Below are 72,089 nucleotides of genomic sequence, written 5' to 3'. Positions count from 1 at the left end.
TAAATCTGGAAATCCAGTGATTGGAGTTTAAAGAAGAGATGTGGTTGGTGGAAAAGTTGTTTGGAAATTAAATAGAAAGCACAAAAGACAAAGAAAATCGTCAGACATCAAGCGGTTGCTATCACGGTCGACCATCCTTCGACAGTGCGTGATCTGCTGTAGAATTTACGGAGTATGTTCCATCATTCCCAACCCATTCCTAAGCAAGTTAAAGGTCTCCCTTTTAAGGGGCTTAGTAAATATGTCACCTATGTTTTCAGCAGATTCTACCTTGTCTATCACAATATTACCATTTTGGACGTGGTCACGAAGGAAGTGGTGCCTAATGTCTATGTGTTTAGTCCTAGAGTGTTGATGTTAAAGCGAAGGGGTATAAAATACTATTAATTTTTACAAGAAAATACTATTAAATACGATATAATTTTACACAAGTGATTTATTTATTTATTTATAGAATGGATGTACCTAAACCTTACTACAACACTTATAGGCAGTGTACCTAATCGTAGAGTAGTGTAGTTTTTAGTAAGTCCGGTTCGTTCCACAGAGAGCTGGTGATTGCATGCAATATTTTTAACAACTATATTTATATAAAATATATATAATTATAAGTAGTAATATTATAAAAGGGGGTTTTTACCATTTAATGACCGGTTTGTCGATTTTATGTTTTAAGCGTAAATATAAATGACAATAATTAAAATGCGATAATTAAAATGATAGTAAATAAAATTGCGAGTAAATGAAAGTACGATGAGAAATACAATAAAACAATTATGCTTATTTAAACTTTCGTTATCATGATGTTTGACGTTTTGATTTTAATTAATTATCTTGGGTTAATTGTCCTTGTCCTGGATTATTTGAAACCTATCTGGTTTTTGCCCATAATAGTCCATCGGTCATAATTATAAAATGCTCGGCAAATTTAACCTTATACCCGAAGTCAAATATTCCAACTAATTAGGGATTCGAATTGTAACAAGGTCTTAATACTTTGTTTAATGAATACACCAGGTTATTGACTGTGTGTAATCCAAGGTTTTAATACTTTGTTAACAATTACACCAATTACCCTTGAATGTAATCCACCCCTGTTTTAATGAGTCCATTGACTATTAATCCATCCCCGTGTCCGGTCAAATGAACAATTATTAATATTTATAAATATCCCGCTCATCGTATCCGATCGAACGTAAGTGGATATTTATAGCTACGTCAAATTGTAAATCTCTATATTAATTTAATGAGGTATCATTTAGTTAATATAAAGCCCATTAATAGCCCATAGTCTAATTTCCACAAGTGTCGGTCTTTTGTCCAAACCCCAATTATGGTACAAAGTTCAATAACCCCGTCTTTAATATTTAGTCTAACATCACGATTACTTCGGCTCAAATAAGCATAATAATAACTTAGTTACGAGACATTAATTTAAAAAGGAGAACATAACTTACATTGAGTATTTATCGCGTAGCTTTATACAGACAGAACTTTGACTTTAAAACCCGTAACATAACCTTTACATAACCCAAACTAACTAATATAAAACTACCCTATACTATATATATATTATATATATATTTATAAATTAAACAGAGGGAGTAATATATATTGTGGTGTAATTATTCTGGCCAAACTCGTTGCTTATTTATAGATGTGGCCAGGATTTTGGCCCCATGCAATCGCATGGATTTTTGCCTTCCAGGCCATGCGATCGCATGGCCAGCTAGATCCAGCCACATTTGATTTGTTTCTTTGCTTGTCGACGTTTTATTTAAATATATATAATATATAAATAATTTATATAATTATTTAAATATTATATTATATTCTTGTGCATAGTTGACTTGTAATTTTTGGTCCGTTGCGTCGGGCGTTGATAGTTGGCTCAGGTCCCGGTTCCGGATTTTCAAACGTCCTTTCGTATAATTTAATATCTTGTACTTTGCATTCCGCAACTTGTACTTTTGTCATTTTTAGATGTTTCTCATCAATAAATTGAACCACTTGGATTGTATCTTGTACATTTGAGCTTTTTGGTCATTTGCGTCTTCAAATCGTCGTTTTCGCCTTTTGTCTTCGCACTTATTTAATATAAACGATTACAACTTAAAATAGGACAATTACAACTAAATAATTTACATATTGGGAGGATATTGCTACTAAATATATGTTCATTTGGAGCACTATCAAATATGCCCACACTTGAACGTTGCTTGTCCTCAAGCAATACATAACTTGAAATAAAATCACACTTCACTCGAATCACTTTTTATTCTCACACTTTATAAATAAGTGATTTTGATACAGTGGTATAAAAATGATAGTAACAATGTGGTTTACAGTCTCACACGACTATGAAAATTTAGATCCTTTAAGGAAATTGGATCTTTATGAAAACATTTGATCTTTTGAAAATTCAATCTAGCTTTTACCCTAGATAAGTTTTCCGGAATAACCCTTCACCGGTGTTGCAAAATGTTTTTGTGGGTTGTTGTGGGTTTCAGATTTGAAAATTTTAGCTCAAAACTTATGGTTTTGTGTCACCCACTTGCCAACCTTGTATTAGGAAAGCACACATCCAGTTTACTTGTCCCGTATATTACCTTTCGGCAAACTACCGCCCGGTTGTAAAGGAAAGCGATGAACAAGAAATTGTTAAGGCAATGTCTAATGACATGCATTTATTCATGGTCTAAAAAATGTGTCGGATGCTATTACTATCCTTTGTAGGAGCAATAGTAAAGATCATCCTATGATTTTTTTGGTCTGGCACAAGGTCCTGTCTTCAACCATGCTATGCAACCACCGTTCTTACGGTTGACACCCGATTTAGTTCAGGTGACCTAATGAATTCCAAATGAATTCTTAGAATTTTACGTTCAATGGTAATGAATGCATTGAAAATGGGTTTTCAGAAAACAAATCAGTTTTAATTTGATCAAAATATTTTCTCGTTCAAGCTCGAGTTTAGATATCATCAAATTCCATGAGTTTGTAATTCTCAACCTTTAAGGTCAATCTCAAGGATTGAGTAATATCAGGCTTAAAGGCTGATTTTTAATCTTTTAAGGAGATTATCCTTTCCGGGGGTCTGATTCATTAGTCTTATCAAGCTAATTTGCACGGCGCCCTCCCCATTTTAAGAGACAGATCCTCTCATGGTTAGGATAAGTCTGACCACTTGGCGACCCTGTTTGATGCTGAGGTCCGTGGATTTCCTGCTGATTTTAGAGATGACTTTTCTAAATTTTTTGTCAACCTACAACTGGTCTGGACGACAACTTCTTGACCTAAATCAAGAAGCGCGTGTCTTTTTCAGAAGACTTTACTTTCTTTTAATGATGGAATTGATTCATCGTGTAGATCCATCTTTCATTACAGTAAATCGGGTAAACCAGTTAATTTAGTCCAAAATAAAAGCACCTGTAATAACTTTATAAAAAACATGTGATATATAGTTTTTAATTGAATAACTTGGTACATTCTCCCCACACTTGGCTTTTTTCATGCGTCTTTTTATATCTTAATAAATAAATTCAAGCGTTTTAGTTGTTTCTCAATTTATGTCCTTTCCGAAGTAACAATAATTTCGGCATTAACACCTAGTTTTATCGTTCATAAATATGTTTAAACATGATTTTGACTTCATTTAGTTGAAATTTTTTAAAATTTTCACAAAATTTAGAAAATAAGCCAAGTATAAACCCGAGAGAATTTATAACCCTTCCCCACACTTGAGATCATGCAATGCCCTCATTTGAATGAAATCAGACTCTAATTATAAATTCATGAGGGTGATTAGTGTAGAAAATGATTAAAAATACACAGTTTGTATTTTCAAAGCTCGTCGAATGATAGATGGTGCACCACATCGTTCATCCCTTCTTGTTTTATCACACATGTTTTTTTTTCTTCAAAAACGGCTGCTTTTCTGAGCTGTTTGTTAATATTTGAAAATGCGTCTTTTACCCTTACTTATTATGCATGTTTATTAACGAGTTATGCACTAACCCGAACCCCTAATTTAACGTTAAGTGTGGTTAGACTTCCCCACACTTAGGTGACGATATGTGAAGTCGGTAGAATAAGTTCCATGAATTAGAATAGTGAGCCAATTATTTACATCTTGGGTGGTGTATAATATATCAATGGGTTTAAAGTTTAGAACCACCCGATCATCACTACTTAATTCTTTTTTAAGTGTAGCTTTTAGTAAATGGATACGTCTCTTTTCTGATTCTTGGTCAAATGGATCGATATACACCAACATACATATTTCTATAGGGTGGACAATTCCTAACATTTCCTTCCGTTTATTCTCGGGATCAAAGTTTTCACCTCTATTACCCAATTGGGTGAAATCTGAGGTGTCATTATCTATTACAGCTCGTAGTTCATCTTCAGTAGAAGACTTGTCTATTGAGAATATTGGGTTAGAAGGTTGTGGAATGGTGAATTTCGGGATCGAAGCAGATACTTTTTCATTAACGGTGCTTATCGGTCCCACCACTTTGGTCTCGAGGGTAAAGTTTTCAATGTTATCGTTTTCCCAAGAGTACCAATTTGTCACCCTTACTTCTTCTTCATCCATTAATGGATCGATGATTTCGTCGGTAGAGGCTAATGTGTCGATATGTTGTGAAATTGGTAAAGCTGAATAAAAAGTATCATCGGGATAGTTGGTGATTTCGGAGCTCTCGAATTCAACAAAATTCGATGATATGAGATTTTCTTGTACATGACTCCTCAGATCAACAGGTGTGTAGTCTGATAGAGTTTCAGCTTGCCTATTTACAAACTCTCTCATTTGTTCATTTTGAGCATCGAGTTCTTCGAGTTTGATTTTCATATTGTCTAAAAGATTTTCAGACACATAATTCTCCTCGTCTTCTGGTTGTTGAGTTTGGATATATTCTTGGGAATAATCCCAATTTGAATTGTATTCTTCATAATCGTTCCATTCAGGTTCCGTGGGTGCGTAATTTTCCATAGGAACGTAATAATAACATTCCCATGTTGAGTGATAATCTCCACAGATTTCACAACCAGTTATTGTTTCGTCATTCGTGATCCAAGATTGACCGAATGAATTGTCATCAACACCTGTTTGAGAGTATTGATGAAATTGATTTCGGATGTCATAAAGAGTTTCCAAGATATTTTCGAGATTTTCCATAATGCGCTTATTACCAAATTTTAGCTACAATGTGGTGGATTTACTAACAAAAAATTATATAAGTTATCAAATTAATAGACTTTTTCTGCTTTTGCCCACGTTTCGAATAGCCAAAAGATGTAGCAGGGAGCCAGAACCCTTTAAATCGGAAGCTCACAACTCAGCCACTAACAAATTCAACTATTACTACGAACCAGAAAATTTGGATGTCTATCAATTTAACCGCTTAAAATAATTTTCCGCTTTTGAAATTTTAGAGAAGAAATAGAAAATTCTATGTCCTAAAAACTAGATCGTCGAGAAATAAGAAAGAAAAAGAAGCGCGTCGAAAAACGTCGAAAAATAAAATTAAGAAAGAAAAACGTCAAAACTTAAAAGTCTAAAAATTATATCTAAAAATTTGCGCCTAAAGGTCTAAAGGTAAATGCAATTTTATTCAGAAAACGGCAATTACTTAAAGGCACTAAAATCTATTTAAAACTAAAGTGAAAAATGGCGTCGCAAAATTCCAAAGCGCCTAAATCTTAATCTAAAGAAAAAGCACTTAAAGGATTTTATGGCAAAGCCTAAGAATCTATAAATATAAAATAACTACGGAAAAACTAATTTTAAAACTAATTGCGAACGAAAAATATACAAATGATTAAAATATACAAATTATAAAAAGAGACAAAAAATGATAAAATTACCTATTTTTATAAAAATATTATTTTTATATAATTATTTATAAAAGTATTAATTTTATATATTAATAAAACTAATTAAAACTTAATATTACTAATTTTAAATAAAACTAAAACTAAATATTAAAATAAATAACCCTAATTAATAATAATAATTATTTATAAACCCTAAACGTATTTAATGCTCGAGTCAGACCTGTCAGGGCAGGCCATGCGATCGCATGGTGTTGAGGCTTCTGGCTCATGCGATCGCACGGGCCTGTAAGTCCAGTTTTTTTTTTAATAACTTTATATTGTTTTTCTAAAAATATATATAAATATATTTATACAAAAATAAATTAAAAATATTGCGTTTCGCCGACTCCCCGGCAGCAGCGCCAAAAACTTGATGTTAAAGCGAAGGGGTATAAAATACTATTAATTTTTACAAGAAAATACTATTAAATACGATACAATTTTACACAAGTGATTTATTTATTTATAGAATTGATATACCTAAACCTTACTACAACACTTATAGGCAGTGTACCTAATCGTAGAGTAGTGTAGTTTTTAGTAAGTCCGGTTCGTTCCACAGAGAGCTGGTGATTGCATGCAATATTTTTAACAACTATATTTATATAAAATATATATAATTATAAGTAGTAATATTATAAAAGGGGGTTTTTACCATTTAATGACCGGTTTGTCGATTTTAAGTTTTAAGCGTAAATATAAATGACAATAATTAAAATGCGATAATTAAAATGACAGTAAATAAAATTGCGAGTAAATGAAAGTACGATGAGAAATACAATAAAACAATTATGCTTATTTAAACTTCTGTAATCATGATGTTTGACATTTTGATTTTAATTAATTATCCTGGGTTAATTGTCCTTTGTCCTGGATTATTTGAAACCTATCTGGTTTTGCCCATAATAGTCCATCGGTCATAATTATAAAATGCTCGGCAAATTTAACCTTATACCCGAAGTCAAATATTCCAACTAATTAGGGATTCGAATTGTAACAAGGTCTTAATACTTTGTTTAATGAATACACCAGGTTATCGACTGTGTGTAATCCAAGGTTTTAATACTTTGTTAACAATTACACCAATTACCCTTAAATGTAATCCACCCCTGTTTTAATGAGTCCATTGACTATTAATCCATCCCCGTGTCCGGTCAAATGAACAATTATTAATATTTATAAATATTTCGCTCATCGTATCCGATCGAACGTAAGTGGATATTTATAGCTACGTCAAATTGTAAATCTCTATATTAATTTAATGAGGTATCATTTAGGTAATATAAAGCCCATTAATAGCCCATAGTCTAATTTCCACAAGTGTCGGTCTTTTGTCCAAACCCCAATTATGGTACAAAGTCCAATAACCCCGTCTTTAATATTTAGTCTAACATCACGATTACTTCGGCTCAAATAAGCATAATAATAACTTAGTTACGAGATATTAATTTAAAAAGGAGAACATAACTTACATTGAGTATTTATCGCGTAGCTTTATACAGACAGAACTTTGACTTTAAAACCCGTAACAAAACCTTTACATAACCCAAACTAACTAATATAAAACTACCCTATACTATATATATATTATATATATATTTATAAATTAAACAGAGGGAGTAATATATATTGTGGTGTAATTATTCTGGCCAAACTCGTTGCTTATTTATAGATGTGGCCAGGATTTTGGCCCCATGCGATCGCATGGATTTTTGCCTTCCAGGCCATGCGCTCGCATGGCCAGCTGGATCCAGCCACATTTGATTTGTTTCCTTGCTTGTCGACGTTTTATTTAAATATATATAATATATAAATAATTTATATAATTATTTAAATATTATATTATATTCTTGTGCATAGTTGACTTGTAATTTTTGGTCCGTTGCGTCGGGCGTCGATAGTTGGCTCAGGTCCCGGTTCCGGATTTTCGAACGTCCTTTCGTATAATTTAATATCTTGTATTTTGCGTTTCGCAACTTGTACTTTGCGTTCCGCAACTTGTACTTTTGTCATTTTTAGATGTTTCTCATCAATAAATTGAACCACTTGGATTGTATCTTGTACATTTGAGCTTTTTGGTCATTTGCGTCTTCAAATCGTCGTTTTCGCCTTTTGTCTTCGCACTTATTTAATATAAACGATTACAACTTAAAATAGGACAATTACAACTAAATAATTTACATATTGGGAGGATATTTCTACTAAATATATGTTCATTTGGAGCACTATCAAGTGTAATATTTGATTTTTAGATAGGTCTATAGCACTTTTGTTATCACAACAAATAGGAATTTCAGATGAGATGATACCGTAATCGAGGAAGGTTTGCTTCATCCATAACACTTGTACGCATGCTCTTCCCATGGCTACATATTCAGCTTCGGTGGTACACAATGCAACGAACGTTTGCTTCTTTGAGAACCATGATGTTAGGCAAAGACCCACGAACGTGCATACTACACTTGTGCTCTTTCTATCAATCATTGATCCTCCATGATTGAAATCCGCAAAGCACATGATATCAACCCCGGTAAATTTTGGATACCATAACTCTAGATGCATCGTCCCCTTTAAGTATCAAAAGATCCTTTTGACGGCCTCTACGTGCGATGTCTTTGGATTCTCTTGAAATCTTGCACATAATCACATACTAAACATGATGTCGGGTCTACTTGCCGTTAAATATATTCTCTTGAAATCGAACGATTCTCCTTCTCCTTCCAAAGTGAGTTTCACATTTGTTGCCATAGGAGTCGTCATTGGTTTCGAGTTCTCTATTCCGAACTTTTTGATCATTTCATGAATGTATTTTTGTTGATTGATAAACATTCCATCTTCTAGTTGCTTAATCTGAAGTTCGAGAAAGAACTTGAGTTCACCCGTCATGCTCATTTCAAAATCATCATGCATTAACTTACAAAACTCATTGCTAAGAGATTCGTTAGTAGATCCAAATACAATATCATCAACATATATTTGAACTATAACTAAATCTTTTTCATGCCTTTTAATAAAGAGTGTATTATCAATTTTTCCCATTTCATAACCATGATTTATTAAGAAGGTTCTAAGTCTTTCATACCATGCTCTAGGAGCTTGTTTAAGTCAATAGAGAGCCTTCTTGAGTTTAAAAACATGATATGGTTTTTTTGAAATCTTCAAACCCCGGAGGTTGTGAAACATATACTTCCTCATTTATGACTCCATTCAAAAAGTCACTTTTGACATCCATTTGATAAAGTTTAAAGTTATTGGCACATGCATATGCAAGAAGTATTCTTATTGACTCTAGCCTAGCGGCGGGAGCAAATGTTTCATCATAATCAATTCCCTCTTGTTGGCTATATCCTTGTGCAACTAGTCTAGCTTTGTTTCTAACTACATTGCCATCTTTGTCTAGTTTGTTTCTATATACCCATTTGGTACCTATAATATTTCTCTCACTAGGTAAAGGAACCAAATCCCATACATCGCTCCTTTGGAAATGATTTAATTTCTCTTGCATTGCTTTCACCCAACTTTCATCTAAAAGGGCTTCCTTAATATTTTTGGGTTCTATTTGGGAGATGAAGGCGTAGTTGGCAATTAGGTTAAATGCTTGTGACCTAGTGGTTATAGTATTGATGTCTCCTATGACTTGATCTATGGGATGATCCTTAACATGTTTAAGATCAATTGAGGATGCTAAGTTATCCTTACTTGGTTTTAAATGAGATCCATCCTCATTTGTGTCATTGGACTCGATTTGAGTTGGCATTATTTCTATAGCATCTTGTTCTATCACATCATCATCCTCTAAAGGTTTAGTCTTAGGAGGTGGAGGAGTTTCATCAAATGTGACATCTAGGGATTCTTCTATGACATTGGTGTATTTGTTTAGAACCCTATATGCCTTACTTTCTAATGAATATCCTAAGAACACTCCTTCGTAAGCTTTAGGTTCAAACTTTGTAAGATATTCCTTTTTGTTTAAGATAAAACATTTACACCCGAATACTCTAAGATGACTTACGGTTGGTTTTTTACCATTTAAGACTTCATAGGGTGTTTTATCCATTGATGGTCTAATTAAGACTCTATTTTAGATGTAAGTGGAGGTGGCAACGGCTTCACTCCAAAACTTTTAAGGTATAGATTGTTCATTTAGCATTGTTCAACTCATTTCTTGAAGAGTTCGGTTTTTCATTTCAACAACCCCATTAGATTGAGGTGTGCGAGGTGCCGAGAAATTATGGGAGATACCATTTAAATCACAAAAGACTCCAAATTGAGCATCATTATCAAATTCTCTACCATGATCCGTTCTTATTGTTACTATAGTACAACCAAGCAAATTTTGTATCTTAGTAGCAAAAATTATAAATCTTTCACACGCTTCATTCTAATGCTTTAGAAATAGTGTCCATGTATATCTTGAGAAATCATCTACTATTACTAAAGTATAAAAATTTTCTCCATAACTTTGAACGGCCGATGGCCCAAATAAATCCATGTGTAAAAGTTCTAGGCATCTTTTAGTAGAGATAAAGTTCTTAGGTTTATGACATGCATGAACTTGTTTTCCTATTTTGCATGCATCACAAAAGTGACTTTCATATTTCAATTTAGGCAAGTCTCTAACTATGTCCTTTGAGGATATGTTTTGAATTAGTTTCATATTAGCATGCCCTAGTCTCCTATGCCACAAGGTAGTAGTATCATGTATAGATGTGAGACAAATATCTACATGTTTGAAATCATCTAATTTGCATGTATAAAGACCTTTCTTTCTAATTTCATTTATGACACTTTTACCATCTTTTATTAAGTGTGAGGAAGTTTTGGTAAATGTCATGTTATATCCTTTATCACATAGTCTTCCTACACTTAGCAAGTTAAAACTTAGATTTTTAATGTGTAACACATTATCAAGTGTAATCTTTTGATTAGTAATGTTACCTTTACCGACAATTTTTCCTTTTACATCGCCACCAAAGATTACATCACCTCCATTGTGCTCCGTATACTTTGTGAAGAACTCTTTGTTGCCCATCATGTGTGTTGTATATCCACTATCAATTATCCATTCTTCACTTTGTACAACACCATTGAGATAAACCTATATTTAATCAATCAATAATTTTGGTACCCAATGTTTGTTGGGTCCGGGATGATTAGCACTAAAGATTCCTACTCTAACCCATCTTTTCACAATATTAACATTGTTGTTCCTTTTAGTTTCGGCCTTTCTTCTTCCAAAGTATTGATTGATTATTCTTCTTGAAGGATTTTTCACAAGTGTCTTAACTTCTTTTCTACTTGTTTTAACTTATTATTTATGGAAGCCTTAGGTTTTGGTATTTCCACTAATTTGGGTTTAACAAACATCATTGGCTTATGTTTGGATGTATTTACCTCAAAAGTATTTTCCTTATAACCTAGCCCTCATTTGTTACTTGTTGGTCTTTGAACACTCAAAATGTTTTCTAACACTTTACTACTTCCATTAAATTTTGAAAACTTAATTTTGTTTTCAAGTAATTTGTTAGTTTTGTTTAAAACAAGATTTTCATGTTTTAAGTCATCACATGTAAGACATTTGAAATGTCCCGTTCATATTGATTATAAACGTTCCATATTAATTGATTTTGTTGTGAGGTTTTGACCTCTATATGAGACGTTTTACAAAGACTACATTCGATTTTAAAACAAACCATAACCTTTAAAATATTACGACGATTATCAAATAATGATAATCTAAAATATAGCATTTTCACACGACTATTACATAATGGTTTACAATAATTTTACACAACAATATATATATCTTCGAATGCAGTTTTTTTTAAACAATATTATACAAGCATGCTGACTCCAACTCTTATCCATAAATTAGCATGCAACAGCGGAAGCTCTTAATAATCACCTGAGAATAAACATGCTTTAAATGTCAACAAAAATGTTGGTGAGTTATAGGTTTAACCTATATATTTATCAAATCGTAATAATAGACCACAAGATTTTTATTTCCTTTTCTCAATAACATGCAATCTGCATAAAAATCATTCATATGATGAACACCTGGTAACCGACCTTAACAGGATGCATATAGAATATCCCCATCATTCCGGGACTCTCATCGGACATGATAAATCGAAGTACTAAAGCATTCGTAACTCGAATGAGGCTTGTTGGGCCCAATAGATCTATCTTTAGGATTCGCGTCAATTGGTGGCAATTATAATAAATACCAATTCTTAGGCTACCAAGCTAAAAAGGGGCATATTCGGTTCGATAATTCAACATAGAATGTAATTTCGATCACATGTGTTTATTTTGTAAAACATTTATAAAACTGCATGTATTCTCATCCCAAAAATAATAGATTTTAAAAGTGGGACTATAACTCACTTTCACAGATTTTTACTTTGCCGGAAATAAGACTTGACCACTGGTTGATTCACGAACCTATATCAAATGTATACATATATATCAAACTATGATCGAAATATATTTACAACATTTTTTATTACGTTTTAACGATTTAAGTTTGTTAAGTTAGCAGTCCAACGTTAGTAATCTACAACTAGTTGTCCACAGTTAGATGTATAGAAATAAATCAATATATATTATCTCAAATCAATCCACGACCCAGTGTATACAAGTCTCAGGCTAGATCACAACTCGAAGTATATATATTATTTTAGAATCAACCTCAACCATGTATAGTTAACTCAAGCATTACTGCATATAGAGTGTATATGGTTGTTCCCAAATAATATATATAGATGGGTGGATATGATATGTCAAAACATTGTATACGTGTCTATGGTATCCCGAGATTACATAGAATACATGTATAATACAATATAAGTTAGTTAAGTTTTGATTTGTATGGATTTGTTAGAAATTTCACGTAGCTACAACAAGCCAAAATTATCCAATCTTGTTTTACCCATAACTTCTTCGTTTTAAATCTGTTTTGAGTGATTCAAGTTGCTATGGTTTCATAATGAACTGAAATTTATGAAACAAAACAGAAAAAGTATAAGTTTATAGTCAGAAATATAGGTTACAAGTCAATATTGTAAGAGGTATTCATTTTAGTTGAAAGAACGACGTCTTGATGACCATTTTGAAAAACATACTTCCACTTTGAGTTTAACCATGATTTTTGGATATATGTGATGACCTGAAGATTTCCGACCAAATTTAAACTTAATTCTTATTTAATTTTGACACGATAAGCAAAATCTGTAAGATTGAGTCTCAAAAATTTTGAATTGTTTCATATATTCAATTGATCTTCGAACATTCCCGACGATTCACGAATAATAAATTGTAAGTAGATATGTGAATATATATATATATATATATATATATATATATATATATATATATATATATATATATATATATATATATATATATATGATATTATAGAATATATTATATAATTATTAGGTATGACATAATTAATAAAATATAATATTAAAATATTAAATTAAGTTACAAGTTTGAATATAATGGCTATATTAATATTATTACGTTCATTATTATTATTAATAACAATATTAGTAACAGTAATATTAAACATATAGATATAAAAAATGATACGCATAATTTTTTATAATATCAGTATTTCTAACAATATTAATATTATTAATATCATTATTATTATTAATGAGATTATTAAAATAAGTATTGTTATTTTTAAATTTATTACAATTATCATTAATGTCATTATGATTATTAATATTAATATTGACATTATTATTAATAAAATCATTATTATTTTTATTTATATTATTATTATTTTTATTAATAATATAAAGTATTATTATTATTAATATATTTATATTTATATTTATAATAATTATATAATCAAAAATGGTACAATGAGATTCCAATTCAGTTTCACATACCCATCCAAACTGTTGTTAATTTTTGTCTATGTCGGAGTTTGTTACCGATCATTGTCAAGCAAAATTCGTTTATATACATATGCAATTGAGAATTAATTAAGACAGAAAACTCAAGAAAAACAAACCGTAACCTCTGTTCTTCATCTTTTTAACCATATTTTGATTTTGAATGAATTTTCAAAATGTAATAATACAATCTTGTTAGGAATCGTCTATCTAAACTATCTGTAAGTTTTCAATCCTCAATTCTTTCTATTAATCTCTAATTTGAGAGTCAAAGTTTTGGGTTTTAAAAGTCAACTAAGTGTTCTTGAATCAAATTCGAGTTTGTTTTGATGTTTCCAGTTAATTTGATGATCCATAAAGATTATTGGAATGATTTGCAACACAATTCATGTTGTAATCATAACCTATAACATTCTTAATCTCAAAAATCAATTTTTGAGTTCATGAGTTCTTGACAGTGATATACACTAACTTGAATTCGAAATAAATTTCAAAAACTAAAAATACAGAGTTGTTAGGAATCATTTACTTAAACTTCATGTAAAATCTCAAGTTCCAATTCTTAATAACGAATTCGAATTTGCGAGTCAAAGTTTCAATTTTAAAAAGTCAACTATTGTTCTACAATTAAATTCGAGTTCTAATTGATGTTTCTGTTGAAATTAATGATTCACAAAGTTTTTAGGAATGATTTGAAACATATTTCATGTTGTAAAGATTGTCCAAAACGAACTCGAAATTGAAAACAATTTTTTTTTTTTAGAGTTACTAGCAAGCAGTAAGTTCTTTTTCAGTTTTTTTTGAATTTTCTTAATTACAAGAACACTTTTATTTTTTTTGTTTCATATTGTTTATAAATCCTAAGTTCAAAACCCTTTTGATTGTTGTTGTTAATTTACCTCCGTTTGATTTTAATTCAAGGATGAAGAAGATGATGAACATGGTTTTAGGAAGTATTAGATAAGTATATATGGGTTGCATAATAAGTAAGAAAGACAAGGCAGAGGGAATGGTTAAGTGTGTTTGCGGGTGAGCGAGAGGTCTCGAGTTCAAATCCGGTTCAGGGCATATTTTTTTTTAGAAAAGCTTTGGAAGGTAGATTTCAATACCAAAATTATTATTATTATTATTATTATTATTATTATTATTATTATTATTATTATTATTATTATTATTATTATTATTATTATTATTATTATTACTATTATTATTATTGTTATTGTTACAAAAATTATAATTTTTATCATTATTATTATTACTAATATATGTATTATTACTATTATTATGATTAGGATAATTATTATTATCAAAATAACACAAACTACTATTATTATTATTATTATTATTATTTTTATTATTATTATTATTATTATTATTATTATTATTATTATTATTAACATTAGTATTAGTATCATTATGTACTTATTAGTATTATTAGAATCATTAGTAACATATGTATTATCATTATTATCATTATCATTTTTACTATTAGTATTATCATTATTATTAAAGTTATTATTAGTAGGACTACTATTAGTAAATCATTAAAATCAAAACTATCATTTTTTTATAAATAAATATTCGGTACATGAAACCTAGTTATTACTATAACTAAATATATATAAGACATATTAACATTTCTTATATAAATACTTACATACAACAAATTAGATATTTTTAATATAATACTAAACATATATATATATATATATATATATATATATATATATATATATATATATATATATATATATATATATATATATATATATATATATATATAATAATATGACTAAATATATAGATGTTAATCATTTTAAATATGTATAAAATGAATACATATAACATATACTTTAAGATATAATATAAGTATATAATTTTTTTTTAAAGGAAATTTAATATAAATTATATAAACTACAAACACATAAATGATACTCCCTCCGTCCCACCACAAGTGTTCACATTTCTATTTTGGGATGTCCCATTACAAGTGTCCACTTGTTATTTCAACCAATGGGAAGAGATTATTATGGAGAGAGAAGATTACTGATTGGTGGAGAATGGAGTTAGTGGGATTTCCTAAAACTGTGTGCAAAAAGTAAGTGGACGCTTGTAATAGGACGGAGGTAGTATATAATAAAGGAAATTATGTAATTTCCATCATATGTTTTAATGGATATACAATTGATATAGGTTCGTGAATCTGAGGCCAACCCTACATTGTTCAGTTCCGTCATATGTATTTTTACTACAAAATACAGTAGAGTGAGTTTCATTTGCTCCCTTTTTAAATGCTTTTGCAATATATATTTTTGGCACTGAGAATACATGCGCTGCTTTTATAAATGTTTTACGAAATAGACACAAGTAATCGAAAGTACATTATATGGTTGAATGATCGAAGCCGAATATGTCCCTTTTTACTTGGTAACCTAAGAATTAGTAAACCAGTCTACTAATTGACGCGAATCCTAAAGATAGATCTATTGGGCCCAACAAACCCCATCCGTTGTAGCGGATGCTTTAGTACTTCGATGTTTGTTTTTATCATGTCCGAAGGATTTCCCAGAATGATAGGGGATATTCTTATATGCATCTTGTTAATGTCGGTTACCAGGTGTTCACCATATGAATGATTATTTTTGTCTCTATGCATGGGACGTATATTATGAGAAATGAAAATGAAAATCTTGTGGTCTATTAAAATTATGAAAATGATCGTTTATGATAAACTAATGAACTCACCAACCTCTTGGTTGACACTTTAAAGCATGTTTATTCTCAGGTATGAAAGAAATCTTCCGCTGTGCATTAGTTCATTTTAAGGATATTACTTGAAGTCATTCATGGCATATTTCGAAAGACGTTGCATTCGAGCCGTTGAGTTCATCAAGATTATTATTAAGTCAATTATAGTTGGATATATTATGAAATGGTATGCATGCCGTCGACATTCGATGTAAATGAAAGGTTATCTTTTAAAAACGAATGCAATGTTTGTAAAATGTATCATATAGAGGTCAAGTACCTCGCGATGTAACCAACTATTGTGAATCGTTTGTAATCGATATGGACTTTGTCCGGATGGATTAGGACGGGTCGCTTTAGTTGGTATCAAAGCGGTGGTCTTAGCGAACCAGGTCTTGCATTAGTGTGTCTAACTGATAGTTGTTTAGATGCATTAGTGAGTCTAGACTTCGACCGTGTCTGAATGTCAAAAGTTTTGCTTATCATTTCGTGTCGAAAATTACCTGCTTATTATTCTTAGGAAATTATTTGTTTATCATCCTTAAAGTCTGGACACATCTTACTGCCTCTATTGCATAGACAGTGTATAGATAAATTCATATCTTAGCGTATCTGTTATTGTTACCTTTGCCTGACAGCTTTCGTAGATACCTTTGTAACTTATAGGATTTTAGTATTATATATGCATATGTAATTTGTGTATTGCAGGGTACTAATCTACATCCTATAATCCATTTCTTATCGAAAATCCTTCATCTGATCGTACGAGATGAATCCCTCAACCAGTTCGAATTCCTCGGATTCCGACAGCTATTTTGATATGGAGTTTCACCTAAGCTCCGAAAGCAGTGTCACCAGAATGAATCAACCAATTCATCTGATGGGTTCGTAGTCTACTTAATCAATGGAGACGCGAAGAAGGCGATCCCTTTCACCAACCGAATTTCCCTCTTGGCGAAGAACCTGAAACACTTACTGGCGAATCTATCTGAAACACCATTTTCAGCCTCATTTCCAGGGTAGCTTGTCACGATTATGTTCTATCTAAAATTCTAAACCTTATTCATCCGCTCGTTCCGACCGACAATCATTACGGAATAATAGAAGAAGTCAACGAACTTCGCGCTCGAGTAATCAATTTGGAGAATATGGTGCAAAAATTACCAGCTTCAGCAACAGCACCGGCAACACCAGTACCATCAACAACAACATCCACAGCACAAGCCTCAACACTACACGTCTCAAACTCACAGTCTGTACCTATAGCATAATCATCATACTACATGATGTCCTACATCGATTATCTTCTTTCTACATGACTTTCTACATCATTTATCTTCGTACGACATGGTGATTATGTAATCTCTAATGTTTTAGAGATTATATATTCTTGTTCTAACGGTAAATCAAATGAGTTTAAAATCATATTAACTCATTAAATCCATGATTACATCTGAATAAAATATATATGTATATATGTTTTCATAAAGATTGTAATTAAAAATTCTTTTGTACAAATTGTTAATGGTGAAAATATTTTAACGGGTAGGTAATACCCGAGGAATATTTAGATTTCACATTAATAAGTTACACTGTACATTCTTTCAAATCTGATTCAACAGTCATTTATTATCCTATTTACAACCACCGATATATGTATCCGTTCACCTCAGAATAACCCTTTTCATTCAACTTCATATTTGAATTTTGATCTATCAGAATTCAACAAGTGGCATAATGAAGAAAACATTGGACAAAATAAAATTTGTTAGAAACAAACAAATTAATTATGAGAAATTTTGTTAAGAATCCACGCTAACTATTCCCAGCTAACTATTCCTAGCTAACTGTTAATTCCGTATTACATTTTATTTATCGCAATTTATTTATCTCAATTTAATTATAGCAATTTATTTAATCGCAATTTAAATTCTCGCAATTTTATTTATGGTCATTTAATTTCTGTTATTTATTTTACGCACTTAAATATCGGGACATGTATACAAGGTTTTGACATATCATATCGACGCATCTATATATATAATTTGGAATAACCATAGACACTCTATATGCTGTAATGATCGAGTTCGCTATACAGGGTTGAGGTTGATTCTACAATAATATATATAATTTGAGTTGTGATCGAGTCTGAGACATGTACACGGGTCACTATACGTATTAATTAATTCGAATATTATAAACTATATATGAATTATTGAGTTAGTGACTGTGGACTGCTAACTATGGACTACCAAGGTTGGATAATTAAAATGAATTAAAATATTAATTATAACATATGAAACTAAACAATTTTTCAAGTTTGCCACTTGATTTCATCTTAATTCTCATTTGTATCTTGATGATTACAATCTGCGTTCAAACCTTTCATGATTCTTGAAAACATCTCAATCGAGATAATGAACCAACCGCACTTCATCTATGGAAGAAAAGAGTGATGCATAAAGTTATGTACCTGAAAACACTCGGAACCTGAGTAAACGATTAACACGTATATGTTCTAGCTCCTTCGGCATTGTTATTACTGAAAATAACATTTCATTTCATTTCCAAATTAGCCAATTTTGTCACAGCTCCAGCAAATCAACTTCAATTTTTCATTCGGATAAGCCTCATCATAACAATTATTCATTCATCATCATTACCAGAGAATCGTTTATGTCTCACTACATTAGCAGTAAACTTACCAACAATTTTGTTGATCCTTAATTTTCCTAAAAATCATTATCTTTATCGAAACCTTATCATATACTCATCCACATCTTGTAACGAGAATTTCCATACTAGTTACTGGGAATCAGCAATCAGTATTTTGAAATCTCGCAGCATGTCTACATCAACAGTTATATCTGTATATATAACCTTTATCTCTTAGAATTATGATCTCCCATTCTAAAATTCTGAAAAGCACTCTAATCTATGAATTAGTTCTTTGAATTTTGAGAAAGCTGATAAAGTAGTGAAAACTGAAGACTGCCTTAACAGTTAAAAGTTTGATGATAAAGAATGGAGTGTTGAAAAAGCTCAAAGATTTTGATACTGAAGAATGAATTGAGCAAATTATGAAAAAGACTCTGAACAAGGACTAAACTTGTACATAAAAGAATCTTGATGATTCTGTTTCTGATAAAATCTTTAGCGAATATCTTACTCCTTAACCGCTCTAAATCATCGTGAATGAATTTCTTCATCACAATTTGGTTCTAACATTCCAAGATATTATCGTATCTTTCATTGCAAATATCCTCAATATTTCTGAAGATATCTTCATAAATATTCTCGTCCGATATTAATTATCTCTCCACGCTATCTGTATTATCTCATAAAAGGAAACTGTTTTAGTTTCTATATTCTATAAATCTTTGAATTTAAATTATGAATGTTTTTGAAGTAGTATTGGGAACTGAAGCATGAGTTTGTATAATATAATGACACTTGATCAACGTGATTATATTACAGTAAGTCATGCTGAGTTTCTAATGAATCATGATGATTCACAGATTATAATGTCATCATGTGCCATATTACACGACTCTTACATTCTACCTAATCTCTAAACAAATCAAAAACTTAATGTTATTAATAGTTCTATATTTTCCAGTAACTTTCAATAATTTGACAAATGTTTTGGAAATATGAATTGAAGTATGAAAGATGAGAGGTGTGGAAATAAGGAAATGAAGAGAATGGATTTATAGTGAAATATCCGACAGAGCAATCGAAACAGATCATTGAGTTTAACCAAGGAGGATTCTAATTTCCTTAAGAACCAAATCTTAATACAAAGATTTTCTCTAAATCCTTTGAATTCCGAAAATCAACCGTGACTACGTCACCGGTTAAGATAAACTCGCATTTACTCATTTCATTCTTTTGTGATAGCTTCACTCGTACTCTTCGAGTAGTTGAATTATCTTATCCATATTACTCAACAGTAATAAAACTCTATTTATCAGCTCATATTCGTCAGGAAAACATTCTTAATGTCCACCATGACGATCCCAACCAAATTTCGGAACGAAATTTCTTTAACGGGTTGGTACTGTGACGACCCGAAGATTTTCGACCAAATTTAAACTTAATTTTTATTTAATTTTGACACGATATGCAAAATCTGTAAGATTAAGTCTCAAATATTTTGAACTGTTTCATATATTCAATTGATCTTCGACCATTCTCGACGATTCACGAACAATTAATTGTAAGTAGATATGTGAATATATATATATATATATATATATATATATGTAGTGACCCGAACTTTTCCATGTTTATATATATATATATATATATATATATTAAATGAAATTGTTATTTACATGATTAAGTGTTTCCAACATGTTAAGCAATCAAACTTGTTAAGACTTGATTAATTGAATTAGGTTTCATATAGACAATTGACCACCCAAGTTGACCGGTGATTCACGAACGTTAAAACTTGTAAAAACTATACGATGACATATATATGGTTATATATATAGTTAACATGATTTTATTATAAGTATGTATCTCATTAGGTATTTTAACAATGAGTTATATACATAAAAATGAGACTATTAATTTAAGAAACTCGAAAATGATATATATATAGTTAACATGATTTTATTATAAGTATGTATCTCATTAGGTATCTTACTAGGTACATATGAATCATATTAAGATATTGATACACTTGGTTAATTATGTTATATGATAAGTAAATATATTATTAAGTGTATTAACAATGAAATACATATGTAAAAATAAGACTACTAACTTAATGATTTCGAAACGAGACATATATGTAACGATTATCGTTGTAACGAAATTTAACTGTATATATATCATACTAAGATATATTATATATCATAATATCATGATAATATAACAATTTAACATCTCATTTGTTATAATAAACAATGGGTTAACAACATTCAACAAGATCGTTAACCTAAAGGTTTCAAAACAACATTTACATGTAACGACTAACGATGACTTAACGACTCAGTTAAAATGTATATACATGTAGTGTTTTAATATGTATTCATACACTTTTTAAAGACTTCAAAACACTTATCAAAATACTTCTACTTAACAAAAATGCTTACAATTACATCCTCGTTCAGTTTCATCAACAATTCTACTCGTATGCACCCGTATTCGTACTCGTACAATACACAGCTTTTAGATGTATGTACTATTGGTATATAAACTCCAATGATCAGCTTTTAGCAGCCCATGTGAGTCACCTAACACATGTGGGAACCATCATTTTGCAACTAGCATGAAATATCTCATAAAATTACAAAAATATGAGTAATCATTCATGACTTATTTACATGAAAACAAAATTACATATCCTTTATATCTAATCCATACACCAACGACCAAAAACACCTACAAACACTTTAATTCTTAAATTTTCTTCATCTAATTGATCTCTCTCAAGTTCTATCTTCAAGTTCTAAGTGTTCTTCATAAATTCCAAAAGTTCTAGTTTCATAAAATCAAGAATACTTCCAAGATTTCAAGTTTACTTCCAAGTTTTCTAAATTCATTCTAAGTAATCATCCAAGATCAAGAAACCTTTGTTGCTTACAGTAGGTTATTTTCTAATACAAGGTAATAATCATATTCAAACTTTAATTCAATTTCTATAACTATAACAATCTTATTTCGAGTGAAAATCTTACTTGAAATTGTTTTCGTGTCATGATTCTGCTTCAAGAACTTTCAAGCCATCCAAGGATCCTTTGAAGCTAGATCTATTTTTCTCATTTCCAGTAGGTTTATCCAAGGAACTTGAGCTAGTAATGATGTTCATAACATCATTCGATTCATACATATAAAGCTATCTTATTCGAAGGTTTAAACTTGTAATCACTAGAACATAGTTTAGTTAATTCTAAACTTGTTCGCAAATAAAAGTTAATCCTTCTAACTTGACTTTTAAAATCAACTAAACACATGTTCTATATCTATATGATATGCTAACTTAATGATTTAAAACCTGGAAACACGAAAAACACCGTAAAACCGGATTTACGCCGTCGTAGTAACACCGCGGGCTGTTTTGGGTTAGTTAATTAAAAACTTTGATAAACTTTGATTCAAAAGTTGTTATTCTGGAAAAATGATTTTTATTATGAACATGAAACTATATCCAAAAATTATGGTTAAACTCAAAGTGGAAGTATGTTTTCTAAAATGGTCATCTAGACGTCGTTCTTTCGACTGAAATGACTACCTTTAAAAAAACGACTTGTAACTTATTTTTCTGACTATAAACCTATACTTTTTCTGTTTAGATTCATAAAATAGAGTTCAATATGAAACCATAGCAATTTGATTCACTCAAAACGGATTTAAAATGAAGAAGTTATGGGTAAAAACAAGATTGGATAATTTTTCTCATTTTAGCTACGTGAAAATTGGTAACAAATCTATTCCAACCATAACTTAATCAACTTGTATTGTATATTATGTAATCTTGAGATACCATAGACACGTATACAATGTTTCGACCTATCATGTCGACACATCTATATATATTTCGGAACAATCATAGACACTCTATATGTGAATGTTGGAGTTAGCTATACAGGGTTGAGGTTGATTCCAAAATATATATAGTTTGAGTTGTGATCAATACTGAGATACGTATACACTGGGTCATGGATTGATTCAAGATAATATTTATCGATTTATTTATGTACATCTAACTGTGGACAACTAGTTGTAGGTTACTAACGAGGACATCTGACTTAATAAACTTAAAACATCAAAATATATTAAAAGTGTTGTAAATATATTTTGAACATACTTTGATATATATGTATATATTGTTATAGGTTCGTGAATCAACCAGTAGCCAAGTCTTACTTCCCGACGAAGTAAAAATCTGTGAAAGTGAGTTATAGTCCCACTTTTAAAATCTAATATTTTTGGGATGAGAATACATGCAGGTTTTATAAATGATTTACAAAATAGACACAAGTACGTGAAACTACATTCTATGGTTGAATTATCGAACTCGAATATGCCCCTTTTTATTAAGTCTGGTAATCTAAGAATTAGGGAACAGACACCCTAATTGACGCGAATCCTAAAGATAGATCTATTGGGCCTAACAAACCCCATCCAAAGTACCGGATGCTTTAGTACTTCGAAATTTATATCATATACGAAGGGTGTCCCGGAATGATGGGGATATTCTTATATATGCATCTTGTTAATGTCGGTTACCAGGTGTTCACCATATGAATGATTTTTATCTCTATGTATGGGATGTGTATTGAAATATGAAATCTTGTGGTCTATTGTTACGATTTGATATATATAGGTTAAACCTATAACTCACCAACATTTTTGTTGACGTTTAAAGCATGTTTATTCTCAGGTGAATACTAAGAGCTTCCGCTGTTGCATACTAAAATAAGGACAAGATTTGGAGTCCATGTTTGTATGATATTGTGTAAAAACTGCATTCAAGAAACTGATTTCGATGTAACATATTTGTATTGTAAACCATTATGTAATGGTCGTGTGTAAACAGGATATTTTAGATTATCATTATTTGATAATCTACGTAAAGCTTCTTAAACCTTTATATATGAAATAAAGGTTATGGTTTGTTTTAAAAATGAATGCAGTCTTTGAAAAACGCCTCATATAGAGGGCAAAACCTCGCAACAAAATCAATTAATATGGAACGTTTTTAATCAATAAGAACGAGACATTTCAATATATATATATATATATATATATATATATATATATATATATATATATATATATATATATATATATATGATATTATAGAATATATTATATAATTATTAGGTATGACATAATTAATAAAATATAATATTAAAATATTGAATTAAGTTACAAGTTTGAATATAATGGCTATATTAAACAGTAATATTAAACATATAGATATAAAATATAATACGCATAATTTTTTATAATATCAGTATTTCTAACAATATTAATATTATTAATATCATTATTATTATTACTGAGATTATTAAAATAAGTATTGTTATTTTTAAATTTATTACAATTATCATTAATGTCATTATGATTATTAATATTAATATTGACATTATTATTAATAAAAATCATTATTTTTGTTATTTATATTATTTTTATTTTTATTAATAATATAAAGTATTATTATTATTAATATATTTATATTTATATTTATAATAATTATATAATCAAAAATGGTACAATGAGATTCCAATTCAGTTTCACATACCCATCCAAACTGTTGTTAATTTTTGTCTATGTCGGAGTTTGTTACAGATCATTGTCAAGCAAAATTCGTTTATATACATATGCAATTGAGAATCAATTAAGACAAAAAAACTCAAGAAAAACAAACCGTAACCTCTGTTCTTCATCTTTTTAACCATATTTTGATTTTGAATGAATTTTCAAAATATAATAATACAGTCTTGTTAGGAATCGTCTATCTAAACTATCTGTAAGTTTTCAATCCTCAATTATTTCTATTAATCTCTAATTTGGGAGTCAAAGTTTTGGGTTTTAAAAGTCAACTAAGTGTTCTTGAATCAAATTCGAGTTTGTTTTGATGTTTCCAGTTAATTTGATGATCCATAAAGATTATAGGAATGATTTGCAACACAATTCATGTTGTAATCATAACCTATAACATTCTTAATCTCAAAAATCAATTTTTGATTTCATGAGTTCTTGACAGTGATATACACTAACTTGAATTCGAAACAAATTTCAAAAACTAAAAATGCAGAGTTGTTAGGAATCATTTACTTAAACTTCATGTAAAATCTCAAGTTCCAATTCTTAATAAAGAATTCGAATTTGCGAGTCAAAGTTTCAATTTTAAAAAGTCAACTATTGTTCTACAATCAAATTCGAGTTCTAATTGATGTTTCTGTTGAAATTAATGATTCACAAAGTTTTTAGAAATGATTTGAAACATATTTCATGTTGTAAAGATTGTCCAAAATGAACTCCAAATTGAAAACAATTTTTTTTTAGAGTTACTAGCAAGCAGTAAGTTTTTTTTCAGTTTTTTTTTTTGAATTTTCTTAATTACAAGAACACTTTTATTTTTTTTGTTTCATATTGTTTATAAATCCTAAGTTCAAAACCCTTTTGATTGTTATTGTTAATTTGCCTCCGTTTGATTTTAATTCAAGGATGAAGAAGATGATGAACATGGTTTTAGGAAGTATTAGATAAGTATATATGGGTTGCATAATAAGTAAGAAAGACAAGGCAGAGGGAATGGTTAAGTGTGTTTGCGGGTGAGCGAGAGGTCTCGAGTTCAAATCCGGTTCAGGGCATATTTTTTTTAGAAAAGCTTTGGAAGGTAGATTTCATTACCACAATTATTATTATTATTATTATTTTTATTATTGTTATTGTTAAAAAAATTATAATTTTTATCATTATTATTATTACTAATATATGTATTATTACTATTATTATGATTAGGATTATTATTATTATCAAAATACCACAAACGATTAGTATTATTATCAAATTATTATTATTATTATTATTATTATTATTATTATTATTATTATTATTATTATTATTATTATTATTATTATTATTATTATTATTATTATTATTATTATTATTATTATTATTATTAGTATCATTATGTACTTATTAGTATTATTAGAATCATTAGTAACATATGTATTATCATTATCATTTTTATTATTAGTATTATCGTTATTATTAAAGTTATTATTAGTAGGACTACTATTAGTAAATCTGTAACAACCCAACCCGTTAACCAACCAATAACGGGAAATAATTTTTTTTTGCTGGAACAACATATGGCGCGGCGCGCCAAACTGGCCTGTCCAAAAAGTAATGAAATGCGAAAATGTTTGACCACTTCCCGACATATTTAGACAAAACGCTTTTCACAACCTATTCATATATGAAAAACTAACACGTTCCATTCATAAAATAAGTTTTACGAGGCCGGGCCCACATCGGCCGTTTTACGACTTTCATACGAAAATACAAGTTTTCAATCACATGATTTGTAATACAAAATAAAGACCGAGCATGGCGATTGGGGATACGCTACCCAATCCTAATCAATCCAAAAGCAAGCCTTCTAAAGCAACTACGCGAGTCACTAGTTCCCACGCTTACCCGAGCCACCTCATCCAAGCAAATCTATAAAAAAAGTAAACAACGAGAGGGTAAGCTAACGCTTAGTGAGTGAGAATATACTACATACATATATATGCATAAAATGGACACGCCACACAAAACCAAATACCGCATACCGGAGCATCCAAGCATAAAGGCAAGCTAGTCCAAGCATACCGTAAGATCACTAAGCAACGAGCTAAAGATACATCAACAAAATATAAGTTCACCAACAACGATGTGAACAATGCCAATAAGCTACACCCGGAGGGTTAGCTACATCACGACAATACAACATTATATGTATACAATATATATATATATATATATATATATATATATATATATATATATATATATATATATATATATATATATATATATATATATATATATATATATATATATATATATATATCTCGAATAACATAATTTGCTTACGCTTACAACACAATAACCATGGTTAACCAATCGTACAAGGGAATGGCGCTCGCGAAAACGCCATCGGTGTTCATAACATCCGTTAGGGTACTTAACACCTCGTATCACTAACCCCTAGGGTGGCACCTTAACACCTCGGCACTTCACCCCGAGTGGCATCTTAACACCTCGATGCTTCACTCATTATTTTATGGAGTGGTGTCTTAACACCTCGACACTACACCCCTAGGTGGCATCTTAACACCTCGATGCTTCACCCCGAGTGGCATCTTAACACCTCGATGCTTCACTCATCACGTGAAACGTGGTGTCTTAGTACCTCGACACTACACATTTCACGCCACAACAAATAGATACATTATATACCTACACATATAATTATTCCACTCACTATATTAACCCTTTGTCATTGGGGTTATATAATTCCACATCACTCGCCCATGTGATAACGTACACACAAAGTGTGCACCTCGCCAAAGTGGTCAACCAAAATGCACAACCGTGCCAATTGGACCTATACACAAGTCCAACAATTCCACCTATACGAGAAGCGAGCTTTATAAGCGAGAACCCCTTCACCCGACCCGCACCCATCCTACACATACATATGCATATAGGATATTAACACTCACCTTGTCGCCTTGATGAACGCTTCCGAAATAATCCGCAACTCGCCGAAGGAATGTACCTATTCCATTATCATAAATACCACAACACAATTAGGATGGATTTACAAACCAACCCAATTCGACACTTAGTGCAATTTCGACCCAATTGCACTTCCAAGCAAAACCGTGCCCTAACTAACCAATAATCACTAACACAAGTGATAATGGTCCTAATATGTCAATTAAACCCGAACACAAGTGTTAAACACTTATCGTTCTCAAAATCGCCCATAAACCATAATTTTGACCCATAAAGTCAAAATCTCACCAATTACAAGTTTTGACACCAAAACATATTTAACTCGGTTTTATACTTCAACTTAATCCATTTTAAGTTTATAAACCTCATCGAATCGACATTCGGGTCATAATCATCAACAAACCCTAACTTTGACTCTAGTTAAAATTAGTCAACCACAAGAACCCTAAAGGTCTCCAATACATCAATAATCACTAATACTAGTGATTATACACCATTCTCAAGTCTTAAACATGGTTAAATCATTAACTAACCCAAAACCCGCCTTTAACACTTATAAACCCGAACCTTGGTGTTAATCTTCAATTAACAACTAAATGGGTTCCCTCTATGAATCATACAATCAAAAGCCCCAAATTTGAATGATGAACACAAAACGAAATTCGGAGTTAGAGCTTACCACTAGTATCACCTTGAAGCTAAGAACGAGGGGAACAAACTTGTCAACTACGCCAAAGATCAAAACCCGCTTCTTCCTTTCCAAAAATCCCTTAGAATCAAATGGGGTGTTTGAGTTTTAGAGAGAAAATGAAAAGAAAAGGAAAAAGAAATAAGGAAATGAAATGGGTGGATGAGGTTAAGTCCTCAAATATGGCTCAAACGCGAAAAGACCAAAATGCCCTTTTAAAACTCTTAAAATAACAAGGGAGTCTGCCAGCGACATATGGTGCGGCGCGCGACCAGGTGGCGCGGCGCGCGGCTTGCCAGAATCAGGATCCAGGTCTTACAACTCTCCCCCACTTAAAATTGATCACGTCCTCGTGATCTTCACCACTTAACCACTCCGGACCCACTCAACGGTCCTCAATCATAAGTCCCAATCCGAACTTTCCTAGACAATTCTTCCCAATGAATCACCTTTAACAGCTAAATCGTCACCCGCGATTTATCAAATCCACCAACCAAGCACTAAAATCTTGCTCAATCCCTCACATTGGGAAAAACTTGACTAATCTCGAACCGAGATATCAATTCCTTAGCGTACCTTTACCAAGGACCACGCTAAAAGTGACCAACTCTCAACCTAAAGTCAACAATCCGAACGTTGAAGATCGAACCACATGAATCCTTAAGGATTACATTTACCACTAAACATCCTTTGTAGTGCGCAATACAACCAATACGCCACTATCCTAACATCATATGAGCGAAACACGGCTATCGCAATCACTAATCACACAACATGGTCCTCACGATCCCACCATCGGTGTATAAAACGACCGATAGATCACACCACATGGTCCTTACGAACCCACCATCGGTGTATAAAACAACCGATAGATCACTCAACACCGGATGAAGTTAGCGGATCCCGTCAACGGTCATGCTTCACCGATATAACACTACACCCATGATGAAGTCAGCGGACCCCGAAGGTCATGCTTCACCAACCAGCGATCTCATGATGAAGTCAGTGGACCCCGAAGGTCATGCTCCACCAATCAACGATCCCATGATGAAGTCAGCGGACCCTGAAGGTCATGCTTCATCAATCACGAATACCATGATGAAGTCAGCGGACCCCGAAGGTCATGCTTCATCAATCAACGCCCTTTTTGGCCTCGAACGACGAGTAGCGTAACATCGATCTACCATTCACACAATCGAGCAAGAACCACCTATATCAAACATAGGCACAAAACAATAATTCTCTAAAAGAGGATCTGATACGCACATCCCTTAACTGAGGGATTTCACCTTGCTCGCCATACCCGTCCATTATCTCTCAACGAGATTTACCACATTACCACCTTGGTGATAATTCAAATCCAAAATCATAGGTACAATTTAACTGAAATTGTACTCTACCACAAATCGACCAAATCTAGGTCCCGACATAAATTTCGGATCTATCAAAAGCTTTTTCCGAAATCTCACACTAAAACCTCCGCGTGCGGGAGTGTAACTCCCCCACTTGGAACTACGTTCCATAACCGCATCTCGTACACCCGCACAATGCTACCAAAGGTAGACTTTACCAATAATTGGGTTCACACGGCCCATCACCATGTCTTGCTTCAACTTTGAGCATACCAAGGATCCTAACCTAATCCTTAAACACTTCGAACAAAAAGTGTACCACAAATTACACGAACTATACACTCGCAATAATCCAATTGCTTTAGTTTGTCGAATTCCACCTAGTCACTCATGTACCTAAGGGTTTCTCCTCGGTACCCTAAGTACAATGTAACCGCAACACAATCGGAGTCGAACACCACGCTAGTAGGTATAAAAGAGGCACCTAATGTCGCGTCACGTAGACTCCTTTACCAACATACATCGAGATCAACACTCGATTTCTCGGGTTTCATCCCACCCGTCGAACCTCATGGTTCATCAACTTCAACACAAAAGAGAACACACGCTTAACAACTGAACACCAAAACTCATTTCCATGGCTTGGTAGAAACATTTCCCAAATACTAAGGAATGCTTGGTTGCACCAAGTCTTACGCCCTTCGCTCAACAATCAAACGCCACCATAGGGTACTTCCATTAGGAACGTCACCCTTAACACCAACATGCACAACACCATGCATTTAACAACCAAACTCAACGACACTTAATAAATAATCAAAGGACATATTTATTAAAATGAAACGTACCTTAACGTCTCCTTGTCGCACCCGTCCCCGCTAACTTGGGACATTCCGACTTACGATGTCCTTCTTTTTGGCAAATGAAGCACCCCATGCCATCACCCTTTGGTACCGAACATTCCCAAGACTTGTGACCCCTCACGCCACAATTGTAACACTTAAACGCACTAGAATCCGATATACCCGTCCTTGTACCACCCGTGCTCACGCTCGGACCCTTAGTCCTCTTACTTGAAGCACCATAAGAAACAACCCTTCTCTCACTGGAAGGTTCACCAACCTTCAATCGCGAATACGACTCGAAACCTCTAGCCGCGGTGAATAACTCCGCAAACGATTTCGCCTGAACTCTGCTAATCTTACTCTTCAAGTCATCATTCAAGGTTCGATAGAAATCCTGCATCAACAAATGATCATTCCCCAAATACTCCGTGCAAAAACGAGCCTTCGCCATAAAGGTCGTCTTGAGAGTATTTAAATCCATAGAACCTTGTTGCAAATTTCGCAACTCATTATGCATTTCCGAAAAATCGGCTGAAGTTCGAAACTCCTAGAAGAATTCCTTCTTAAACTCGTCCCACGATAAAGCCATAAACGTTTCACCACCGACAAGATCAATCCTACCATCCAACCAATCCCTCGCCCTACCCCGCAACAAACTAGTAGCGAGTCTTATCCTCTTCTCGGGAGGGCAATCAATAGTACGAAAACACCCTTCGACATCCGAGATCCAAGTTGTGCTTATCAAAGGATCCGGTTTCCCGTCATACATCGGGGGTTTAGTCCTCATGAAGCTCTTAAGACAACGCTCCATTTCACCACTACTTTGAAGTTCGGAATACTTCCTATCAATTTCTTCTCGAAACGCACTCATTTGCTCCGCAACGGCGGCCGCAACTCTAGAGTTAAACTCCACGTCGTTCTTCTCGATCCCATTTCCCGTCGCCATTCTAAGGAATGCCAAGTGATTAGATCACGAACGTATAAAGCACACACACAATACCGCCCCCATCTTGCTAAACACTCGTCGTACATCACTTGCTATACTCGATTTGCACTCGTAATAAGGTTTGCAAGTCCTTATTACGCATAGACGCGTTATCAACTCGTTAGTACAACGACTGCCTCGCTCGATGATATAAACAAACACAAATAAAATCCTACGCGATATAAACACACGCGAGAATTAAAATCACAACACAATCATATATTAATAATATCCGCATTACTAATATAAACGTTAGTCGACCTATATACAAGGCACTAACTAAACCCATTCCGACCCGTAATCATACAAGTCCCGCAACAAATTTAGCACACACAAAAGTCTAAGTCTAGGCACCTATCTCAAGTCACCTAAATCCCTTAGACCATGCTCTGATACCACTTGTAACAACCCAACCCGTTAACCAACCAATAACGCGAAATAATTTTTATTTTTGCTGGAACAGCATATGGCGCGGCGCGCCATACGGCCGCGCAGCGCGCCAAACTGGCCTGTCCAAAAAGTCATGAAATGCGAAAATGTTTGACCACTTTCCGACGTATTTAGACAAAACGCTTTTTACAACCTATTCATATATGAAAAACTAACACGTTCCATTCATAAAATAAGTTTTATGAGGCCGGGCCCACATCGGCCGTTTTACGACTTTCATACGAAAATACAAGTTTTCAATCACATGATTTGTAATACAAAATAAAGACCGAGCATGGCGATTGGGGATACGCTACCCAATCCTAATCAATCCAAAAGCAAGCCTTCTAAAGCAACTACGCGAGTCACTAGTTACCACACTTACCCGAGCCACCTCATCCAAGCAAATCTATAAAAAAAAGTAAACAAAGAGAGGGTAAGCTAACGCTTAGTGAGTGAGAATATACTACATAAATATATATGCATAAAATGGACACGCCACACAAAACCAAATACCGCATACCGGAGCATCCAAGCATAAAGGCAAGCTAGTCTAAGCATATCGTAAGATCACTAAGCAACGAGCTAAAGATACATCAACAAAATATAAGTTCACCAACAACGATGTAAACAATGCCAATAAGCTACACCCGGAGGGTTAGCTATATCACGACAATACAACATTATATGTATACAATATATATATATATATATATATATATATATATACATATATATATATATATATATATATATATATATATATATATATATATATATATATATATATATATATATATATATATATATATATATATATATATATATATCGAATAACATAATTTGCTTACTCTTACAACACAATAACCATGGTTAACCAATCGTACAAGGGAATGGCGCTCGCAAAAATGCCATCGGTGTTCATAACATACGTTAGGGTACTTAACACCACGTATCACTAACCCCTAGGGTGGCACCTTAACAACTCGGCACTTCACCCCGAGTGGCATCTTAACACCTCGATGCTTCACTCATTATTTTACGGAGTGATGTCTTAACACCTCGAAACTACACCCCTAGGTGGCACCTTAACACCTCGATGCTTCACCCCGAGTGGCATCTTAACACCTCGATGCTTCACTCATCACGTGAAACATGGTGTCTTAGCACCTCGACACTACACATTTCACGCCACAACAAATAGATACATTATATACCTACACATATAATTATTCCACTCACTATATTAACCCTTCGTCATTGGGGTTATATAAGTCCACATCACTCGCCCATGTGATAACGTACACACAAAGTATGCACCTCGCCAAAGTGGTCAACCAAAATGCACAACCGTGCCAATTGGACCTATACACAAGTCCAATAATTCCACCTATACGAGAAGCAAGCTCTATAAGCGAGAACCCCTTCACCCTACCCGCACCCATCCTACACATACATATGCATATAGGATATTAACACTCACCTTGTCGCCTTGATGAACGCTTCCAAAATAATCCGTAACTCGCCGAAGGAATGTACCTATTCCATTATCATAAATACCACAACACAATTAGGATGGATTTACAAACCAACCCAATTCGACACTTAGTGCAATTTCGACCCAGTTGTACTTCCAAGCACAAACCGTGCCCAAACTAACCAATAATCACTTACACAAGTGATAATGGTCCTAATATGCCAATTAAACCCGAACACAAGTGTTAAACACTTATCGTTCTCAAAATCGCCCATAAACCCTAATTTTGACCCATAAAGTCAAAATCTCACCAATTACAAGTTTTGACACAAAACATATTTAACTCGGTTTTATAGTTCAACTTAATCCATTTTAAGTTTATAAACCTCATTGAATCGACATTCGGGTCATAATCATCAACAAACCCTAACTTTGACTCTAGTTAAAATTAGTCAACCACAAGAACCCTAAAGGTCTCCAATACATCAATAATCACTAACACTAGTGATTATACACCATTCTCAAGTCTTAAACATGGTTAAATCATTAACCAACCTAAAACCCGCCTTTAACACTTATAAACCCGAACCTTGGTGTTAATCTTCAATTAACAACTAAATGAGTTCCATCTATGAATAATACAACCAAAAGCCCCAAATTTGAATGATGAATACAAAATGAAATTCGGAGTTAGAGCTTACCACTAGTATCACCTTGAAGAAAAGAACGAGGAGAACAAACTTGTCAACTACGCCAAAGATCAAAACCCGCTTCTTCCTTTCCAAAAATCCCTTAGAATCATATGGCGCGGCGCGCGGCTTGCCAGAATCAGGATCCAGGTCTTACAAAATCATTAAAATCAAAACTATCATCTTTTTTTTTTACAAATAAATATTCGGTACATGAAACCTACTTATTACATATACTACAATTATATTAATATTCCATATAACTAAATATATATAAGACATATTAACATTTCTTATATAAATACTTACATACAACAAATTAGATATTTTTAATATAATACTAAACATATATATATATATATATATATATATATATATATATATATATATAATATAACTAAATATATAGATGTTAATCATTTTATATATATATATATATATATATATATATATATATATATATATAATAATAATAATAATAATAATAATAATAATAATAATAATAATAATAATAATAATAATAATAATAATAATATAACTAAATATATAGATGTTAATCATTTTAAATATATATAAAATGAACACATATAACATATACTTTAAGATATAATATAAGTATATAATTTTTTTTAAAGGGTATTTAATATAAATAATATAAACTACAAACACATAAATAATATATTATAAAAGAAATTATGTGATTTCCATCATATGTTTTAATGGATATACAATTGATATAGGTTCGTGAATCTGAGGCCAACCCTACATTGTTCAGTTCCGTCATATGTATTTTTACTACAAAATACAGTAGAGTGAGTTTCATTTGCTCCCTTTTTAAATGCTTTTGCAATATATATTTTTGGGACTGAGAATACATGCGCTGCTTTTATAAATGTTTTACGAAATAGACACAAGTAATCGAAAGTACATTATATGGTTGAATGATCGAAGTCGAATATGTTCCTTTTTACTTGGTAACCTAAGAATTAGTAAACCAATCTACTAATTGACGCGAATCCTAAAGATAGATCTATTGGGCCCAACAAACCCCATCCGTTGTAGCGGATGCTTTAGTACTTCGATGTTTGTTTTTATCATGTCTGAAGGATTTCCCGGAATGATAGGGGATATTCTTATATGCATCTTGTTAATGTCGGTTACCAGGTGTTCACCATATGAATGATTATTTTTGTCTCAATGCATGGGACGTATATTATGAGAAATGAAAATGAAAATCTTGTGGTCTATTAAAATTATGAAAATGATCGTTTATGATAAACTAATGAACTCACCAACCTCTTGGTTGACACTTTAAAGCATGTTTATTCTCAGGTATGAAAGAAATCTTCCGCTGTGCATTAGTTCATTTTAAGGATATTACTTGAAGTCATTCATGGCATATTTCGAAAGACGTTGCATTCGAGCCGTTGAGTTCATCAAGATTATTATTAAGTCAATTATAGTTGGATATATTATGAAATGGTATGCATGCTGTCAACATTCGATGTAAATGAAAGGTTGTCTTTTAAAAATGAATGCAATGTTTGTAAAATGTATCATATAGAGGTCAAGTACCTCACGACGTAACCAACTATTGTGAATCGTTTGTAATCGATATGGACTTTGTCCGGATGGATTAGGATGGGTCGCTTCAATATAGTTTCATGTTCATAAGAAAAATCATTTTTCCAGAAGAACAGCTTTTAAATCAAAGTTTGTCATAGTTTTTAATTAACTAACCCAAAACAGCCCGCGGTGTTACTACGACGGCGTATGTCCGGTTTTACGATGTTCATCTTGTTTCCAGGTTTTAAATCATTAAGTTAGCATATCATATAGATATAGAAAAAGTGTTTAGTTGATTTTAAAAGTCAAGTTAGCAGGATTAACTTTGTTTGCGAACAAGTTTAGAATTAACTAAACTATGTTCTAGTGATTACATGTTCAAATCTTCGAATAAGATAGTTTTATATATATGAATCGAATGATGTTATGAACATCATTACTACCTCAAGTTTAGTAGGTAAACGTACTGGAAGTGAGAAAAATTGATTTAGCTTCAAAGGATCTTGGATGGCTTGAAAGTTCTTGAAGTAGAATCATGACATGAAAACAAGATCATGTAAGATTATCACTCGAATTAAGATTATTATAGTTATAGAAATTGAATCAAAGTTTGAATATGAGTATTACCTAGATTTAGAAAGATAACCTAGTGTAAATAACAAAGATTTCTTGAGATTGGATGATCACTTGAAATGGATTTGCAAGATTGGAAGTAAGCTAGTAAGCTTGAAAGTATTTGTGAAGTGTTCTTGATGTGTTCTTGAATGATGATGTTTCTTGATTGTAATTGAAGCTAGATTGACCTAGATGATCAATATTACCGAAGTATAGACGTTCATAAGCTTAGAGAGAGTTAAGATGGAGAGAATTTGGATTAGAAAATCAAAGAAATGTGATGTGTGTGTTGTTTGAAAAAAATGATTAATGCTTAGTCAATATAAGGTTACTAGTTTTTGTTTTCATGCTCATAAGTCATGCTAGTTGCCAAATGATGGTTCCCACATGTCTTGGTGACTCACAAGGGCTGCTAAGAGCTGATCATTGGAGTGTATATACAAATAGTAAATACATCTAGAATATGTGTATTGTACGAGTACGAATACGGGTGTATACGAGAAGAATTGTTGATGAAAATGAATGAGAATGAAATTGTAAGCATTTTTGATAAGTAGAATTACTTTGATATGTGTCTTGAAGTCTTTCAAAAGTGTATGAATACATCTTAAAATACTACATGTATATACATTTTAACTGAGTCGTTAAGTCATCGTTAGTCGTTACATGTAAGTGTTGTTTTGAAACCTTTAAGTTAACGATCTCATTTAATGTAGTTAACCCATTGTTTATTATATCTAATGAGATGTTAAATTATTACATTATCATGATATTATGATGTATGAATATATCTTAATATGATATATATATATATATATATATATACATTAAAATGTCGTTACAGCGATAATCGTTACATATATGCCTCGTTTCGAAATTCTTAAGTTAGTAGTCTTGTTTTACATATGTAGTTTATTGTTAAAATACATAATGATATATATAATTATCATTTTATCATGTTAAATATAGTGTAACAATACCTTAATATGATACATAAGTATTTAGTAAAGCGTTGTTATAACGATAATCGTTATATATATCGTTTCGAGTTTCTTAACTTAGTAATCTCATTGTTTTATGTATATAACTCATTGTTAATATACCTAGTGAGATACTTACTTATCATAATATCATGTTAACTATATATATATGTATCCATATATATATCATCATATAGTTTTTACAAGTTTTAACGTTCGTGAATCGCCGGTCAACTCGGGTGGTCAATTGTCTACATGAAACTCATTTTAAATAATCAAGTCTTAACAAGTTTGATTGCTTACAATGTTGGAAACATTTAATCATGTAAATATAGTTTTCATTTAATATATGTAAACATGGAAAAGTTCGGGTCACTACAGTACATACCCGTTAAATAAATTTCGTCCAGAATTTTAAGTAGTTAGAGGTGTTGACGCATCTTCTGGAAATAGGTGCGGGTATTTCAGCTTCATTTGATCTTCATGCTCCCAGGTGAACTCGGGTCCTCTAGGAGCATTCCATCAAACCTTAACAATTGGTATTTTATTTTGCTTAAGTCTTTTAACCTCACGATCCATTATTTCAACGGGTTCTTCGATGAATTGAATTTTTTCATTGATTTGGATTTCATCTAACGGAATAGTGAGATCTTCTTTAGCAAAACATTTCTTCAGATTCGAGACATGAAAGGTATTATGTACCCCGGCGAGTTGTTGCGGTAAGTCAAGTCGGTAAGCTACTGGTCCGACACGATCTATAATTTTGAATGGTCCAATGTACCTTGGATTTAGTTTCCCCCGTTTACCAAATCGAACAACGTCTTTCCAAGGTGAAACCTTAAGCATGACCATCTCTCCAATCTCAAATTATATATCTTTTCTTTTAATATCCGCGTAGCTCTTTTATCGACTTTGGGCGGTTTTCAACCGTTGTTGAATTTGGATGATCTTTTCGATAGTTTCTTGAATTATCTTCGGACTCGTAATCTGTCTATCCCCCACTTCACTCCAACAAATCGGAGACCTGCACTTTCTACCATAAAGTGCTTCAAACGATGCCATCACAATACTCGAATGATAACTGTTGTTGTAGGAAAATTCTGCTAACGGTAGGTGTCGATCCCAACTATTTCCGAAATCAATAACACATGCTCGTAGCATATCTTTAAGGGTCTGTATCATCCTTTCCCTTTGCCCATCAGTTTATGGGTGATAGGCAGTACTCATGTCTAGACGAGTCCCCAATGCTTGTTGCAACGTCTGCTAGAATCTTGAAACAAATTTGCCATCCCTATCAAAGATAATAGAGAATGGTATTTCATGTCTGGAGACGACTTTCTTCAAGTATAAACGTGCCAACTTTTCCATTTTATCATATTCTCTTATTGGCAAAAATTGTGCTAATTTGGTGAGACGATCGACTATTACCCAAATAGTATCATAACCACTTGCAGTTCTTGGCAATTTAGTAATGAAATCCATGGTAATATTTTCCCATTTCCATTCCGGGATTTCAGGTTGTTGAAGTAGACCTGATGGTTTCTGATGTTCAGCTTTGACCTTAGAACACGTCAAACATTCTCCTACGTATTTAGCAATATCGGCTTTCATACCCAGCCACCAAAAGTGTTTCTTGAGATCTTTGTACATATTTCCCGCTCCGGGATGTATTGAATATCTGGTCTTATGTGCCTCCTTAAGTACCATTTCTCTCACATCTCTAAACTTTGGTACCCAAATTCTTTCATCCCTATACCGGGTTCCGTCTTCCCTAATATTAAGATGTTTCTCCGAACCTTTGGGTATTTCATTCTTCAAATTTCCCTCTTTTAAAACTCCTTGTTGCGCCTCCTTTATTTGAGTAGTAAGGTTAGTACGAATAATTATATTCATAGCTTTTACCCGCATAGGTTCTCTGTCCTTTCTACTCAAAGCGTCGGCTACCACATTTGCCTTCCCCGGGTCGTAACGAATCTCAAAATCGTAATCATTTAACAATTCAATCCACCTACGCTGCCTCATGTTCAGTTATTTCTGATTAAATATATGTTGGAGACTTTTGTGGTCGGTATATATAATACTTTTGACCCCATATAAGTAGTGTCTCCAAGTCTTTAATGCAAAAACAATAGTACCTAATTCCAAATCGTGAGTCGTATAATTTTGCTCGTGAATCTTCAATTGTCTGGACGCATAAGCAATTACCTTGGTTCATTGCATTAATACACAACCGAGGCCTTGCTTTGAGGCGTCACAATATATCACAAAATCATCATTCCCTTCAGGCAATGACAATATAGGTGACGTAGTTAACTTTTTCTTCAACAATTGAAACGCTTTCTCCTATTCATCCTTCCATTCAAATTTCCTCCCATTATGCGTTAATGCAGTCAAGGGTTTTACTATTTTGAAAAAATTTTGGATGAACCTTCTGTAGTAACCAGCCAGTCCTAAAAATTGGAGTATATGCTTCGGAGTTTTCGGGGTTTTCCACTTTTCAACAGTTTCAATCTTCGCCGGATCCACCTGAATACCTTCTTTGTTCACTATGTGACGGAGGAATTGAACTTCTTCCAACCAAAATGCACACTTTGAAAATTTAGCGTACAGTTTTTCTTTCCTCAACAATTCTAACACTTTTTTCAAATGTTCTTCATGCTCTTGATCATTCTTTGAGTAAATAAGTATGTCATCGATGAAAACAATGACAAACTTGTCAAGGTATGGTCCACACACTAGGTTCATGAGGTCCATGAACACAGCTGGTGCATTAGTTAACCCAAACAGCATAACCATAAACTCGTAATGACCCTAACGCGTCCTGAAAGCAGTTTTCGGAATATCATCCTCCTTCACCCGCATTTGATGATACCCAGAACGTAAATCAATCTTCGAATAAACTGACGAGCCTTATAGTTGATTAAATAAGTCGTCGATTCTCGGTAGTAGATAACGGTTCTTGATGGTAAGTTTGTTCAACTCTCGGTAGTCGATACACAATCTGAATGTACCATCCTTCTTTTTGACAAACAAAACAGGAGCTCCCCATGGTGATGTACTTGGTCGTATGAAACCACGTTCTAAAAGTTCTTGTAATTGGCTTTGGAGTTCCTTCATTTCACTGGGTATGAGTCTGTATGGAGCACGAGCTATTGGTGCAGCTCCTGGTACAAGGTCTATTTGAAATTCAACGGATCGGTGTGGAGGTAGTCCCGGTAATTCTTTCGGAAATACATCGGGAAATTCTTTTGCGATGGGAACATCATTGATGTTCTTTTCTTTGGAATTGACTTTCTCGACGTGTACTAGAACAGCATAGCAACATTTTCTTATTAGCTTTTGCACCTTCAAATTACTAATAAGATTTAGCTTCGCGTTGCTCTTTTCTCCGTACACCATTAAGGGTTTTCCTTTTTCTCGTACAATGCGAATTGCATTTTTGTAACATACGATCTCTGCTCTCTCCTTTTTCAACCAATCCATGCCAATTATCACATCTAAACTCCCTAACTCTACTGGTATTAAATCAATCTTAAACGTTTCGCTAAGCAGTTTAATTTCTCGATTCCGACATATTTTATCTGCTGAAATTAGTTTACCGTTTGCTAATTCGAGTAGAAATTTATTATTCACAGATGTCAATGGACCACTTAATTTAGCACAAAAATCTCTACTCATATAGCTTCTATCTGCACTCGAATCAAATAAAACATAAGCAGGTTTTTCATCGATAAGAAACGTACCCGTAACAAGCTCCGGGTCTTCCTGCGCTTCTTCCGCATTAATGTTAAAAACTCTCCCACGGCTTTGCCCATTATTAGTTCCCTGGTTCGGGCACATAGTTTTGTAGTGGCCCTTCTTCCCGCATCCGGAACAAATAATGTGGGCAGTATTTGTTCTTTTAGTCACTGGTCTGAAAGCTTCACACTTCGTTGCAGCATGACCCTTCCTATTACATTTGGTACATACTACTTCACAAAATTTACCCGGATGACATCCTTCACACCTATAGCATGGAATTTTCTGATTGTTGTTGTCATTATTGTTATTGAAATTGTTATTGGGATTGATGTGGTTGTTATTGTTGTTGGGATGGTTGTTGTCGTTGTTGTTGTTGGGACGTTTGTTGTAATTATTGTTGGGATTTCGATTGTTGTTGTTGCGATTGATGTTGCGGTTGTTGGGATAGTTGTTGCGATTGTGATTGTGATTGTTGTTGTTGTTGTATTGGTGACCTTTGTCACTAGTTTCTTCCCACTTTCTCTTGACTTGTTTCATGGTGGCTTCTTCGGCCGCTTACTCTTTAATTCTTCCCTCAAATTTGGTTTATGAGTTTATGAGACATTCGACTTGCCTTTTGTATGGAGGCGGGCTCGTGTGAACTCACATCTTCTTGAATTCTTTCTGGTAACCCTTTCACAAACGCGTTGATATTCTCTTCTTCATCTTCGAACGCTCTAGGACACAATAGGCACAACTCTGTGAATCTTCGTTCGTACGTAGTAATGTCGAAACCTTGCGTTCGTAATCCTCTAAGCTCTACCTTAAGCTTATTGACCTTGTTTCTAGGACGGTACTGCTCGTTCATCAAGTGCTTGAATGCTGACCACGGTAGTGCATAAGCAGCATCTTGTTCCACTTGTTCTAGATAGGTATTCCACCATGTTAACGTTGTACCTGTGAAGGTATGCGTGGCGTACTTCACCCTATATTCTTCAGTACATTTACTTATGGCAAACACCGATTCGACCTTCTCGGTCCACCTTTTCAATCCGATTGGTCCTTCGGTTCCATCAAATTCCAATGGTTTGCAGGCTGTAAATTCTTTGTAGGAGCATCCTACACGATTTCTTGTGGCATTAGTTGCATTGCTAGATTCAGAGTTATTATTGTTGTTTTGCATTGTAGCCTATACTACTGCTATGTTGGCAGCAAGAAAAACACAGAAGTCTTCCTCGCTCATGTTCAAGTTCTGACGAGTAGTCGGTGCCATTTCCTTCAAAAATAGCCAAAAGAATTAAGTTAATCATATAGAATATTGAGAGTAGTCAATAGTATTTCGTAGCATAATATGAACTTATTTATAAAAGCTTTTTCTTCATATTAGCGTTTTATAAGTTTTAATTCGGGTAGTACCTACCCGTTAAGTTCATACTTAGTAGCTAACATACAATTCAACTACTACAATTCTATATGAAAAACTGATTACTATAATATTTCGCGTTCAAACTATTATACAATATTTTTCAAACTTACAATACCGCTATATTACATATAGCATAACATATAGCACACAATAACTTTGATACAAAGCAGTTGCGAAGACAATTCTAGTTAATACGCAAGTCGTTCAGCAAAGGCAATAAAGACACGTAACTCATAAGTCCAGAAACAAGTCATGCATTCTGGTTTTACTAAGACTACTTCCCATCCTTGGTCTTGTGGAAAATAACCATTATGACCGTTGTTTAGGCAGCATATTGTAATGTCGTCAAAAGGACGAGGGTTTCGTAATGCCCAACAGCCCCGTAACAATCTAAAAACCTTGTTTCTCACCCCAACTACCGAATCCATCACTTGTGGGAAGGTTTTATTTAAAAGTTGCAACTCGACATTCTTTTTCTCAATTTGGTGAGAGGCGAACATCACTAACCCGTAAACATAACATGCTTCTTTATGTTGCATGTTTGAAGCTCTTTCTAAAGCACGAAGTCCTATGTTGGGATATGTGGAGTCAAAATAGGCTCTCAACCCGTAGCGTAAAATTGCATTTGGGTTCCCTGCATTTAATGCTTTAAAGTAAACATGACGTAACTTAAAGTCTCCCCAATGTGATATACCCCATCTTTCAAAGAAAAGTCTTTTATAAACTAAGGCATGCCTGGAACGTCTTTCAAATGTCCGACAAACTAATTTCACCATAAATAATTGTGCTGATGAATTCTGGTCGACTTTAGACAAGATTTCATCAATCATGTCCCCGGGTAGGTCTTCTAAAATATTCAGTTGTCTATCATTAACGTCCATTGTGTGTTTTTTTATACTATAAAATAGACGAGGATTAGATTCGTAAAAGATACTTAACAAACAATACAAGCAATTTTTACATATAACATGAAAATACAAGCACACTACAATACATATATTACACAACATGATTACAACTCTTTATTCCGACTCACTCATTTCTTCCTCTTCGGACTTGGTTCGTTTCGCTAATTTCCTAGGGATATATGGTGCTCTCCTAATATGAGCCGTCATTTTTACAAATGGTTTGGAAAAACCTGGTGGCTTAGATGTTCCCGGGTTAGAGTGAAAGTTTAGGAAATACGGGTGTTTACGGTACACCCCATCAGGGTACTTCATGTTAACATAAAGTTCATCGGGGTTGTAATCAGGTTTCTCTATTTTGATGCCCTTTCCCTTATTATTTTCTTTTTCTTTTTCAAATTGGGTCGAGGTAATTTCTATAACATCATCGGAATCCTCATTGGAATCCGATTCATCATAAAATTGGTAATTTTCCCAATATTTTGCTTCCTTGGAGGAAACACCATTGACCATTATTAACTTTGGTCCATTGGTTGAGGATTTTCTTTTATTTATCTATTTTTCTATGATTCCTAATATTTCCCCTTCCGGAACCTCTTCTTTCAGTTCCTCTTCTTCCGGTTCCTCTTCTTCCGGTTCCTCTTCGGGAATTTGTGAATTTTCCCAAAATATATTTGACTCTTCATTATTATTAGGTGAGTCGATGAGATTTGTACTAGAGGTAGACATCTATCACACAATATCAAACATGTTAAGAGATTAATATATCACATAATATTTACATGTTAACAATATATAGTTTCCAACAAAAAAATGATAAGCAATCGTTTTTCAAGTAAACACGATCGAAGTCCAGACTCACTAATGCATTCTAACGAACTCGATAAGACACACTAATGCAAATTTCTGGTTCTCTAAGACCAACGCTTGGATACCAACTGAAATGTCGCGTTCATATTGATTATAAACGTTCCATATTAATTGATTTCGTTGCGAGGTTTTGACCTCTGTATGACACGTTTTACAAAGACTACATTCGATTTTAAAACAAACCATAACCTTTAAAATATTACGACGATTATCAAATAATGATAATCTAAAATATAGCATTTTCACACGGCCATTACATAATGGTTTACAATAATTTTACACAACAATATATATCTTCGAATGCATTTTTTTTAAACAATATTATACAAGCATGCTGACTCCAACTCTTGTCCATAAATTAGCATGCAACATCCGAAGCTCTTAATAATCACCTGAGAATAAACATGCTTTAAACGTCAACAAAAATGTTGGTGAGTTATAGGTTTAACCTATATATTTATCAAATCGTAATAATAGACCACAAGATTTTTATTTCCTTTTCTCAATAACATGCAATCTTCATAAAAATCATTCATATGATGAACACCTAGTAACTGACCTTAACAGGATGCATATAGAAATCCCCATCATTCCGGGACTCTCATCGAACATGATAAATCGAAGTACTAAAGCATCTGTAACTCAGATGAGGCTTGTTGGGCTAAATAGATCTATCTTTAGGATTCGCGTCAATTGGAGGCAATTATAATAAACACCAATTCTTAGGCTACCAAGCTAAAAAGGGGCATATTCAGTTCGATAATTTAACATAGAATGTAATTTTGATCACTTGTGTCTATTTTGTAAAACATTTATAAACTGCATGTATTCTCATCCCAAAAATAATAGATTTTAAAAGTGGGACTATAACTCAATTTCACAGATTTTTTACTTTGCCAGAAATAGGACTTGACCACTGGTTGATTCACGAACCTATAACAAAAGTATACATATATATATCAAAGTATGATCGAAATATATTCACAACATTTTTTATTACGTTTTAACAATTTAAGTTTGTTAAGTTAGCAGTCCAACGTTAGTAATCTATAACTAGTTGTCCACAGTTAGATGTACAGAAATAAATCAATATATATTATCTCGAATCAATCCACGACCCAGTGTATACAAGTCTCAGGCGAGATCACAACTCAAAGTATATATATACTTTTGGAATCAACCTCAACCCTGTATAGCTAACTCAAGCATTACTACATATAGAGTGTCTATGGTTGTTCCCAAATAATAAATATAGATGGGTCGATATGATATGTCTAAAACATTGTATACGTGTATATGGTATCCCAAGATTACATAAGATATGTTAGAATACATGTATAATACAATATAAGTTAGTTAAGTTATGATTTATATAGATTTGTTATAAATTTCACGTAGCTACAACAAGCAAAATTATCTAATCTTTTTTTTTCCCATCACTTCTTCGTTTTAAAACCGTTTTAAGTGATTCAAGTTGCTATGGTTTCATAATGAACTAAAATTTATGAAATTAAACATAAAAAGTATAAGTTTATAGTCAGAAATACAGGTTACAAGTCAATATTATAAGAGGTAGTCATTTCAGTCGAAAGAACGAAGTCTTGATGACCATTTTGAAAAACATACTTCCACTTTGAGTTTAACCATGATTTTTGGATATAGTTTCATATTCATAAGAAAAATCATTTTCCCAAAAGAACAGCTTTTAAATCAAAGTTTATAATGGTTTTTAATTAACTAACCCAAAACAGCCCGCGATGTTACTATGACGGCGTATGTTCGGTTTTACGGTGTTCATCGTGTTTCCAGGTTTTAAATCATTAAGTTAGCATATCACATAGATATAGAACATGTGTTTATTTGATTTTAAAAGTAAAGTTAGAAGGATTAACTTTGTTTGCGAACAAGTTTAGAATTAACTAAACTATGTTCTAGTGATTACATGCTCAAATCTTCGAATAAGATAATTTCATATATATGAATCGAATGATGTTATGAACATCATTACTACCTCAAGTTTAGTAGGTAAACCTACTGGAAGTGACAAAAATTGATCTAGCTTCAAAGGATTTTGGATGGCTTGAAAGTTCTTGAAGTAGAATCATGACATGAAAACAAGTTCAAGTAAGATTATCACTCGAATTAAGATTGTTATAGTTATAGAAATTGAATCAAATTTTGAATATGAGTATTACCTTGATTTAGAAAGATAACCTACTGTAAATAACAAAGATTTCTTGAGTTTGGATGATCACTTGAAATGGATTTGCAAGATTGGAAGTAAGCTAGTAAGCTTGAAAGTATTTGTGAAGTGTTCTTGATGTGTTCTTGAATGATGATGTTTCTTGATTGTAATTGAAGCTACATTGACCTAGATGATCAATATTACTGAAGTATAGACGTTCTTAAGCTTAGAGAGAGTTAAGATGGAGAGAATTTGGATTAGAAAATCAAAGAAATGTGATGTGTGTGTTGTTTGAAAAAAAATGCCTAATGCTTAGTCAATATAAGGTTACTAGTTTTTGTTTTCATGCTCATAAGTCATGATAGTTGTCAAATGATGGTTCCCATATGTCTTGGTGACTTACAAGGGCTGCTAAGAGCTGATCATTGGAGTGTATATACCAATAGTAAATACATCTAGAAGTTGTGTATTGTACGAGTATGAATACGGGTGTATACGAGTATAATTGTTGATGAAAATGAATGAGAATGCATTTGTAAGCATTTTTTATAAGTAGAAGTACTTTGATATGTGTCTTGAAATCTTTCAAAAGTGTATGAATACATCTTAAAATACTACATGTATATACATTTTAACTAAGTCGTTAAGTCATCGTTAGTCGTTACATGTAAGTGTTGTTTTGAAACCTTTAAGTTAACGATCTCCTTTAATGTAGTTAACCCATTGTTTATTATGTCTAATGAGATGTTAAATTATTACATTATCATGATATTATGATGTATGAATATATCTTAATATGATATATATACATTAAAATGTCATTACAACGATAATCGTTACATATATGCCTCGTTTCGAAATTCTTAAGTTAGTAGTCTTGTTTTACATATGTAGTTCATTGTTAACATACATAATGATATATATAATTATCATTTTATCATGTTAAATATAGTGTAACAATACCTTAATATGATACATATGTATTTAGTAAAGCAATTTAATAACGATAATCGTTATATATATCGTTTCGAGTTTCTTAACTTAGTAATCTCATTTTTTTATGTATATAACTCATTGTTAATATAGCTAGTGAGATACTTACTTATCATAATATCATGTTAACTATATATATATATATATATATATATATATATATATATATATATATATATATATATATATATATATATATATCCATATATATATCATCATATAGTTTTTACAAGTTTTAACGTTCGCGAATCGCCGGTCAACTCGGGTGGTCAATTGTCTACATGAAACTCATTTCAAATAATCAAGTCTTACCAAGTTTGATTGCTTAACATATTAGAAACATTTAATCATGTAAATATAGTTTTCATTTAATGTATGTAAACATGGAAAAGTTCGGGTCACTACAACATTCTTGTGAGTTAGATATTCTTTCTTTAAGTTGTAAGATTTCTAACCTAAGCATGCTATTTTCTTCCTTTAGACTTGTGTTTTTATTACTTACTTTACTACTTAAGACATATAATTTAGCAAAGTTGTCAAAACTAAACTCAAAAGAATTTGAAAGTACCTCATCGTCGGTTTGTCCGACTTGCGATGTCTTGTCGTCATTGCTTGAAGTATCAATGGCCATGAGACACGTTTCCTTTCCTTCTTCTTGTGTGTCATTTTCTTCATCATCCCATGCACCTCCAAGAAACACCTTTTCATTCTTTCTCTTAGGACATTCACTTATCAAGTGGTTTGGATCACCGCACCCAAAGCATTTTCGTACAAACTTTTTTTTGGTATCGAATGATATTTTCTTTTGTTCCATTGGAGGACGAACATGGTTTTCCGGTCTTCGATCAAATTTCTTGAATGAGCGAACAATGAATGCAAGTTGTTCATCATCATTTAGAATATCATCAATCGTCATCATCGATGTCATATTCATCATGAATCTTAGCCTTTAGAGCGATTGACTTGTTCTTTTCTCTCTTGGCCTTTTCTACTTTATTATCTTTGTCTAGTATGACCTCAAGTACTTTGAGATTTCCAATGAGTTCATCTAGAGTTAACTTTTCTGCATTTTTTGATTCATCAATAGCCGTCACTTTTGGTCTCCATCTTGATGGTAGAGCTCTCAAGAACTTTCGAACATATTGCTTATCCGTATAGATTGTAACTAGAGCTTTTAAACTTGAACAAATATTGTTAAATCTAGTATAAGTACTATCTATTTTCTCATAATGTTCAATAGCAAATTGTTCATATTTCGTTATAAGCAATTCTACTTTATTTTCTATGACTTGCGGGTTTCCATGATGAGTAACCATGATACTATCCCAAATTTCCTTAGCACTACTCATCATAAAAACTCTCTCGTATTCTTTCCTAGGCAAAGCATTAAAAATGGTCATTTTTTCTTCATAGTTTTTGCCTACTTCTACTTTATGTTCCTTGGTCCATTCTTCCTCGGGTATAAAGATTTTAGTCTTTTTATCATCACTAAGCTTAAACGGAACATGATCACCTTTAGTAATTATGTTCCAATAGTCTATATATTTGGAGCGGACATACGTTTTAAATCGATGCTTCCAGTAACAAAATCCTTCACTTTCAAGAAGTGGAGGACTTTGCATTGAGCATCCTTCACTATAATTCAAGTTCTCAAATTTTTGTTCCATGATCTTAAACTCTAAGATTTGCAAAAATTAGTTTTAATTTCAAATTAGTAATTTTTGACAAAACGTTTAGAGTAACCGCTCTGATACCAATTGTAAGTAACTAGAGGGGGTGAATAATTACTTAGTTGATTTTTAAAAATTTCTTTGAGTTTTTCTTAAACTTGAACATGATATAGTGTGACTTGAAATGTTTGTTCTCTAATAATACTAACAATATAAATATATGTAAATTTATAATCAAAATGATGAAACATGACTAGGAACTTCGAAATCAACAGGTTTAATTCACACAAAGGCGGAATTAGTGAATCAAACCCATAACTAGTGAATATGAGGAGCTTTTTGGGATTAAATTAGTCAAACCACAATAAGGATTGTGTGATTAGATTAATGCCTAGAGCTATTATTCTCTACTGGAGTGATTTGGGTTGAGAGAGAATCGGATTAGGGTTTCCAGATCTGAGTGGTGTGTGTGTGTGTGAGAGGCTTAACCTAAAATGAAGAACATAACACTTATATAGCCCTGCTGTTGACTCACCCGTATAAGTCATCCATCACACGTACGAGTTGGCTTCATCAGCCGTACGGGTGATCACTCATTCGTGTCTTCTCATTTAGGTTATAATAGTGACTTAGCCCAGCATCAATCGTGCGTATGAGCCTGTCAACCGTATGAGTGAGACTTCACTCGCACGTCTGACTAAGTCTAACATAGTCAAACATCCATATCGCGTTCTTGCAGTACCTATAACCACATACAAACACAGATAGGATAATAACGAGTGATCATGGTATCCCATAAACTGAAGTACCTGCAATGGACGTAGGTTAGATGTCTAGGGACTTACATAAAATGCATCAACAACTCGCCCTAGGACCTAGACCATCGATTACAATAAAGTAAACGTCCATTAAATACATATAAGTCCAAAAGTAACATCAGTTTAACATCAAGTACATATCCAGATTCTCTCTCTCGCCTAAATACATCATCAAAACAAAAATTACAAACTAGCAACACAGAATTCGACATAGATCAGCTGGCTTGAACTTGGTTTGAGCTTTGAGCATCACTGTTTCTGTTGAGGTATGCATAGTAGACATCGATCACACGTTGATATCTCATAGCTTCCTCTTTTCGATCATCTCTAAAAGTAATGTGATGGCGGTGAAGAATCTCCACATCAAATCTCGATAAGTTCCTCAGCCACATAGGATCTAGAATCCTCACATTGTCGAACTGTATGCTTCCATCTTCCTTCTCAATTGCAGTCAAGATCACTGCTTCTTCCGACAACTCATCATAGAACCACCATCTGAAGTTTTTTGCATATATCCTTTGGTAAGGGCATCAATGGAGATTGCTTCATGTACTTGGCTGGACGGAACTTAACAATGCATACAGGTCCACCTTTAGAATTTCTCTTTGTCGGGTGCATGGAAAACCTGGCGGCTGTTGACTTAAAGATGTCCTAGTTCCCTGTCTTATGCTCATATCTGAGTTTTCTCTGAAACCACATGGAAAGGTCACAATCTTTAGCGTTCAACATCTTCAGCTTAGCAAGTTGCATGATCTCGAAGTACGGTAGAGTTTTGAAGTGACTAGGACGTGCCATGTAATCAACTCCTCCTTCCCTCTTGATCGCGAAACAATTGATCTCCTTGAAGTAACCCCAGCTTAGTATTTTACCCTTGGAATACTTCTTGGTTGTCTTTCCTCTTTCGTAGAAACTAGCAAACTTCGGCTCGAGTTCTGGCTTATTCAACTGATCATGGTTAACAACGTTCTATTTCCACCAAATCTGACGGATCTCGTCTTCTTCAACGTTTCTGTTTACTTTAACCCTATCACGTTTGAACCATTCATTAATCTCATTCCATGCCTCGGCTTTAGCTTGCTCGGCTCGGAGTTTCTTCTTCTTTAGCTCAAACTCTTTTTTTTCTTTCTCAACGAGCAGTTTCTCATGTCATATTTTCTTGTTCTTTTCAATTAAAACATCCAATTCTTTCACTTGTTCTTTGTATACCTTCCTCACTTTTTCTAACTCAATTAAGTTCTTCTGTTTCACATCACTACTTAAATTGAAAAAGTCACTTAGTGTGTTAAGTGATGGATTTGAGTATGGTGCAAGCGACGGCATAACAATTTCCACTTCTTCCTCTTCCTCGACATCCTCAGACTCTGTCTCAAACTCATCTTCGGATTCGACAATCACATTCTCTTTAACACCTTCCTTACCAACAGAACTTTCACTTTTCTCATCTTTGAACAGGTTATCAAAATCACTTAAGTTGATATTTTGGATTGATTCGGGAGGAATTTCATCAGCTGGCCCTTCTTGTGGAGCCTTGTCTTCAGCTTCAACTGACTCCGCATTCTCCGTATCGTTTTCACTGTCATATGCCAGAGCAGCAAGCTGTTCCAATGGAAATTCACTTGGTGGAATGTCCCCTTTTTTTGCATCATTAAAAACATTTGAATAATTCATATAATATTCAGTAGTAAAGACCTCACCGTATTCAATAAGGCTTTGAATAGGTATCACTAACGGTATCTCAAAAGAGGGTCCTCCAGTTCCAGCATCTTCTTCATCGTCTTTCTCATCATCACCACCCAAATCAGAAGAAAATTCTTCTCATCTCTCCTTAATCAACTTAGTTTTACCAGAAGTAATCGATTCGATCTTATTGTTCAAATCCTTCAACTTCTCTTTATTCTCAGTCTGGATTGCCAACACTTTCTTCTTCAACTTCTCCGTCCATCTCTTCTGACGGTCCAATCTAACAGATAACCTCTTATTTTTTTCTACCAATGATTCAATCTTAGCTTCACTGATCTTCTTGTCCTCAATGGCTTGATTCTCCATATTGGTTATTTTGGTGATTAAAGACATCAACAGATTTTGCTGTGTCTTGATTTCTGATGGCGTGATCTGAGGTGTTGTTGTGGCAGACCTTGGTACGGTAGCAGCAGCTCTTGCATCCTTCATGAAACCGGATGCTTGTCTCTGAGCCTGTTGTTTCGAACCTCCTTGTGATGACCTCTGAGATGAATCAAAGTGATGTTTTGTTCTTTTCTCCTTCTTCTTGGGCTGTTATGAAGTCATCGCTTCCTTCCCTTTCCTTTTCCTCTAAATCAAGCTGACATCATCCTCTGTCGCTTCATCATCACCTTCGATAATCTCATCATCAATATTACCTCCTCCTTGAGCTTCACCAGTAGCTCGTTGATTATCACCCTCACCTTTATTATCAGAAACTTCGTAGTCAGAGTCTGAATCCTCATTTCTCCACGCATTACCTGCTGGACATCGATAATTTTCTTTGATCAGATGACAAATAAGCTTTCTGTTAAAATCAGGATTCAAATCTTCATTACTTATCTCCTCCATCCTTCGAAAAGTAATCAGATTCATCGGCTTAAGGTGAATAATATCCTCTTCAAGCTTTGGTAACTCAGGTGCAGCATCATTAATGATTAATTGAAGAAAACGGGCATAGATCAGGTATCTTTGCGTAGAACTGAAAAGATTTGCTTTAAAGTAGTAGTAAACAAATCCTGAGAAATCATACGGGGCTCTGAGAACAAGTGCCACAAACATACTTTGTACTTTCTCATTCAACTTGTCAAACCCAGCTTTACGACCACTCAAACAATGCATGATCACGTGGTCAAGATATCTAAACTGTGGAGGCAGTAGAGTCTTCATCAGCTCAGATTTACTCGAGATATAGCCAAAATAAGCATATCTCTTGAAACATCCATGTATCCTTTCTCGATTGAGCGTCATGTGGGAACATCTCTCATCATCAAAACCTAAAATCTTCTTTATCGCAGACTTAGAAACAGTTATCTCATGCCCTTGAACCTTACTAACAATCTTATCTTCAGTATCTGACACATCAAGTACATCATTCTTCCAGAACTCTCTCTGATGACAGTAGTATACCGTACATGCAGTAGAGATAGCTGTATGAATCCTTGAGCACTTTAGAAACTCCACAATCTCCTTAAAATGAGAACCTCTTTCGAGAGTAGTATCATAAAGAGCAACCTGATTGTTGAGCTCGCCTTTCTCTAGAATAGTCTCTTGTTAAATAGGCGGATTAACCGGATTCACTTGAGGATCCTGCTGTTGCTCCCCCTGAACTTATGGGTTAACAGTCGGAACATTAAGTTATTGTTCTGCCATTGGTAATATCAAACTGAAATATTCATAAAGAAGTTAGAGATATAAACCAATTATCGTAAATCATCAAAGCATTAGCTATAAAGTGTCACAGAATTATAAAACATGATGAACCATGCGAGTGATACTGTCACACGTGCGGTTGAGAGATCAACCGTGCGAGTGATATAGTCACTCGTGTCACTATTGACACGTTTGAGCAGTAATAAGGTTTCAGACAGGGTACACGGCTGATGCAAAATTTATAAGCGAGTGAGTCAATCGTGTGGTGATTCGTGCAGTTAATCACACGTGTCAGCTCAGTCAAGAGAGTGAGCAACTAAATCAATACAAACGAGTGGGTACAAGGTTCACACGGTTGATCATCAATCGTGTACTGACTCGTGCGAGTCATGTCCCACGCGTGCGAGTGACGTCACTCGTGCATGTCTGATGAAACCCGTATTAAATGCCTTTTTAAATTCCACAAATTACATGTTTGTCGTTTTAGGGGCCGATTTACATCACAATAGCATGTATAGGATCCGTTTAACTCAAAGCAATAACAAATAACAATCAAAATGAGCACCAATTACACAAAATTCGAGTTAGTAACCCTTAGGGTTTCGAATCATTCCAACAACAAATTAACAGGCTTAAACTCGACGAAATCTTACCTATTAGGTGGCACTGAGGTCAGAATAACGTGATAAACAAACGCTGCGGTGGAAATCGTGATCGGTGAAGGTTGAATTTTGAGAGAGAAATGAGTTGGGTGCACAAGTGTGAGTGTCTGTGCTCATCACTCCCTATTTATACTCTCGTGATCAACCATACGGTTGATCACACGATCCACCATCAATCGTGCGTCTCACCTAATCACTCGTGCGTGTGACCCTGATGTCTTAGGACATTTTAGAACAAGGTCAGCCGTACGGTTATTCTCACGTGTGTGGTTACTCGTACGGTTCACGCATCAAACGTGCGAGTGAGCCACTTAGGCAATTTCAAATTTTTAGAATCTTCACAAACTTAGGATTTCGACTCGTTTGGCAATCTTAGAGCTAACTGACACTTTCAATTTCAGTCAAAAATCACTAATCCTTCAAGAAATTACCATTAACACTTAGGCAGATCAAAAATCCTAACCTAACCTAAACAAGGTTATTACTCTAAACACTCTGTGTTCCAAGAGTAAAGCCTACACTGTAATATCATCTTAAGTTCACTAAGAACCTTAAATCATTAAAGTCCTTCAAGTAATCACAAGCCTTACAAACTTCCAACTTATGGATTTGGTGGCCAAAAAGTATCTTGATCTCGACAAGGTTCTTTAAGATGTTATTGTGCATATTCAGAGGATTAATCAGAAAATAAGGAAAAGATAAAATCTTTATAGGTTTTCCGATAAATAATGTCAAGCAACAAAAAATATGCAAATAAAAGACATTCTACCATGAAATGCAATAACATGCAAAACCAAAATCTTTTTGTTGTTTTTCAGTTTTCAATGCAAACTATTTAATAAACAGATAAGCAAACATACAAATCCACATTATTTTTGTGAGCAAAATGATTAACAATTTAAAAATGGATCAGAACTGACATATTGAATCGATTTCTGTTGTTCATTCCTAATTGTCCAGTCTATGTCTATTATCATGCAATTACTGATATCAATCCTCATTAAACATGAACTTATTCATTCCGGACACTTCGACAATCATGTTGGCATTAATTACTTAAACACTATAAAGCAATGATTTTTTAGATCACGCTAAGTTCATTAATCCTTGATTCTTCCATCACTCATGATTGTGCGTTTTTATTAGGTTGTCAATTCATTACACGTAACTTTCCGTTATCTCTTTCCATGTATTTCATTCAAATTGAACAGGATGGTTCTCATGGCATTTTGAATAACCCTGTCAGCCTTTGGCTTCTATCAGTGTATTGATAATCTTCAATCTAGTTGAAACAGCAGATTTTAGAATAAATTGGATTATCCGAATAGGCACATTATTTACCGCGGGGATTGGTATACAGTTAAAGCAGACTTGCCTGATGACCAGTCGTCACATGAAATAAATCTCAAGGCCCTTAACTTCTTTATGTTCAAGTTGACATGGAAAACGGAATCGAAAGTTAAACTTTCATATATATATTTAATTAGAGTATGCTAAATATGTATATTTCCAACTTATAGTCTTAATAGGTATAACTCTATATTGCAGACGACAAGAATCTTCATAGTTCAGTGTGAACATCGTGATTAAACAATTCAAGCTGCGTGGGGGCGTCACACTAAGAATGATCTGAGTTCTTTATGAGCACATCATGAATCAGCATTCTTCATACTTTCAGGACTTTGCCATCTTAATACGCCAATTATCTTTGACTTTGATTTTCTTTTGATATTTCTTTTTCAGCATATCATTGTCTTTTGATATATTGATTTTGAACGCCATCATGAATGAATTTTCCATTTTTATGCATGAAATCATGTTTCTTTGTTGTGTGCTCAGATCACTCCAAGGTGTTCTCCCTTAAATGCTTGAACAGTCCGCAATAAGGAATTATACTTTTCAACCTTAAGCAAGAAGGGACACTTACTTTCGACATAAACTAATTTTCTCTGATATTTTCGGAGTTTAGTTTCAATTATAAAGTCTTAGGCTCGTGACAACGTGGTATGCACCAGCCAAACAGATAATCCTCAACTTAAAATCCACCCCCAAACTTTTCTAGTGATTATCAATTATGATAGGGGATACCCTCAACCGACTGTTGAGTTCCTCAACAATTATTAGTTCATACAGTGTAACGACCCAACCCTTGTTATTCCAAAAAACACGACCCAAAAAAAAAATTTGAACCTGTACATCTGGAAGGCGTCCAGATTCCTGGACGGCGTCCAGTATTGAAGCCTTGGACGGCATCCAATTTAACTAACGGGGACTGATCAGTTTTCTTTTACACGTGCACGAAAAAACCCGCTCCCCAACCCATTCCAACGAAGTAAATTATCCCAACATATCGATATAAGTAAAACTAAAAGATTTCCACAATAAAAACTAGTTTTACATCACGGGGCCCACATATGCCCAAAATACCATTAAGTACGAAATACGAGTTTCGACCACAAAAAGTTTAATTGCCAAACGTCTCTAAAGCATGGTGTTTAGGGTTAAACTACCCAAATCTTGGTCGAACTTCCAAAAAGCCATAATCCCCGAGAGCCACTAATCCAAGCGAATACCTTTGCCCTTATCCAAGCCGGATCCTAAAAAGGTAAACAACGAGAGGGTAAGCTAACGCTTAGTGAGTGCAATAATTATACACGTACATATATAACCTACTTACTTGCAATCACATACACAATTACCTCATATATGCTAGCAATTTAAATGACATACCAACGCAAGGTATAACGCTAAATCTCCAAGACCACAAGCTAGCACAAACAATAGCATATATAACCCGAACAATATATTACGCCACACAATAACACATAACCATGGTTAACCAATAGTACGGGGGAATGGTACTTCGAATTTCCCATCGGTGTTCCCAACAACCGTTAGTGTACAACGGAGCATTACACTAACCCCTGAGTGGTATCAGACACGCGAACTTTAACCCACCCGTCACGTGAAATGTGGTATCGAACATGTGAACCTTAAACCCACACTTCACGCCCACACACATGATTATATGGTATCGAACACACGAACTTTAACCCATACATCACGCCCACACACACGCACACACATATGGTATGGCATCGAACACGCGAACTTTAATCCATACCACATGCTAATACGATGCAGTATCGAACACGCGAACTTTAAACCCACATCGTACCCTGCACAAGTAAATACATTATATACACACATGTATAATCATTCCACTCACCTTGTCGACTTGGCGAGATTGCCCACAATAACTGGTAACCTTCAAAGCGAGTCACCTAACACAATTTATTTCCAATTAATTCACATAATAAGTTGGACTACCCACCAACTAACCTCACTCGTCCATTTATGACCCATTTGCACTAGAATCGCACATTAAAGGTCGAGACCCACAACTAATCACTAAAAGCTAGTGACTAAGTTTCTAAGACTTCCATCAAAACATAACTAGGGTGTTTTCATACTCAATTTATCCCGCTAGGTCAAACCCACCCATTTGACCCATTTCAAGTCAACCATAAACCCTAGAACCAATTTTACTAGCGACACAAGTGAGCTAGTGAATAATTAACCATTTTAGACTCAATAACACCAATTATTACTTTGAAACCCTAGGTTATTCATTCTTGAGTCCTCTTGACTCAATCTTACCCAAAACCCCCCAAAATCACCAACAAAAGGTTTTATGTTCATCACTAACCCAAATTCTAACCCTTAAACGAATTAAATTAAGGAAATGAAGATTAGGACTTACCACTACTATCACCACGTAGTTAGTGACTAGATGAACAACTTTATCACTCGAGGTAAGACCCGAAACTAGCTTCTTCTTCCTTTGCTTGAGCTTTCTTACACTAGAAAATCTCTCTCTCTCTCTCTAAACTTGAAGTGCTAGGGTTGAGGTTGTTGAAAGTGGAGTAATGACACACCCCAAAACTGATCAAGAGGCCTTAAACACATTCTAATGTGAAAATACCAAAATACCCCTTCTAAAATATCTAAAAACCCACAGCTGGCCCGCCACTTATTCTGGACGACGTCCCACTGTGACGACCCGGGAATTTTCGACTAAATTTAATCTTGATCTTTATATGATTTCGATATGATAAGCAAAGTATGTAATGTTGAGTCCTAAAATGCTTGAACTATTTTATGAAATCATCTGATCTTTGACCATTCTCGACGAGTCACGAACAATTGTTTGTAAATAAGTGTACATAGATATATATACATAAATATAAATATATGTGTATATATAATAATGTGAAATAATAAATATAAATTAATCAAGAGAATTAAATATGTAAAATGAATAGATATAAATATGATATTATTATGAATCTATATATGTACATATATGATTTCTATTATTACATTGTATATATATAAAGTATATAACTTTTAAACTTATTATTGTTAACATCAATATTATTAATATGATTATCATATTTAGTATTATTATTATTCATAGACAATAATACAATTTATTATTATTATTGTTATTATTAAAGTTATCATTTTTATAAAAGTAATACCATTTATTAATATTAATACCATTTATCATTTTATAGTTATTATTATTGATATTTTTACCAAAATATATATTATTATCATTATTAATAATATTGCTAACAATTATCATTTTTATTATTTTATTACTATTATATTATATTAAAAGTATTATTATTAATATATTTTAATATTAATTGTTAATTATATATATATATATATATATATATATATATATATATATATATATATATATATATATATATATATATATATATATATATATATATATGTATATATATATATATATATATGTATATATATATATATATATATGTATATATATATACATATATATGTAAAAGAAAATTTGATACTAATCGTAATCTGTTTCATATCCTTTTCAAAGCTGTAGTGATTTGTCCTTCTGTCCAAATAAATTGTACAAATCACTGCTTAATCACAAGAGTAACTCCAAAATATATTTCCAGTCACTTTCATTTTTTTTATTATATTATTTGTCTTTTTGATTGACTCATGTCTCCGATTAATACTTAATCCATTCAATGCAAACAAAATCCGTTAGCTATCCCTATTATCTTTATATTTTATTTGTTTTCTTCTCCTTGGTTCGAATAAGATTGTCTTACTGCTTCTAATCTATATAGCAAACGATCACTTAAGTTGTTGAAGAAATTCAATCGACTTCTTATCATTTTCTACCCTATAGTTCAACCTCTGATCACTATCTCTTGATACTTAATACAAACACAAACCCGCCATAACCATCATATTCATGAAACCCATGAAACATACAGCTGGTATAACTATTTTTTTCTCTTTACGCTATATCTGCTTCCCATTCTGTCAAACAGACACATCATCGAACATCACATATCCACTTTCGTTTCCAGCCTATCGATCACCATTTCTGTACCGTTGATTGTGACACAAAACACCACCACTAGTCGCTACAAATTCACTTGCAGCTATAATGGGACATTGTGAACTACTGTACTACTTTGGTGTTTCTATTTTAATCGCCATCGAACCACCACCTTCTGCAGCTGCTATTTTTCTCTAATTGCTGTCGTTCTCATTTCTATTCCATTTATAACCTTCCCTGGCTCCTTCTATCTGTCACGAGCATATATGATCATGATCATTGAAACCACCTACAATTTATTTTGAATTATGTATAGGTTGTTGTTGTTCCAAGACAAAAGCAAATTCAAAACATTCACGAAGGTAACAAATTATATTAATTGTCCTTTGAACCAAGGCATGTGATTGGAATTATTAAAGCAAGGAGTATGGCCGAAATCTTTTTAAAAAGCAAGTATTACCTATCTATTCTTTTATTCATTAGTGGGTTAGTATTACTCATTAAAGAATTTTACACTTAATAAAGACAACTAGGAGGGTATCGGCCAACACATCATTGTCTACCTTTATCTATCACATTTTTTTTTAAAGTAATGAGGACATGATGATGTAATGATAAATGTTGAGGGTGGCCATGATAATGATGATCATATGAGGCGAAAGAGGTTAGAAATGTTGAGAGGGTGAAGATGAAATGAATCTGTGAGATTATGATGTAATGGACGAATAATAGATTAGATGATGAATATATATTAAAGGTGGTGACGATATAATGATCATGGAAGATGATGATTATGATGTCGATGATGATTAAATGATGCTGTATGATGATGATAAATGTTAAGTGACGATATAACAGCAAAGATTATAATAAAGATTAGGATAGATGGTGGTTACATATGGAAGTTAACAATAGGATTGATGGGTGATGATAATAATTTGGGAGGGTAATAGGTTAGGTAATTGATCTAACAGTGTATAACCAGAATGAACGAATGGTTTAGTGGTTTGTTAGGCGTTTGATTAAGTAATAGGTCCTGAGTTCGAGCCTAGTCTCCTCCTGCAGCCTTATTTTTTTTTAGCAACCTGCTTATTTTGTTGGGCTAGAATTGAGAAGTTGGGCCGAGAACTAGTTCTTTTCAGTTGGGCCGAATACTGAATTGCTTGGGCCGTGAATTTTGAATTAAATGTTGGGCCAGATTATTTAGATGACGGGTTAAATATAGTTGGGCTACGAAATTTAACAGAAAAACAAAAATGGAGGAGTGGTCTTGGAGTATTATTGGTGTGCGAGAGGTCTCGGGTTCGAGTCCGGTCCTAGGCGTTCCTTTTTAGAGACCCTTCTACAAGGGTATACCCTTTTATTCTATTTCCATTAGTATTATTATTATTATTATTATTATTATTATTATTATTATTATTATTATTATTATTATTATTATTATTATTATTATTATTACTATCATTATTAGTATTATTTTTAACATTTTTATTATTATCATTAATATTATCTTATCAAATAACTATTAAGTTAGGTAAAACTATATTTACTACCTATAACATAACTATATTAATATCTTTATAATAAATATTAATATAAATAATTTAGTAGATTATTAATGAAAAACATAATTAAAATAACAATTAAACCACTAATAATATATAAATTTGTTCGATTACCATTATATGTGTTAATATATATATAAATGTTATAGGTTCGTAAATCCGAGATCAACCCTACACGTGTTCAATGTCGTAATATGTATTTTTACTATAAAATACATTAGGTGAGTTTCATTTGCTCTCTTTTTAAATGTTTTTGCAATATATATTTTTGGGACTGAGAATACATGCGCTACATTTATAAATGTTTGACGAAATAGACACAAGTACTCAAAACTACATTATATGGTTGAATTATCGAAATCGAATATGCTCCTTTTTATTAAGTCTGGTAATCTAAGAATTAGAGAACAGACACCCTAATTGACGCGAATCCTAAATATAGATCTATTGGGCCTAGCGAACCCCATCCAAAGTACCGGATGCTTTAGTACTTCGAAATTTATATCATGTCCGAAGGAGGATCCCGGAATGATGGGGATATTCTTATATGCATCTTGTTAATGTCGGTTACCTGGTGTTCAATCCATATGAATGATATTTTTGTCTCTATGCATGGGACGTATGTTTATGAGAAATGGAAATATGAAATCTTGTGGTCTATTAAAATTATGAAATGATTATTTATGATAAACTAATGAACTCACCAACCTTTTGGTTGACACTTGAAAGCATGTTTATTCTCAGGTACGAAAGAAATCTTTCGCTGTGCATTTGCTCATTTTCGAAATATTACTTGGAGTCATTCATGGCATATTTCAAAAGAAGTTGCATTCGAGTCGTCGAGTTCATCAAGATTATTATTAAGTCAATTATAGTTGGATATATTATGAAATGGTATGCATGTCGTCAACTGTTGTTGTAAAGAAAGATTGTCTTTTAAAATCGAATGCAATGTTTGTAAAATGTATCATATAGAGGTCAAGTACCTCGCAAAGTAACCATCTGTTGTGAATCGTTTATAATCGATATGGACTTCGTCCGGATGGATTAGGACGGGTCTCTACAGTTGGTATCAGAGCGGTGGTCTAACCGAACCAGGTCTTGCATTAGTGAGTGTAACTAATAGTCGTTAGGATGCATTAGTGAGTCTGGACTTCGACCGTGTCTGCATGTCAAAAGTTTTGCTTATCATTTTGTGTCGAAAATTACCAACTTATCATTCTTAGTCTAGACACATTTTACTGCATTGACTGCATGAATAGTGTTTAGACAAGATTCATATCTTAGCGTATCTGTCACTTTAGACTTTATTTGACACGTTTCCTTAATTTTCTCCGTAATTCACGGGATCTTTGGAAGTATGTATAGATATTATATATATAATTAGAATATCATTCGATATTCGAAAATCATTTCATATCAAAACCCTTTAACCGATCGTGAGAGATGGATCCTACACCTAGCTTGGATTCCATTAGTTCTGGAAGCGATTTCAAGATGTATATTAAAGCAGACTCCGAAGTCAATGAACCAGAAGTGCCTCAACCATTTAGTTATTTTTCTTTCTGGAGGAGATGGGGGTGGGTCCGAGACTTACTCACTCGATGGAGAAATGAATAAGGCGAGCCCTACTGCGAACCAAACTTACCTCCTAACATTGGAGAAAACGATGTACTCACCGGTGAACCTATGCGCAACACTGTATTCACCCTTCTTGCTAAAATATTCTGCCTCGAATGTCGCATTACTGTAATCTCAGAAAATATTCAACCTCTACTTCCGAATACCAATCGAAGGGGAATATTAGAAGAAGTAAGGGAACTTCGAATTGATAATCAAGATCTATCGAATCAGATGAGTGGATGGATAGAAATGATAGAGGGTCGGATAGAAAACCTGACAAGAATGGTGCGTGATCTACAAGCTATATTTACTACACCAACATCATCACCAACCTCAGCACCAACAACACTTGTAGCACCGACAGCAACAGTACCACCATCAGCAGCACCAGCAGCATAACCAGTACCAACCACAACAACATCATCACACGTCTCAATCTCGCAGTCTATACCTCAAGCATAATCATCGTTCTACGAATCGTTCTACATAAACTATCTTCGTCCTTCATGGCGATTATGTAATCTCTAATGTTTTAGAAATTATGTACTCCAGTTCTAGCCGTAAATATGATGAGTTTAATATCACACTGACTCATTAAATCCATGATTACATCTGAAGAAAATATATATGTATATATGCTTTCATAAAGATTGTAATTAAAAATTCTTTTGTACAAACTATTAATGGTGAAAATATTTTAACGGGTAGGTAATACCCGAAGAATATTTAGATTTCACATTAATAAGTTACACTGTGCATTCTTCGAATGTGATTCAATGGTCATCTACTATCCTATTTACATCCTCAGATATACGAATCCGCTCACCACAAAATAACTATTTTCATTCAATTTCATATTTGGATTTTGACCTATCAGAATCCAACAAGTGGCATAATGAAGAAAACATTTGACAAAATAAAATTTGTTAGAAACAAACAAATTAACTATGAGAAATTTTACTAAGAATCCACGCTAATTGTTCCTAGCTAATTGTTCCTAGCTAACTGATTACACTTTATTTATCGCAATTTACATTCTCGCAATTTTATTTATCGTCATTTAATTTCTGTATTTATTTTACGCACCTTAAATATCGGGACACGTATACGAGGTTTTGACATATCATATCGACGTATATATATATATTATTTGGAATAACCATAGACACTCTATATGCAGTAATGATCGAGTTCTCTATACAGGGTTGCGATTGATTTTACAATAATATATATAGTTTGAGTTGTGATCGAGTCTGAGACGAATACGGGTCAAGATACGTATTAATTAATTCGAATATTATATATTAAACTATATATGAATTATTGAATTGCTAACTGTGGACTATCAACTGTGGACTACCAACATTGGACAATTAAAATGAATTAAAATATTGACTATAACATATGAAACTAAACAATTCTTCAAGTTTGCCACTTGATTTCAACTTAAACCTCATTTGTATCTTGACAATTCCAATATGCGTTCAAACTTCCATAATTCCTGAAAACACCTCAATCGAGAGGATGAACCAACCGCATTTCATCTACGTAAGAAGAGATTGATGCATATTGTTATGCACCTGAAAACTCTCAGAAACTGAGTAAACGTTTAACACATAGCTGTGTTAATTCCTTTAGTGTTATTATTACCCAAAATAACCTTGCAATCCCTTTCCAAATTAGCCAATTTTGTCATAGCTCCAACAAGTCAACTTCGACTTTTCACTCGAATTAGCTTATTATAACTCTGATATATAAGTTGTCTTTCATCATCGATACCAGGAAACCTTTTATATTCCGCCACATTAGCAATAACTTACCAGCAACTTCATTACTCATTGGCTTAAGTCTCTTCGAAGAACCATTATATTTGTTCATTAAAAACCTTATCATATATTCGTCTACATCTTGTAACGAGTACTGCCATACCAATTACCGGGAATCAGCAATCAGTATTTTGAATCTCGCAACAATTCTACAACAACAGTTATAGGTATACATATAACCTTTATCTCTTAGAATTATAACCTTCCATTCTAAAATTTTGAAATGCACAACCTAGCTCCGGATACTATATCCTGAAGCCTTTGAAAAACGGCCTACAAATCGATACCACAAATTCTGAAAAAGCTAAATACAGCAGCAAAAACTGTACACGACCTTAACCGTCGAAAGTTTGATGAAAAAGAATGGAGTATTGGAAACACTCAATAGAAAAATTTAGTACCGAAAGGTGGATTATGCAAAAATATGAAGGAAACCGTGGACAAGTCACAAAGAATAAGTTTGACTTCAAAGAATCCAAAAGATTCAATGTCTGCTGAAGTCTTTAGCGAATATCTTGCTCCTTACTCTAAACTCTTGCGGACAATAGTCTCCATCATCCTTTGATCTTAGATATTTAAATATATTATCGTATCTTTCATTATAAATAACTTCGATATTTCTGAATATATTTTCATAACTAATCTTATCTGAAATCATTAATATCTTCATGATATCAGTGTTACATCATATAGAAACTGTTAGTTTCTATATTCTGTAAACTTTTGAGCTTAAAATATGAATGTTATTGAAGTAATGTTGGGAACTGATGCATAAGTTAGTACATTATAATGACACTTGATCAACGTGATTATATTACAGTAAGTGATGCTGAGTTCTAATGGGACGTGATGATTCACAGATCATAATGTCATCATGTGCCATGTTACATAACTCTTCCATTCTGTTTAACTTCTGAACATATCAAGAAAGTATATTCTTGATAGTTCTGTTCTCAGTGATTCTGGTAATTTGACAAATCAAATCGTGTGATTTTGTTCTTTCTTGTTTAGAACATAAGTTCATTCGAGGTTACATACTTATGAATTCTGGACCATTACTCGCTTTACTAGAGGTCGAGAGGAGAATAAAAAGGCAGAGAGCTTTAAAATATAAGAGAAAATATAAAGCACAATAACAACACGGAGGTCACAAACCATGGATATTAATAAGAATAGCAATATAAAAACACGGTATAATTGAGAATAGTATCACCCCAAGGTAATAGCAGAAGTAGACAGATTTTTCTGGTGGAAGATTGAAAGAAGGATGACAGAAATGATAATTAGAAAAATATCAAGGATTAAAACTGGATTAAGCATTTTCACAATCTTTTGGATGTATGAACTAAGAAAGAAAGTATAAGAATGGTGAGAATAATGGAACGGAAGAGCTTAATTTATAGTGAAAATATCAGACAGAGTAATTAAGGCAGATCACCGTATTTAATTATAGAGATCTTAATTTCCTTACTCGCCGAAGAATCAAATCTTTTAGATTTCGAAGATTTTCTTTAAATCCCTTGAATTCCGGAATTCAACCCTGACTCTGTCAAAAGTTAAGACGAATCTTTACTTTTCCTATTTCAATCTTTTGCGATAGATTCACTCGTACGCTTCAAGTAATCGAAAATATTTTATCATTATTATTCGATGATGATAAACCTCTAATTATCAACTCATATTCGTCATGAAAACATTTTTATTGTTAGCCATGACCACCTCACTCAAATTTCGGGACGAAATTTCTTTAACGGGTAGGTACTGTGACGACCCGGGAATTTCCTATTAAATTTAAACTTGATCTTTATATGATTTCGATATGATAAGCAAAGTATGTAATGTTGAGTCCTAAAATGCTTGAACTATTTTATGAAATCATCTGATCTTTGACCATTCCCGACGAGTCACGAACAATTATTTGTAAATAAGTGTACATAGATATATATACATAAATATAAATATATGTGTATATATAATAATGTGAAATAATAAAATATAAATTAATCAAGAGAATTAAATATGTAAAATGAATAGATATAAATATGAAATTATTATGAATCTATATATGTACATATTTGATTTCTATTATTACATTGTATATATATAAAGTATATAAATGTTAAACTTATTACTTTTATTATTATTGTTAACATCAATATTATTAATATGATTAGAATATTTAGTATTATTATTATTCATAGACAATAATACAATTTATTATTATTATTGTTATTATTACAGTTATCATTTTTATAAAAGTAATACCATTTATTAATATTATTGCCATTTATCATTTTATAGTTATTATTATTGATATTTTTACCAAAATATATATTATTATCATTATTAATAATGTTGCTAACAATTATCATTTTTATTATTTTATTACTATTATATTATATTAAAAGTATTATTATTAATATATTTTAATATTAATTGTTAATTATATATATATATATATATATATATATATATATACATATATATATATATATATGTATATATATATATATATGTAAAAGAAAATCTGATACTAATCGTAATCTGTTTCATATCCTTTTCAAAGCTGTAGTGATTTGTCCTTCTGTCCAAATAAATTGTACAATCACTGCTTAATCACAAGAGTAACTCCAAACTCTATTTCCAGTCAGTTTCATTTTTTTAATTATATTATTTGTCCTTTTGATTGACTCCTGTCTCCGATTAATACTTAATCCATTCAATGCAAACAAAATCCGTTAGCTATCCCTATTATCTTTATATTTTATTTGTTTTCTTCTCCTTGGTTCGAATAAGATTGTCTGACTGCTTCTAATCTATATAGCAAACGATCACTTAAGTTGTTGAAGAAATTCAATCGACTTCTTATCATTTTCCACCCTATAGTTCAACCTCTGATCACTATCTCTTGATACTTAATACAAAGACAAACCCGCCACAACCATCATATTCATGAAACCCATGAAACATACAGCTGCTATAACTATTTTTTTCTGTTTATGCTATATCTGCTTCCCATTCTGTCAAACAGACACATCATCGAACATCACATATCCACTTTCGTTTCCAGCCTATCGATCACCATTGCTGTACCGTTGATTGTGCCACAAAACACCACCACTAGTCGCTACAAATTCACTTGCAGCTATAATGGGACATTGTGAACTACTGTACTACTTTGGTGTTTCTATTTTAATCGCCATCGAACCACCACCTTCTGCAGCTGCTATTTTTTTCTAATTGCTGCCGTTCTCGTTTCTATTCCATTTATAACCTTCCCTGGCTCCTTCTATCTGTCACGAGCATATATGATCATGATCATCAAAACCACCTATAATTTATTTTGAATTATGTATAGGTTGTTGTTGTTCCAAGACAAAAGCAAATTCAAAACATTCATAAAGGTAACAAATTATATTAATTGTCCTTTGAACCAAGGCATGTGATTGGAATTATTAAAGCAAGGAGTATGGCCGAAATCTTTTTAAAAAGCAAGTATTACCTATCTATTCTTTTATTCATTAGTGGGTTAGTATTACTCATTAAAGAATTTTACACTTAATAAAGACAACTAGGAGGGTATCGGCCAACATATCATTGTCTACCTTTATCTATCACATTTTTTTTTAAGTAATGAGGACATGATGATGTAATGATAAATGTTGAGGGTGGCCATGATAATGATGATCATATGGGGCGAAAGAGGTTAGAAATGTTGAGAGGGTGAAGATGAAATGAATCTGTGAGATTATGATGTAATGGACGAATAATAGATTAGATGATGAATATATATTAAAGGTGGTGATGATATAATGATCATGGAAGATGATGATTATGATGTCGATGATGATTAAATGATGCTGTATGATGATGATAAATGTTAAGTGACGATATAACAACAAAGATTATAATAAAGATTAGGATAGATGGTGGTTACGTGATGTTATGGAAGTTATAAATAGGATTGATGGGTGATGATAATAATTTGAGAGGGTAATAGGTTAGGTAATTGATCTAACAGTGTATAACCAGAATGAACGAACGGTTTAGTGGTTTGTTAGGCGTTTGATTAAGTAATAGGTCCTGAGTTAGAGCCTAGTCTCCTCCTGCAGCCTTATTTTTTTTTAGCAACCTGCTTATTTTGTTGGGCCAGAATTGAGAAGTTGGGCCGAGAACTAGTTCTTTTCAGTTGGGCCGAATACTGAATTGCTTGGGCCGTGAATATTGAATTAAATGTTGGGCCAGATTATTTAGATGACGGGTTAAATATAGTTGGGCTACGAAATTTAACAGAAAAACAAAAATGGAGGAGTGGTCTTGGAGTATTATTGGTGAGCGAGAGGTCTCGGGTTCGAGTCCGGTCCCGGGCGTTCCTTTTTAGAGACCCTTCTACAAAGGTATACCCTTTTATTCTATTTCCATTATTATTATTATTATTATTATTATTATTATTATTATTATTATTATTATTATTATTATTATTATCATTATTATTATTATTATTATTATTATTATTATTATTATTATTATTATTATTACTATCATTATTAGCATTATTTTTAACATTTTTATTATTATCATTAATATTATCTTATCAAATAACTATTAAGTTAGGTAAAACTATATTTACTACCTATAACATAACTATATTAATATCTTTATAATAAATATTAATATAAATAATTTAGTAGATTATTAATGAAAAACATAATTAAAATAACAATTAAATCACTAATAATATATAAATTTGTTTGATTACCCTTATATGTGTTAATATATATATAAATGTTATAGGTTCGTGAATCCGAGATCAACCCTACACATGTTCAACGTCGTAATATGTATTTTTACTATAAAATACATTATGTGAGTTTCATTTGCTCCCTTTTTAAATGTTTTTGCAATATATATTTTTGGGACTGAGAATACATGCGCTACTTTTATAAATGTTTGACGAAATAGACACAAGTACTCAAAACTACATTATATGGTTGAATTATCGAAATCGAATATGCCCCTTTTTATTAAGTCTGTTAATCTAAGAATTAGGGAACAGACACCCTAATTGACGCGAATCCTAAAGATAGATCTATTGGGCCTAACGAACCCCATCCAAAGTACCGGATGCTTTAGTACTTCGAAATTTATATCATGTCCGAAGGAGGATCTCGGAATGATGGGGATATTCTTATATGCATCTTGTTAATGTCGGTTACCAGGTGTTCAATCCATGTGAATGATATTTTTGTCTCTATGCATGGGACGTATGTTTATGAGAAATGGAAATATGAAATCGTGTGGTCTATTAAAATTATGAAATGATTATTTATGATAAACTAATGAACTCACCAACCTTTTGGTTGACACTTGAAAGCATGTTTATTCTCAGGTACGAAAGAAATCTTCCGCTGTGCATTTGCTCATTTTCGAAATATTACTTGGATTCATTCATGGCATATTTCAAAAGACGTTGCATTCGAGTCGTCGAGTTCATCAAGATTATTATTAAGTCAATTATAGTTGGATATATTATGAAATGGTATGCATGTTGTCAACTTTCGTTGTAAAGAAAGATTGTCTTTTAAAATCGAATGCAATGTTTGTAAAATGTATCATATAGAGGTCAAGTACCTCGCAAAGTAACCATCTGTTGTGAATCATTTATAATCGATATGGACTTCGTCCGGATGGATTAGGATGGGTCTCTACACCACAATCTGGACGGCGTCCAGCCCTTCAAAGTTGGACGGCGTCCCAAGCTTTTGGACGGCGTCCCAAGCTTTTGGACGGCGTCCCAACTTGCTGGAAAAACAGGATGTTACAACTCTCCCCCACTTGAAACGGATTGCGTCCTCGCAATCCACACCGCATGACAAGCAGGAAGATAAACCAATACAAATTCTTCGGGTTCCCAGGTAAACTCGGAACCTTTACTACGACGCCATTGGACCTTAAAAGTCCTCACCTCTTTGTTGCGCAACATTTTCTCCTTTTCATCAAGTATAGCAATCGGCTCTTCGACATACTCTAACTTGTTGTTTAACTCAGTCTCATCTAATGGCATCCATGACGCATCATCCGCAAGACACTTACGGAGATGGGAAACATGAAATATATTATGGATCCCCGCAAGCTCTTCGGGTAATTCCAAATGATAAGAAACTTCACCAACACGAGCTAAAATCTTAAATGGCCCAATAAACCGAGGAGCTAACTTCCCCCATTTTCGAAACTGAATAATACCCTTCCACGGCGAAACCTTAAGTATCACCATGTCACCTTCTTGAAACTCGATCGGTCGCCTACGTTTATCAACATAAGATTTTTGTCTATCTTGCGCCGCCTTTAAACGAGCCCGAATCATGTTGATTTTATCATTTGTTTCTAATACCAAGTTGGTGCTCCTGACTTCCCTTTGACCCACTTCACTCCAACAAATCGGGGTTCGACATCTTCTACCGTATAACATCTCATATGGTAGCATTTCAATACTAGAGTGAAAACTATTATTGTACGAGAATTCCACCAAAGGCAGGTGTTCATCCTAACTACCACCGAAATCAATAATACACGCTCGCAACATATCCTCCAATCTTTGATTCGTATGTTCGGTTTGACCGTCCGTTTGAGGATGATACGCCGTACTCATATTCACTCTCGTTCCCATATCTTCATGAAACTTTTTCCAAAATCGAGAAGTAAAACTGTGTCCCGGTCCGAAACAATAGTCACGGGAACGCCATGTCTCGATATCACTTCCTTAATGAACATTTTCGCAAGTGCCTCCGACGTAATTGCTTCTTTAATAGGAAGAAACAATGCACTTTTCGTCAATCTATCAACAATCACCCAAATAGTATCAAATTGGGTTCTTGCCGTTTTTGGCAACTTGGTAATAAAATCCATGGTAATATGCTCCCACTTCCACATCGGAATTTATAGCGGTTGCAACTTACCATACGGCTTCTGGTGTTCGGCTTTAACTTGCAAACACGTGACGCATTGCTCAACATACTTAACAATGTCGCGTTTCATGCCCGACCACCAATAATCTTTCTTCAAATCATGATACATTTTCGTCGCGCCTGGATGAATGGAATACTTTGAATTATGTACTTCATCAAGTAGCACCCGCCGGTAATCACCCATCTTAGGCACACACACTCTTCCTTGAAAAGATAACAAACCACACGAACCCATAGTAATGAATTCCGATTGCCCCACAATTCGTTCCGCATGCTTGTTGTGAACGTAAGCCTCTATTTGAATCACACCAAGCTTTTCAAGAAAATCGTTAGTAATAATCGTACGTAACAATCCCAATCGTAACGCCGGGTGGTGACTCTTTCGGCTTAACGCATCCGCGACCACATTCGCCTTGCCCGGATGATAAAGTATCTCACAATCATAATCCTTCACGACATCTATCCATCTACGTTGACGATAATTCAAATCCCATTGATCAAAAAGATGTTTCAAACTCTTGTGATCCTAATAAATCGTACACTTGACACCATACAAGTAATGGCGCCAAATCTTCAAAACATGGACCACCGCCGCTAATTCGAGATCATGAGTCGGGTATCTCTTTTCATTTTCCTTTAATTGGCGAGAGGCGTAAGCGATGACT

This window comes from Rutidosis leptorrhynchoides, chromosome 6, assembly GCF_046630445.1.
Source record: "Rutidosis leptorrhynchoides isolate AG116_Rl617_1_P2 chromosome 6, CSIRO_AGI_Rlap_v1, whole genome shotgun sequence".
NCBI classification, from domain to species: Eukaryota; Viridiplantae; Streptophyta; class Magnoliopsida; order Asterales; family Asteraceae; genus Rutidosis; species Rutidosis leptorrhynchoides.
This window is presented reverse-complemented; position numbering follows the sequence as displayed.